The sequence below is a fragment of the Rhinolophus ferrumequinum genome, chromosome 18 (assembly GCF_004115265.2).
Source record: "Rhinolophus ferrumequinum isolate MPI-CBG mRhiFer1 chromosome 18, mRhiFer1_v1.p, whole genome shotgun sequence".
Lineage (NCBI taxonomy): Eukaryota > Metazoa > Chordata > Mammalia > Chiroptera > Rhinolophidae > Rhinolophus > Rhinolophus ferrumequinum.
The window spans coordinates 126,428-197,459 of NC_046301.1; the positions used below are offsets into that span (position 1 = coordinate 126,428).

General features: G+C 48.5%; 2 protein-coding genes across 4 annotated transcripts; one reads left to right on the forward strand and one right to left on the reverse strand.

Moving 5' to 3' along the window:
- Positions 1 to 6,990: 6,990 nt before the first annotated feature.
- Positions 6,991 to 54,323, forward strand: ALPK1 (alpha kinase 1). Of its 3 annotated transcripts, XM_033134627.1 has the most exons (12): positions 6,991 to 7,381; positions 27,343 to 27,541; positions 34,963 to 35,022; positions 36,326 to 36,412; positions 37,012 to 37,088; positions 38,089 to 38,184; positions 39,498 to 39,602; positions 40,283 to 42,308; positions 44,565 to 44,718; positions 48,236 to 48,398; positions 49,549 to 49,735; positions 50,845 to 54,323. In XM_033134627.1, the coding sequence occupies exons 1-12, from the start codon at positions 7,274 to 7,276 to the stop codon at positions 51,042 to 51,044; spliced, it is 3,462 nt and encodes a 1,153-aa protein (XP_032990518.1). In that variant the 5' UTR covers positions 6,991 to 7,273; the 3' UTR covers positions 51,045 to 54,323. The 3 variants fall into 3 exon arrangements, with proteins under 3 accessions (XP_032990518.1, XP_032990517.1, XP_032990516.1); XM_033134626.1 differs by lacking the exons at positions 6,991 to 7,381; positions 27,343 to 27,541; positions 34,963 to 35,022; positions 36,326 to 36,412; positions 37,012 to 37,088 and having other exon boundaries at positions 37,883 to 38,184; positions 50,845 to 50,979; positions 51,285 to 54,323; XM_033134625.1 differs by lacking the exons at positions 6,991 to 7,381; positions 27,343 to 27,541; positions 34,963 to 35,022; positions 36,326 to 36,412; positions 37,012 to 37,088 and having other exon boundaries at positions 37,884 to 38,184; positions 50,845 to 51,074; positions 51,285 to 51,351.
- Positions 54,324 to 69,949: 15,626 nt separating this feature from the next.
- Positions 69,950 to 70,687, reverse strand: NEUROG2 (neurogenin 2). Its single transcript, XM_033133485.1, has one exon. The coding sequence runs from the start codon at positions 70,685 to 70,687 to the stop codon at positions 69,950 to 69,952; it is 738 nt and encodes a 245-aa protein (XP_032989376.1).
- Positions 70,688 to 71,032: the final 345 nt, after the last annotated feature.

Sequence of the window (71,032 nt, forward strand, 5' to 3'; positions counted from 1 at the left end):
CACGTCTCACATCTCTCCAGTTGTCTCCATCGCCAACACCACCACCCTGCTCCACGGTCCTGATAGATCTCACCCGCGTTACTGCAATAAGTACCTACCTGACCTCTTCCTCCCCATCCCCAATACACACAACAGAATGACCTTCTCCAGATGCAGGTTTGGTCATGGCCCAACTGCTACCAGTAGTTCTCTATCAGTCTTGGGGTCGACACAAGGTTACTTAGCCGGCATGCCAGGCCCTGCATGGCCCCTGCTCGCCTCTCTGGCCTCGCCCCAATTACCCTTTTCCTTGTACCTCTACTCGGCCAACCTGGCCTTCTTCCAGTCCCTCTGTGTCTCCTACCATGCGAGGGCTGTTCCCCATCATTTTAACTTCATTAAGCATTGTGCCTCCTTTTAGAGCTGAATTCAGGCATCACGCCCTCGGGGAGGCCTCCCTTGACATGCTCAAATGATTAGGTCAAGTCCTGTTGTTTGCCCTCATAGGACCACATATCTTATCTCTCTCATACAGCACTTAGACAAAAGGAAGAGATTTATGATCTGTGTACCAGGAATTGGGGTTTCAAGTGAGGAAACAAAAGCAACAACATACATTTATCTAGTAATCAGCCTCTAAGACTCAAGGCGACATTTCTAAAGCACAGAGAAAAGTATACATAAAAATATTATACTTAGGGGTTACCAAAAGAGCCAGAAATTCTTCAATAAATAAATATCAGACATTGTTCACCAATAGACAAACTGGTTTATCTAAATTGCCACTTATGTAATTTAAGATCTGGAAGAATCTTAACAATTATTCCAACCAACACCCTCAAAATACAGATGAGAAAAGTGAACCTCAAAAGTGAATCTCAGAGGTGTCGTAGTTAATGACACAGAAGGAATTAGTCAACAAATGTCTATGGAGCACCATTATGTGTTTCCTATTACTATTTCTAGGTTCTCTTTTCATTACTACATGCTATCTCTGCTTAAAACATTTACAGAAACAGAGCAATTAAAATTTATTTTAATTTGCTAGTATAATAGAAGACTACTTCCTACCTTAAGCAGATGACAGCGCACCAATAAAACACAAGTATAAGACTTTAGATGACGGGGTGATGTGCTATTAAAATTATAGTACAGTTCTATTTCTCTGTGCATGAACTCTTCATATTTCCTTTTACACCTCTCTTTCTATATGAAGCCCTAAAAAGGGTCCTAAGAAAGAGAACCCCACTTTCCTAGGACCCTTCCTTGCTATGATTTAGGACTTGGAGAATAGTGAGTGTCCTATTTGCCCATAGCACAGACCAAGCAAACTTGGAGGTTTGTTCTTAACCTCCTTGACCCCCTGCTTTATTTCTCAGTCTCCATGCTAACCTCCTGCTATAGCCACCGGCTTCCCTTTTCAGGGACTGGTGGGGATGGAATGTCATGGCTAATGGCCTTTTGCTCACTCCGGTCCACTAATTAGCTCTCTGACCAGTCCTAACCACTCGGTTCTTTTCATCGAAAGTCAAGCTAATGTCCAGCTTGTACCACAAAACACTGACTTATAAACACTTGCGCTTAAAGGGCCACTGAAAACCATTTAGTCCAATAACCCAAAGCATGCAGGAACACGTTCTGAAATATCCTAAACAGAAGAGATTCAATTTATACTCATGCTTAAGTGCTTCCATTGCTTACTGCCTCATGCCCTCACTGAAGGTTACGCTCTTTCCAATGTCAGTATATTGTACTCAGGGTCTCTGCTGTGTCCTTCCCCAAGAAATACACGATTCGTTTAATGAAACAAGTGTGTGTGCGTGGTGCGTATGACGTACACCACCCAGGTTAGAATGGAAAAAGCAAATTTAGATTGCAGTTAGTTCATCCTTCTGCTCCTGCATCCTTTCTGCTCCTGTTAAGCCACAGAACAGAAAAAAAGAAAAATGCTTGCTTTCTATTTCAAATTTAAATCCAGCTTCTTAAAGTGAGGTCACTGGCTAGTAGAGCACATTTCATCCCAAACCAACACAGTAATTCCATGCTTTATGTTTTCAGTGGTTCCCTCACTGCCTGGATGAGCTGGGAGACCAGGCCCAGCATCCATACAGCTTTCACTCTTCCCTTTAAGATGCTCCTGCTTCCTGATAAGACTCTGGTGCCCTGCAAGGTGTCTTAAGCAGAGAGCAGCTCCACTTTCTAGCCTGGCAAACTCAGACAGGGAATAACTTCTTTGGTTTTGGTTACAATGCACATTCTTTAATAAAGGGAAGACAGACAAAAAGATTACTTAATCAAACTTTTTGGAATTTATTTGTCAGGCATTATTGTACTGTCAGTAAGTTTTTTGTTCTTGAAATTACCTTGATTGCAATAGCTCATTACACTATAGTCATATAAGTCATAAGAAATCACTCAATTCTGTATGTTAAATTGCAATAGAAGTAGACCCATCCATCCATATGGTAGAGCCAGGAAATTGGGTTTTCTGAGACAGCATTTCCCCCATTTCATTTGGCAGTGTGCCTGGCTATGAAGAGTTTTAAATTTGGCATCTGTCATCGCCTGTCTTGGTCCCAATTATATGATGCTAAATGCTGGGAAGAACACCGCACGTGGAAATTGGCCTTTGTTGCCTAACTGCTAACCTTCGTCCCGGTGCGCTTGTGTCTGAATATTAGGGCTGTTTGACGATCAGACAGCTAGAGAGTTTGGTGCCACCTGCGACCAGGGGCGCTGATGGCACGTGCGCGAAAGACACAAATGGGGTGGCTCAGGTCGCCCGGCTCCGTGGGATTCCAGGGGCTTCACGGTGGGGGCCGCGATTTTCACCGGTGCTCCCTTCGCCTTCGAGGAGCTGCCCGCCGGTGGAGACCAGGCCCCTACCGCTCGTGCTGGGCCGTCCTGTCTTGTCGAGTGATGGGCCTATTCTCCTTCCCTGCTTGAGTCTTACAGAGAATTGATCATGCTTCAGTTAATCATCCGTCCCCCTCTTTTGTTCACCAGGTACCTTGGCCTTGGGGGGCCTCTTTGATCGAGAACCGATGTCTTCTGCTGGGTAATCGATCACCAGAGAGCCGGACACGAGGGGCTGCTCGTGGAGGAGGGTCCCGTCATGGTTAATCAGAGCGCCGCGGCCGCACTGCTGCGTGAGTGCCAGCGAGCGCTGGGCCAGCTCCAGGGGGACACGCCGCAGGAGCCCCGGGGGGGCGCAGGCGAGGACCTGCCGGGTGCAGGTGAGGTCCGGGAGGAGACTCCGGGGAGCCCCGGGCCGTCCTGTCCCCCGCCTGAACCACACGTTCTCCTGTCTGCCCTGTTTTCTTCTCCTGGCAGATGACCACCAAGAGACGAGTGGTTTCTGGGGCATGAATGGGACAGGGGCTGCGGGCAGACGGGCAGGCACGACCCACTTTGTCGCAGTGAATTGCTGTCAGTTCTAATTTTAGGCTTCGGCGAACAAGAGGCTCCAAGAAACAGTTCAGTTCAAGAAGAACAAAGGGTCCGAGTGGGCTGGTGCACGTAAATTTCAATTATTAAAAAATGGAAGCATCTTCTGAATGGTGGCACATACTTTTTTTCAGACTGGGCTTTTGTGCCTCATCAGTTTCCATAGACGTCTCTGGTTTCCATAAATATGTCCCCATCAGCGCCATCGCCCTGTTGTCCCCATCAGACCTCAGTACACTTCTCACGCTGTGTTCACACGCCACTTGTAACACAAATGCTCTCACACCGATGCACACTTATTGCGTCATTCTCGCGGTTTAAGAATTTGGCATTTTGCTCATTTCATAGTTTGTGCCATTCATGGTTTTATTTTATTTTACTTTATTTTATTTTATTTTTTAAATTTATTGGGGTGACAATTCATTCATGGTTTTAGATGCCTCATTGTTTGGGAACTTCCGTCGCCAAGTCCAGAAAGTTAGAGCTCATTTCTTTAGCCAGTTTTACAGAAGTGATCTTCCTTCCTCAGAGTTTCTTCTAGCTATCAGAATAACTCCCCTCCATTTCCATAAGTGGTTCCTTTATGAGCTTTGAGTGTTTTTCTTTGTAATTTTAGTAGTTTCTGTTCCACCTAACTGCACGTTCCCCTTCTCTTGCTGCTGCTGCTGACATAACGGGAGAAGTTGCGGGAGCGCGTTGTCCCCACGTGCCCCCGCGGAGGCACACACGTTCTCACAGGGGCACTTTTAGGGGCCTGCGGAAGTCTGACATTTCGTTACCTGTCCTGTGTGCTCCTTTCCAGATAAAATACCGTGTGTCCAGTTGTTTCACACCTAGGCTTAGGCGTTCCTTCCCCGGCCAGACACGCCCAGGCTGACTGTGGGCTAGCCGCACGTGCTGGCCGGCCTGAGGCTCACCGGCCATTTCCATACCTGGCCAGGGCCGGCAGGACTCGGCTCCTCCAGACTGCGCTCCAGGGCAGGGCGCTCTGCTCCCCAGGCAGGCGCTCGGTCCCTGCACTGAAGTTTTGTGTCTTCAGCCCAAATCCCTTTAGTTTTGGGGGGCTGAGCCCCCAGTGGGGGAGCACTTTCTTCTTCCTCTTGCCAAGTACCACAGGACAGGAGCATCAGGTCAGCTCCAGGTGAGGCAGGTCACTCACTGAGCCACAGCCTGCCAGCCAGCTGCTTGGGGACAAGGTGCGGCAGGCCGAGGAGACCGTGCTGAGCTGGTGAGTCTCAGCACCAACCAACTCTATGGTGATGTGTACTCAAGTCGGACCCACCGCCCTTTCCTGACAGGTCGTTTCTGAGCAGCTCTGAGGGGCAGGTCGTGCTGCCACCACAGTGTCACCTGCAGCTGCTGCAGGACAAGGCATTAGAAGAGGCTTTGTGGTGACAGGCGAGCCGGTAGACTCGACACTGTGGCTCTTACTCTTCCTTCCTCCTCTCCACCCCGTCCTTTCCCTCAGAAGGTGTCCTTGTCAGCATGGGTGATGCCAGCAACTTCCCCAGAGAGCAGGGAGCTAGAACCCATGCAGAGATATATTTAAAAACGTATTTTATTTCAGTGTGCCCCACGGGACTGTCCTCGTCTGGACGGCATGACTTGTAGGGAAAAGGTGGTGTGGAGGAGTCAGAAGTGAATTGTAAAGAATTGATTTTCTCCTTATCATGAGGAAATTTGGAAATATTTGAACTGTCCAGTACAGAGTATGGTGAAATTCTTTGAATCCAGAAGTCACATTTCTGGTGTCGTCGGACTAGTCACCTTGCTCCCCAGCTTTCTGCTCACGGCCAGGATGTGCACACAGTTTGTCAGGCTGACGTGCCAAGGAGCAGCATCGGGAAGTGCACTCGGGCCACAGGCCGGCCCTGAGCCAACAGGGCAGAGTGGCCGCCTGATTCCGGAGGGTTCTAACATGTCACTCAGGAAGCTTGCTCCACATACATAGTGGAGATATTCGGAGGCTGAAGTCACGTCAGCGGTGGTGAGAGGGCCAGGCTTCCCCGCAGATGGCGAACATTCTGCCCCGTCACGTGGACGCGTGTTGAAGGAGTGCCACCACACACAGGTGCTTCAGCTCTGAGCGCTGACTTCAGTGTGACACGTGTGCGTCACCCTCAGGTGTCAATGCAGAGCGCCCCTGGGCATGGCCCATACCATGTTTCCTCCACGCTGGTTGGTGCAGAACGCAAAAGGCACCGTGCCCAAGGCAGCGTTAGGCCCCCTTCCTTCTACCTTTTTGTTTTTCACTCTCTCTGTCATGGCTCCTTTCTCCTATTTAGCATGTCTCCTGTAGTCAGAAGATTAATCCTTCTTTTAACCTCAGGGTGTGATTTACCAAAGTGACAAGAGGTGACGCCTGCCTTCAGGAAGCTTGCGGTCCACTGAGAGGACAGGTGTGGCACAGAGCAGTGACATGAATACTGAAGGGGATATGTGCCTGTGGGTTTGGGAGCCCTGAGTGGGGGGCGGGGGACATCTCAGGGCCTGGCAGGGCCTCTCAGGGTCTGGCAGGCCGAATGCTTGTCAGGGGACCTGAGCTTGACCGCACAGGGATTGGGAGAAGCAGTCCAAGCCCGACAGCAGAAGTTAAGGCAGCCAGCGGCCTGGTCTGCCTTGTTTGTGGACTGACAAACAGGATGGACAATATGAAGACGGGGCGAGATGGGAGGACGGATGCAGGCGAGAATCATGCATGCAGAGGACGGAAGCGATCTGGGGATCCACGGAATCTGATGAACAGCTTGAGTCAGAGAGGAAGGGAGAGCCTGGCATCTGGGTGTCAGGCCAGCGTGGCCCAGGGACTGCTGGGAGCATTCGTGACAACAAAGACGAAAGGGGGAAACACAGATCTAGAGAAAGGTGAGGGCTCAGTGTGAGATGTGCTGAGTCTAGAGGTGTATGGCTGGCAGTTGTGTGTCACTGTCCTCTGCCCTTTGACCAGAACCCTGGGAGTCAGGTGTGCCTCAGAACTTTTCAAATGTTAGGAAGGTGGCAGGGTCCATGGACCATCTGTTACCTTCATATCACAGTGGCAGCTGGGGCGGCATCTCTAGGCAAACATCAAAAGTTTTGCAGCAAAACTTTTGACCAAGCTCACTAAGTAGGATAAACATAGCTACAAACAGCCTCTAGTCATTTCAAGTCGGTTTCGGGTGTCAAACTTCAGAAAAAACTTTCCAGTTTCCGGAGGCTTTTGGGTGTGTCAGATTTGGGCTTGGTGTGCAAGCAGGTTTGCTGCCCATTAAGAACCTAAACACATCTAGTACTGTGAAACAAGGCCATTTCACAGTAAACTGGAAACATTTCAATGTCATTTGGGTTTTTCATATTCATTTTTTATATTCAAATGTAGCCCACAGTGAAAGGGTGAGGTGAGGTGAGGTCTTGGAGAAGAAAAGCGGGTGCACACACTGACACTGCATTTCCATTTCCCAGCTGTCATAAGCCCCAGACACCATCCGGAGGTGTCAGTTGCCTTCTCATCTTACAGGGAAAATAATATTTCCTTCTTGCTTTTGTCTGGCTCTGCACACAGACGTGCCACAGGAACGCTTCACTTCCTGCTGGAACCCCTCTGACCGCCCGACTGCCCCAGCTTACCTGCAGGGCACAGGGGCGGCCACCCTGACGGACAGCCCCTGGTTGCTGTCCTGTGAGCCACAGCAGCAGCTCAGTCCAGCCAGCAAGAGGCAGGAGGGGGCTTTGTGGGCACCAAGGCGCTTCATCATGACACTGGTAACTCAACAGCCTTTTCTTTGCCTGCAATTTCCTTAACTGAACTCTGACCTTTTCAGCTCCACTCCCCAGCGAGTTAAGGACCCTCATCCAGGAGGCAAAGGAAATGAAGTGGCCCTTCGTGCCTGAGAAGTGGCAATACAAACAAGCTGTGGGCCCCGAGGACAAAACCAACCTGCAGGACGTGATTGGTGCCGCTCTGCAGCAGCTACTGGTAGGAAGAGTCACCCCACCTGTGCCCTGACTTCCCAAGTGAGGCACTCAGCCTCTAAGTGGTCTCAGATCGAGTTTCTCTGAAGCACAGGACAGCCCCCACCCTTGTGGTCGCCTCTGCCAGGCTGACAGATGTGGGGGAGGTTGCCTTCAGAAAAGTGTGCGCGCTCACCTGCCCGTGGGGCCTGTGCTGAAGGGCAGACCAAGCGAGGGTGTGCGTGGGTCTCACGACCTGGGACGGTTACACGTTGCGGTGGGGGGGGCGCACAAGCAGCCGTTAAGATTCCACGTGCCTCGCAGCACTGCTGTTTTGAAATGTTACTTCCTAAAAGTCGGGTAGCTTCAAAAAACAAATTCACCACTATCGCATCAGTGTGACTTGCAGCCTGAGCTATGGACGGCTGGCAGTTCCCTTCCCAGACCTGGGATTCCGGTTCAGGCTGGGCAGGACACACCCCATCAAGGACATCCACACACTTCCTCCCCGAAACACTTTGTGGGAATTAAGCCACCTGGAGCCTGTGCCCTGGAATGTCAGGCCTTGGCCAGCTCCTGGCTCAGGGTCTGACGAGCTACAGGAGTGCAGCTTTCCTTTTGGGAAGCTCTCCTTCACCCCCATTCCCTTAGATGCGTGCCAGAGAAGATAGCTTACTAGTGTAAATGCATTTTTTTCTCATATAAAATTATGCTCATCTGGACCAGGAGTTACAAGTGATGACAATATCTTAAAATTGTTATTTTATAAGTTTACCTGGGAATGTGTTTTCAGGTCATCTCTACATAAAGGTGTAGACTTGCTCTCAGAGCAAAAGTCCAGGAAAGAGCCCCAATCTGTGTACACAGAACAGTATCTTTGGAGATTTAATAAGAGCAGTAAAACCCCCATCTTTCCCACTCTCCATAAAACAAACACACAGACGGGGTTAAGCAGGCAAAGGAAAGTGGACAGATGGAAGGTGCCATGGTGGGCCAGGGGCTTTAAATGAGTGTGGCTGGTGTTCGCAGAGAAGAGGGATGGGAGAAGGACTATATTTACGTGTCGCTGTGGTGCTTACAAAGGGCTTGCCCTGCGTCTTCCCACTGGCTTCTCGACATAACCCTGCAGTGACTATTACCATCCTCCTCCTACTTGCAGATGAGGAAACTGGGATGCAGGGGCCCAGGGAGCAGCCAGCAGTGTGGAGCTGTGACTCACAGCTCTTCCCCGTCCCACTGCAGCTGTCCCTCAGAGGGCCGTGCAGAGCCCGAGAGCGCAGGCCGACACTGCAGCGAGGGACCTGCCTGCATGTCTGCCGCCCTGCGTGCCAGGCCCTCGAAACATGGCGAGTATGGCTGCAGGATTAACGTTTTTAGTTTTATGTAATCTTTTGTCAGTTCCTACATAAATAGCCACATGTGCCTAAGGCAACCATTGCATTAGACAGTGCAGCCTGGAGGCCTTCCAACAGCGATGAGCACCACCTGCAATGCGGTGGGAATCCACTGCTGGGCCCCCCCATACCCATCCCCCAGTCTGAGTGTGTCCAAGGCCCCACCAGTCAGCCTCAGACAAGCCCCCCAGGGACTGCGATGCCAGGGTCCTACAGGGAAGGGTGGTGGTGAAGGTCTGGACAGGGAGGGACGTGAGCGGAGAGGGGCACTGAGGGAAGGAAGCCTCGTGTAGAGGTCACAGGAGACCAGTCAGAAGGGAAATCTCTTTCCCCTCAATTTAGGAACTATCATTCTGGAAGAGTGGGAAAGCTGTGTGATTCGGCGGGGTGGTGGCACACAGGAGCCTCGAGTCTTCCCAGGAAGTGCTAGCAGGCCAGTCTCCAAGAGGGGAGTCCTGCTTTAACCTTGGGCCCAGGAAGATCCTCTGAATTTAACAGACTGAGACCCGACAGGCTGCACGAGGCAGCACCAGCATTTTCTCCTGCCCCACCTTGCCATTGCCAGACCCCTCAGTGCATTCAAAGCTGGACGTGAAATTAGCAAACAACTGGAGATGCTGTTTTAAAAACTTCAAGTCACCTGCTTTTAGGGTTCCTGTCAGCTGGAAGGCATGCTGCTCAGCATGGTTATGTGCTGTTTTAAGAGTCTGTTCATCATCCCTTTGTCGCACCGATGTCACAACTGGGGAGACCGAGGCACACAGAATTTAAGATGCTTGTGCCCAGCTCACAGGCTCCCTCAGCGGCAGCTGTAGGAAGCTGTCCACTGGGCTTCTCCAGCCTCTCCTCTGTTTGACAGGGGCGGCCTGAACTTGGAGCTTCTCTTCCTCAGTTTACCTGCAAATTAAGCGGCCACACCTGCTAAGATCCTCAGGACATTCTCCTACTGTGTGAGAGCCCAGGCACAGTGGCCAACTCTGTTTTGTAAACACAGAGAACTCTAGCACCCTGTGAACTGAGCTACTTTGATACCCTAGCTTGTTACAGTAACTGGCGTGCATTCCATGCTCTGTGTGTCTCCCTGAGCCATTGGTTTCAATAGCAGACTTTCCCAAAGCTGGACAGCCAGTCTTAATAATCAGTTCATTGTGGGATTCTGTTCTCACATAAAAAATAGTGAAAGGCTGCTGAGTTTGTCTTTCCAGTTATCTTTTCTTACTTTTTTCATAAATCTAAGCTTTCCACGATTTTTCCCCTAGAAGGAATCCTTCCCATAAAATATTTTCCCTCCATGTTTAAAACTAGCATTACACTTAGAATGGAAACACTGTGTCTTTAAGATAATTCCACAAATAATAGATTAAAGTTAAGCATAGAATGCTTAAGAAGAAAGCAAGTCATAAACTATTTTCCATAGGTCTGAGTTGGTGAAATCTAGGCTCACTTACAATGTTACTGTTTTAGGCGGAACTCAGTCAAGAAAAAGTACATGTTTTGGGCTTTGCTCTCTGTCCTGCACGGCCCCACCCCCACCCCCAGCCTCAGCCTTTGGTGTGTGGTCACAGACAGAAATTTATAGCCGGGGCCAGCCTCCCTCACACGCCACACAAAGCTGGCTGACTTGAGAGAGTCTGTCTGCTCTCCCAGAGAAAGCACCTGTGGAACGCGCCTTGAGAAGCCAGGGTGATCAGAGATTAATGGGACCGTAATAGGCGGACAGACTCTCGGTATCGTGCCCTCTCCCCATGTAAGTGGGTCCTTTCCGAGATGGTACCCGTTCTTTATTGCCGAAACATCTGTTGATAACTGCAGCTGCCCTCGTGACACAAAGCATATCACGGGGTCACAGGCAGTAGGGACTGAAAATCCCACCTCATGCTAGTTTCAGACTATTCAGCAACGCCCCGAAGCCCATGGGTCACTGACATCCTCAGTGCCTCATCGTGCCACAGAAATGCCCGATGGGCTTTGAAGTGTTATTTCATCTTGTGGGTGATTTACACTCCAGTGCCATTGTGCTGTGGGAGAAAGGGGGACCTTTTTTGTTTTCTATTTAATTGTATATCGCCTGACACTTTGACCTGTATTATTAGTATTAGTCAGAACAAGGATTTTCTCCCTCTCTTATTTAAAAATAAAATTTCAAGGGAAAGTAAGCTCTCCTTCAGCTCTTTTCACTCAAAACAATGTTTACACTCTGAGAAGGAAAGATGAAAAGCACGAGCAGTTTTTTTCAAGTGTGGGAGAAGGGCATTTCAGTTTTGAAAGAGAACAGTGAGGCTCTTATAAATATCATTCAGCAGAACCTTTGATGGATTTCTGAGTATTGAAGGCATTTAGCTTCTGTTCAGCCGGGTTTCAGGCCGCCCTGCAGCAGGCCCAACGGGGGACGCCCTGCAGCTCCAGGGCTGCAGGCGGCAGGCCCAACGCGCATGTCTCCAATTGTTTCAGGCACTTTCACTTCTCCAGAAAGAACAATTTCTACACAATTCAAAGAAAATATGAAAATGAAGCTTTTAGAAGGGAGGGAAAGGGTAGGTTTGGACTTGCACATCTGTGGCAGTTGGGAGCAGACTGAACTGTGAGGCCGAGAATTGTTTGCTGGACCCTGTTGTGAGCTCTCCCTGCAGCCCCGGGTCCTGGGGCTAGGGACCTGGGCCATCCCCGGCCACCTCTGTAGAGGCTTCGTCCTCCAGGACACAAAGGGCTACTTTTGTAGGTTGGCCAAAGTGCAGTCCAAGGAGAAGCAGCTCAAATGGGGGTCCTTTTCCCATTTTCTTTTCAACTTTACAACCATGGACATGGGTAATCTGACAGACGCTACACCAAACACGTATCTGGAAATGTCTGCACTTCCTTACAATTATTGGCAGACAGACAAAACAACAACAACAAAAAAAAACCAAAAAATAAAAATAGAAAACTGTTTAGTTGTTTCCTCAAGCTATCATGGGTGAAAAATCTTTGTGGATGAATAAAGTTAGATACATTTAGTTTCCAGAATAGTTTTTTCTAATATGTCTCTTCAGGTAATATCAATGCCTTAAACATATTGATGTTTTTATTTTTGAACTACTTAAAATATGAAAGGACCAAGAATTAAAATAAATAAACATGAATGAATATAAGAGTTGGTCATTACAAGACTGCAGGGAAATGTTTTAAAAATGTGTACTGTGATTTTAGCAAAAGATAACTGAAGTGTGAATTTATTAGGAAGTGAAATGTCAAGTTGGAAAAAGATACATTGTGTGACGACCAGGTAAAGGGTCAAATGTTCTCAGTGGAAACAATGGAATTCCCTCGATGAATAAGCCCTGGGTTAAAAGATGCTTTTAAAACTAAATAAGAAGCCATGTATCCCAGGCTCCAGTTTTCATACTAATAATAGAGGATTCAAAAGTGGTGATCGGTGTCATTTGGATTATGAATTCTTTCAGCTACTGAGTTTCTCAAATGAGGTTTTCATCTTCAGCTGCGTCCTCTGGGATTTTAAAGGCTTAGGTGTTTGTCATCAGGGGGCTTAAAGAGAAGTGCATGCAGACTGCATATTCACTCCTTCATTCAGTGAAACTTCACTGAGCGTTAGCATGTGCTGGACGTTGGACAGAGCTCTGGGAGAAATGCAAAAGAAACAGTAGGCTCAGACTTGCAAAGGCCTGCTTGTGGGGCAGCCTCCATTTCCTGACCACCTAACCTGTGGCAGGTGCTGCAGACGTAGGCCAAGTCCTCCCAGCGTTGGTCATGTGACCTGCTTAAGCAATGAAATTTGATTAGAAGTGACCATGCCAGTCCTGTGCAGTTACAAGTCGTTGTGTTGTTCAGCATGGGGACTTTTCCTCTGCCTCACGGAAGAGTTGTGCTACTCCCTCAGCTGGATGTGGAAAGAGCAAAATCCATGGAGCCAAACGCAGCCAGTGGGAAATATGGACGCTCGTTATTTAAGACTATTACAGTGAAGCATGATGACTGTTGTGACATGAAAACTACTTCTTAAGTTTGCACTTCGTAGTTTATTTGTCTGGGACATTTTTAGCAGGTTTCATTAAAGCAAGGTTAACCCTTATCGATTAAACATTTATTTCTGCTGTGTTTATGAGTGTGATTCTCATGCTTTGGAAAACTGTAAAGTGACAAATCAGTTCCATTGGTTTCTCTAAGTATGCATAGCTGTTAAAATGGCCACAGGTACAAGTAAGCTCTTAATCCTTTCAGTGATTATTAAATTACTTTAACAATAAGTGAAAAAGCCATAGGGACAATGATGTCCAAACAGTTCTCTTAGAACGATATATCTGCCACTATTCTGGCATGTGGTTTTGGTGACAAAGACCATCACGATAGAACTCAGGCAGTAGAGGCAGAGGTTAGGGAAGCTGACTGAGAGCTGCACTGCCAGGGTCTGAGTCTCATGGCTGTGCCTTATCAGCTTTGTCATTTGGGACAACTTACCATTTTCCTACCTCGCCTGCTAATAATGACAATACCTATTTCACAGATTACTTGGAGGATAGAGTGAGTGGGTGCTTAGAACAGTGCCTGGCATTTAATAAACAGTAGCTGTTTTTATCATATGAGCTAACTGACAAAAGGACGTGGCTAAGGGCCAGGTGGAATACAGTTATATAGATAGAATATAATATAATTATAGTCATGGGGCAAGGCGGACAGAAGCTAAGATCAAATAGTTATCAAGCCTCTATCTGAATTTTGCTATCAGGACATCAGAAAACGACTGGGATACATTTTCAGAATTACCCATTAACACATCTGGGCAACGTTTCAAACAATGCAAACAACTTAGTGAACCTGGCAGTTTGAACTTCCCCATAAGTGTCCCTCCCCCAACACCACCGGACATAGTCCCTACCACTATTTTAAAAAAAGGGGAGGGAAGAGGAAAAAATAATGTAGTAGTGGGAGACGCCAGACAGCAAGACTCTGGCTCGTGTGGCCACTTCAAAAGCGACCATTGACCGCTGCTGAACTAGAAGCTGTGGGCAGTGGTGACCCAGGACTCTGGGATGCTTCTGGGGTGAAGCCTGAGATGTCTCTGCCTCAATTCCTGATGGAACCCACTGGTCATTAAGAGGAGTGACATCACATGGGACAGACTTAGTCCCCAGGAAACAAGGGGTCACCACACCATCAGTCACAAGGGCCTTCCAACCCCATGTTAGACAAGAAGGACTTTTGTCCTTGACCTGACCTGGGTTCTTTGGGGAAGAGGGACACCTCCCCAGGAGCCCAGGTGGTTGGGAGATGGGAGAAAAATGAGTCCTCTTCTTATCAGGTAACTCTTCCTCTGAGGACCCATCTTTTTGAACTTGCAATCAATACACTGACTTAGATTAGAATCCTAAACTTGTAGTCTAAATATTAAATTTTATTCCCAACTCTGACATTCACCGGTTCTACATTTTCTATAAGCCACCCAATCTATTTAGGTAAGAGTTTGCTTCTTCAAAATGTTTGCAGATCAGAATAACACTGTGTCTGTCTTTGTTATTATTATATCTCCAGTGTCTATCAGATGCATCTAGAAAATATTCAATAAATATTTTGTTGAATTAACACATATTCTCCTCAAACTATTCCAAGAGGAGGGAAGGCTCCCAAGATCATTTTATGAGGCCATCATTACCCTGAAACCAGACAAAGACATTATAAAAAAAGAAAACCATAGGCCTATATCCCTAATGAACATAGATGCAAAAATCCTCAACAAAAATATTAGCAAACTGAATTCAGCAGTAAATTAAAAAGATCATACACCATGATCAAGTGGGATTCATTCCTGGTATGCAAATCAATATCCACAAATCAATTAATGGGATACACCACATTAATAAAATGAAAAATAAAAACGATATGGTCATATCAATAGATGCAGAAAAATCATTTGACAAAATCCAGAAGCCATTTATGATAAAAACTCTTAGCAAAGTGAGAATAGATGGAACATATCTCAACATAATAAAGGCCATATATGACAAACCCACAGCTAACATCATACTCAACGGGGAAAAGCGAAAACCATTCCCCTTAAGATCAGGAACAAGGCAAGGTTGCCCACATTCTCCACTTCTATTCAACATAGTGCTGAAAGTTCTAGCCACAACAATCAGACAAGAAAATGAAATAAAAGGCATCCAAATTGGTAAGGAGGAAGTAAAACTGTCATTATTTGCAGATGACCTGATACTATACATAGAGAACCTCAAAGACTCCATCAAAAATTATTAGAACTGCTAAATAAATTTATTAAAGTGGCTGGACAAATAACAAACTTAATATTCACATATCAGTTGTATTTTATATACCAATAACAAACTATCAGAAAGAAAAATTAAGAAACTATCCCACTTATAATTGCATCAAAAATAAAATACTTAGAAATAAATGTAACAAAGGAAGTAAAAGACCTGTATTCAAAATTATAAGACATTAAAGAGAGAAATGAAAGAAGATACAAATAAATGGAAACATGTATCATACCCATGGATAGGAAGAATTAAGATAGTTAAAATGTCTATACTACGTAAGGCAATATATAGATTCAACACAATCCCTTTCAAATTACCAATGACATTTTTCACAAAACTAGAACAAATAATCCTAAAATTTACTTGAAACCATAAAAGACCCCAAATAACCACAGCAATCCTGAAAAAGAAGAACAAAGCTGGAGGTATCATGCTACTTAATATCATATTATACTACAAGGCTATAGTCATCAAAACAGCATGGTATTGGCATTAAAAAAAGACGCATAGATCAATGGAACAGAATAGAGAACCCAGAAATAAATCCATGCCTATATGGTCATTTAATCTATGACAATGGAAGCAAGAATTTACATTGGGATAAAGACAGTCTATTCAATAAATGGTGCTGGGAAAACTGGGCAGATACATGCAAAGAAAATGAAACTGGAGCACCTTCTTATGCCATATACAAGAATAAACTCAAAATGGATTAAAGACTTAAATGTAAGACCCAAAACCATAAACCTCCTAGAAGAAAATATAGGAAATAAACTCTCAGACATTACCCTCAGTAATACTTTTACTGATATATCCCCTTGGGCAAGGGAAACAAAAGAAACAATAAAAAAAATGGGACATCAAACTAAAAAGTTTTTTTTTTTCACAGCAAAGGAAACCATCAACAAACAACAAAAAACATCCTGCTGAATGGGAGAAAATATTTGCCAATGATACATCTGATAAGGGTTTAATATCCAAAATTTATTTTAAAAAACCCATACAACTCAACACCAATAAAACAAACAACCCAATTAAATAATGGGCAGAGGACCTGAATAGACACTTCTCCAAAGAGGACATACAGATGGACAATAGACATGAAAAGATGCTCAATGTCACTAATCATTAGGGAAATGCAAATCAAAACCACAATGAGATACCACCTCACCCCAGTCAAAATGGCTGTCATCAATAAATCAACAAACAACAAGTGTTGGCGAGGATGTGGAGAAAAGGGAACGCTTGTGCACTGTTGGTGGGATTGCAGACTGGTGCAGCCGCTATGGAAATCAATATGGAGGGAGGGTCCTCAGAAAATTAAAAATACAATGACCTTATGACCCAGCAATTCCACTCCTGGGTATCTATCTAAAGAAAACCAGAACACTAATTTGAAAAAAATCTATGCACCCCTATATTTACTGTAGCACTATTCACAATAGCCAAGCTATGGAAACAACTGAAATGCCCATCGGTATACGATTGGATAAAGACATTGTGGTATATTTATACAATGGAGTATTACTCTGCCATAAAAAAATGAAACCTTAGCATTTGCAACAAGCTGGATGTTCCTAGAGGATGTTATGCTAAGTGAAATAAGAGAAGACAAATACCATATGATCTCACTTATATGTGGAATCTAAAGAACAGATAAACAAGCAAACAGAATAGAAATGGACTCGGAGATACAGAGGAAAAACTGCTGGTTACTAGATGGGAGGGGATTTAGGGGCTGGGAGAAAAAGTGAAGGGATTAGAAAGTACAAATTAGTAGACACAATATAGTCATGGGGATATGAAATATAGTATGGGGAATATAATCGATAATGTTGTAAAGAGCATGTAGGGAGCCAGATGGGCACTGGACTTATCAGGGGGATCACGTCATAGACTGTCTTGTATACCTGAAACTAACACAAAATAACACTGAATGTCAGCTCTCATTTAAAAACCTATATAGTGATGGGACATAAAGCACAGCATAGGGAGTACAGTCAGTGATTCTGGAAGAGCTGTGTACGGTGTCAGAGGGGTAGTAGATTGGGGGGTCATCACTTTGTGAGGGCGTAAATGTCTAATCATGTTATTTTGTACACCTGAAACTAATTAAACATAAATAAATAAATATCTGGTCGACTGAAGGACTGAATTCTCACTAAACCATATGGCAAGGGCCGTTCGCTACATCATAAAGCATCAGCGGCAGTTTCCTCCTGCTAATGGGGTGTGTGGCCGTGACGCATTCTCTTGTTTCCGGGATTGAGCTCACGGGCTGCAGGTCAGTTCGTTCTGGCCACAGTGAGGTGTCACACCCATGAACACAAACTCCGCTGTTGCTTTTCATTTTATGGGTATTTCCAGTGGAGAAACCGTCGAGGAGAATACAGTTTTGCTGTGTTTTGGTAGGCATTTTCACAGTTACAAAAGATAGAATAAGAATCTTGATTTCTCAGGCTTCTCTAAAAGATTTGTCACTGCAAATAATCGTGACATTGCCATCACTAATAAATACTTTTGTGAAAGTATGAACTTTATACTCAGTGATAAAAGTCTATTTCTAGAGCAAGCTAGCTAAACAAAATACCTTCTGTCTTCCTTATTGTCCGCTTTGACCTTCTTTAATTACTTGGTGTTTCACTCTTTGAAAAAAATATTGGTCTATCAATATTTTTACTCATGCCTCATGTAATAAATAAATCACAGTCTAAACTCGGAGGCAGAACGAAGGCAGCTGTGCGTGCCTTTGTGAGAACAAACGCATCAGGCGCCGTGAACTAACCCAATTATTCAAAGCGACTTACTGGGCCGCTGTGAAGGCGCCGAGGTGGCAGCAGCAAACAGGACACAATGCTGGGCGAGGACATTCGATAGGAATGCAAAGCTTATGTGTTGGTGGGGAGGCAGGAAATGACGAGATAAACATGAAAGTACATATAACGTAGCAGTGGAAGGTGGGATGTGCTGAGTCAGGCGTAGCGGGTGACTGGAGACATCGTCATTTTAGAGGACGGGTCAGAGACGGCCTCTCTGAGGGGGGCTGCAGCCCAGGTGTGGATGGGGGCGCCTGCAGACAGCTGAGGGAAGAGCAGAGCAGAGGCCAGAGGCGCAGGCCCAACGACGTGGGTTTGAGCAGGGAGGCTGGAGAGCAGGGAGAAGTCTGAGAAGGAGAGGAGATGGGTCCTGGCCGCGCTGGCCTGGACGACACACGTGAATTTCGTTTTAGATGTGATGGGAAGCGTGTTGACGTACAGAACAGGGAATCAACATGATTACTTCATGTACATTTTAAACCCACTCCGATGGCTGAGTGAGAGGTGTGGGCGGAAGTGGAGAGGCCTTGAGAGGCAAAGGGAGGTTCCAGCTTGGAAGCTGTCGCTTGTGTGCAAGGAGTTTACACGAAGGGCTGGGACGACAGGAGACAAAAAGTGTCAGAATCTTCCGGGCTCTAAGGGCGGAGCCGATGGGACCTGCTGATGGAACGGACGTCAGGTGTGAAAGCAGAAGTCTTGGTGCTGTCCTCAGCAGAGGGATGGACGCGTTGTCATTACCGAGGGGAGGACACTGAGAGAAGCAGGTGTAGAGGAGAAAATGCAGTGCTCCATCGAAACCTGCCAAGTCTGAGATGCTGACGTCCAGGTCGGGCTGTAGTCTGGGCAGTTTCATACACAGGCTGCATTTTAGGAAAGACACTTGGGGAGGTGTTTAAATTTGGGATCCGTCACAGAAGTGACGTTTGAGGCCATGGGACAGTGTATGTGAGTGGAGCCAGAGAAGAGGAGTGTTCTCAGGACTGGCCTGAGGCCTCGGATGCTGAGGCAGGAAAAGCAGGGCACTCCCACAAAGTCGGGGAGCAGGAAGTGCAGCAGTGACATGGAAAGAAAAGCTGGAGGGTATGAAGTGCAGAAGTCACGGAATAAAATGGGAGTGAGGGATGCGTGTCACCACCAAATGCTCTTAGGAGCTTGAACAGGATGAGGCGTGATAGCAGGTCAGCAGTGTGGAGGTTGTTGGAGAGAAGGGTACAGTGGCATGTGGGACGAGAGCGGCAGATTTCAGTAAGAATCGGAGACGAGGCACCGAGGACAGGGAGCTTACACAACTGCTGAGATGACTGCAAAGGGACAGAAATGGGACTGGAGCTCCAGGGAGGCGGGGCTTTGGGAGGTGACTGGGCCATGAGGCTGGAGCCCTCGTGAGTGGGATTCATGCCCTTAGACAGGCCCCAGGAAAACACAGAGAAAGGACATGGCCCTCAGCAGACACCCAATCCGTGGGTGCCTTGATCTCGGACGTCTAGCCCCCAGAGCTGTGAGAATACGTTCCTGCCGTTTGGAAGCCACCCGTCTGCGGTATTCGTTACAGCAGCCGGCAAAGACTAAGAAGACATGTATGGTTAAAGGAGGACTGTTTCAGACGGAAGGTATTACAGTAGGTTTGTATGCTGATGAAAATGGTCCTGTAGAGATGAGGAATCACTGATGCAGAAGAGAACGAGGGTGCCTGCAGGCTGCACGTCTGTCACGCGGGGCGGCCTGCAGGGTCTCTGCTCCCGCTCCCCACACAAGAACGCAGGACATGGTGAGGCCAAAAAGGAACACCCACAAGCTGTAGGTAGGGGAGTCATACCGCTATATTCTCACTGGCAGCTGGGTTGGAGACACAGGAAACAGGAGCTACACGGTCCGCAACCCACATTCCACCACTTGCTGGCTCAGCCACCATCTTCTTGCTAGCCCCCCATTTTTCGTAGCCACAGCAGTTATATTAGTGGCCAAAGGCTCACTAGTTACAGCTGACGGCCAACTAGCCACAGCTGATGGCCATCCAATCACAAATGATGGCCATTTACTACCTGAGCCAGCACCTTTCCACGTGAGGCCGAGAGCCTGGAAACTGCACTCCTGGCTCTGTCCGCACAATGTCCTAAAGATGAAGAGGCAGAACTGAATGTGAATGAGGGTGGGCCGTAAGCCTGTCATTGGGAAGATAGGTGGGACACATGGGTGACAGTGAAAGAAGGCTGATAAATTGGGATAAGAGAATAAGAGCTCTTGTCACTGACTTGATTTTCATAGTGAAATGAGAAGCAAGCTTGTGTGTTGAGATTGAGGAGGTCACAGCTGTGACAGCTCGAGAAGAGAAGGGGTACATGTAGCTGGACAGTCAGGCTGTGAGGACGGCCAGCTTCACACTGTGGCCACAAAGCCCGTGCCATGGTGGTGTGTTTCTCCAGCCACATTCACTTGCTTGGGTAGAAGCTCATGTCAGGCAGATAATTAGATGTGATTTGGGAATTTTCAGTGCCAATAAGTAACGCTCAATTTCCCCTCCTGTGTTCAGAACCAACTGAAAGAGAGATACAAACAGCATCCTTTCTTCCTCTAAAGTTTGCAGGAGGTTGGAGCTGTAGGTAGGTATCCGGACAGTGGGCTGGAAACATCCTCCAGACTCAGTTTGTTGCTGGCAGGCCCCTGCCCTCACTGGAGACAGGAGAGGAGGGCTGGAGGAGAGGAGAGGGGCTGTGGGCCAAGGTGTCACTTCCCCACAGAAGTCACTTCAGCTTCAGCAGGGAGGCAGGAGCAGGGGTGGGGGAGAGGGTGAAGGTCAGGCTAGCACCCACGTTCTCACATCTGGTACACTTCCAGAGGTTCTGGCTGAGCTGTCTGGGGTGCTGTCTGGGCATCTGGAGTTTTAAAAGCCCCCTAGGTGATTCTAATATGAAGCCAGCATTCTCCCTTAACCATAAACATGGTTGGAATTGCCAGACAAATGTGGAAACAGCAAGTGGAAAGAGTCAAGAATGGCTGTGAAGTCCCTCCAGCAATGCAGCATGGATGTAAGGAGCAGGGGAGGACCCGAGGGGATTGACACGTGGCACAAAGCAGCAGGGCCTGTGGAGAGTGTGGATGTGCCCAAAGGGCTGAAGGGCTGTTGGGCCTGGGCTGGGGGGCTGTGCGGCTGGGGGGGCTGGAAGAACAGGAGACGACGGCCAGATCCCAATGCCGGGACTGAGACTCCGCCTGCGCCACCGCCAAAACGGCAGGTTCTAACGTCCGACTGAGCGTGGGGCTGGGTGGTAGGTTGGGTGTAGGACGAGGTCAGTGGAGACGAGGAGGCCGCAGAGACTGTGAGCTGAGTGTGCTGCGCGTGGACGCTGGAAGCACCAGCAGTGGTGTGCGGACCAGCCACGGGAGCCAGGACAGAGGGTGGTGGTCTGTTCTGACGCTGCTTCCTTTCTTTTTGGACGGACAGCGATGCCATTTACAGTAGGTTTGAGAGGGACGTAGGAAGGCAGGGCCAGACGGCCCAAAGTGTTATCATCCGCAGGTGTCGAGTGGAGAAAAGACTGGACCCGTTTCCCAGACGTACTGAGTCTGCAGCTTGTGTCGGGAACGCGAACGAAGGACAGCAGAGGCGCTGAGCTCAGGGCCCTGGGCGTGGCTAAGGGCCCCCCAGGGCCCTCGTCCCCCTCAGCTGAGCAGTGGGGGGGGGGGGGCACGGTGGGTTCTTCCGCTGACCGTGGCATCGAGGTTAACCGGCTGGCTCTTGCGCTGCTTCTGCGGTGGGTGCATCACTCCGCGGGCCTCAGTGCCCTTCCTCCCGTTTGTTCGCACACTAATTCCTCACGTGGGGACTTGGCCCCTTCCCTGCCATTTTCATCTCCGGATTTGCTAGACAGTCATTCCCTCCGCACTGCGCCTGCCAATCGCTGTGCCAGGTGGCTCCTTTTCTGAGGCCCCTTGCCCGGCCCCCTTGAGAACAGCTGCCACTGTCATTGCCTGGACACAGCATGGCTTTGAACCCGTAGTGGACCCGGACTTGACGCTCGGCGTGGGGAGGGGCTGGCCCAACTCCAGGAACCCTGAAACCAGCACACGCTTTTCTGTGCTGCTGCTCAGCCAAAGCCCTTAGAAAACATTCTTTGGCACTTTTTCCATCGTGTGTGTTGAAATCTCACTGTGGACTTGAAGTCCCTAACCACCTGACTCAGCGTCCTCGCGGTCCGTGAAGTCACCTTTGAGCCATAAACTCAGTCAGAACCCAGATCTTCCACCGTGAGAGCAGATGTGGAAACCAGCTGTGGGCATGTGGGCACTGGGAGCTGTCGCTCTGGAAACCCAGGCCATATATTTATTTACACGTGACTGCTCCACAGGAAAACATGGCTTGGTGGCCATTTGGACAAGCTCGGCCTTCGTCAGCTGAGGGCAGGTAAAGGGACCAAATTCCTGTTCATTTTTTATCCTGAGCTGTCCTGTGTTGCTCCAAAACTGTTCTGTTACTGTGACATTTGGTATAAAGATAATATTTTGAGTCCCCTGTGACGGCAGGTCAGTCGCCGGCCTAGTACCCAAACAAAAAGAACGGTGAACACAGTTCCGCTGCCCAGGACTGCAGTGCGGCGAGGGGCCTGGCGGTTCTGTGTGGTTCCTTCTTCTGTCCCCTGGGGGGTGAGGATCCTTCTGTGTTAATCTGACTGCATAACCAGCACATTTTCCCCATGGGGACGCTCCTAACATCCCTCCTGCCGCACTCTGGCCTCTCTCCTTGCTGTCCTGAAGTCACAGCCCCGGCCTCGCTTGGGGACACTCCACCGGTGGTGGCGGTGGTGGTGGTGGCGGATTCTTGCTGCTGAGGAATTTACTCGCCCTTCACTTGGCAGCAAATGAAAGTGGGTATTAATTTCTCAGAGAGAGGGGCTGCGAGAATGGAGGCCACCAAATCTGCGTGTGGAGCACAGCAGGCTGCCGGTTCCCAGGACGGGACCCAGACAATGGGAAGGGAGAGAGGGCCCCGAGCTGACTTCCCTGCACATAGCCTGTTGGGCTTGGAGAGAGATGCCAGGGCGCGGGCCTGGCCGGCTCACATTATGCAGCTGTGGGGACCGTCCCCCAGGATGGGGGCTGCCTTTAGAGTCTCCACAAAGCTATTGAAGTGCTTATTTTCCTCCTGAAGAGACACAAACAGATGCAAACTTCTGTAAACACTTTAGACATGAATTCAGTGAGTTTGGCCTCTCAGCAGTGCTCAATAGCTGACAGAAAAATGTCTAATTAGTGCAAGTGGGAATAATAGGGCCACTCGGACCCCTTCCATCGTCCTCCAGGCCTACTTTCCAAGGAACTCAAAGGGCCTTTGTCTGGCAGGTCACCCTCTCTCAGGCTTTTGTGCTCCAATCTATTAAGAATGGAAGGGGGAAAAATAGATTAGGCAACGTTCTCTGCTCGCATGGATGGTGTGTTCACGGGACATGGAATGGGGTGTTTGCAGCATCAGTCTCCAGGCGGGGGGAGGGCTCCCCTCAGGAACAGCTTCACCTCTGCTCTAAGCATTTCCCTTCCCCTTTTTCACTTCCAGTACCATCGCTCCTCAGAGTTGGTGGGGAGAAGGAAGCTGTTTTTAAAAATTGGAGATGTTGCCAATTTCTGAGCTGAGCTTTATAGATGTTATATGCACGGTCTATTATTTGCTACCTGCTCTACTGAGAATTCCACTTACAGTAATGTTGGTGCCTGTCTCTGCTTGTCACTTTGTCACACAAGAGCATGAGAATGTGCGAATTGACTCTTTTCCCCATTTTTCACCGTGGTGTTCCCTGTCACGTGTGAAGCACCCACAATGCACCAGGCCTTGCGATGAGTGTTTGATCTGCGTTTCCTCTATCCGTCTGGCAAACAGCTGCGGTCGTATTTCACAGCTCAGGTCCCTGAGACTCAGCTTAAGTACCTCATCCTTGAAGGAAATGGTGGCTCTAGGACCCAAACTCACACACCTATGGTTTCAGCTCACACATGGTAAATTTTATTTCTAGAAGTTTGATTTGGATCACTTTTATATATATCCCATGTCCCCACTTCCACCTAATTTTTACTCTACCTTCTAATAAAATACAGTTTGGGGTCAGTTTCCATTGTTTTCTTTTCCTCTGCAATATGGGCTTCTTTCATGCCTGGTAATTTTTGACTGGCTGCCAGACATTGTAAATCTCATCTTGCAGGATGGTGGGTAATTTGTGTACCTGTAGATATTCTTAAGCTTTGTTCTATGCCCCAGTCAAGTTAGGAAATAGTTTGGTCCTGTCCAAGTTTGCATCTAAACGTGCAGAGTCGGCCCAGAGCCATTGCCCTGTGGTTAATTCTGTGTCGCTGCTGGAGGGACACCCTGGAAACACTGTACCCCACCCCCATGGGGACAAGACTTCCTGCCCCGGCTGCTGGAGACACAGCTGCTCGAGGCCTGGAGACATCTCCACTGCTCCTGTCAGGTGATCCTTCCCTGGCCTTGGGCACTGTCCTGTCTGCGCGAGCTGATGAGAAGTGTCTGGGGACTCCAAGGGACCCTCTGCAGATCTCTGGACTTGCCACTTTGTGCCGCTCCCCAGGTTCCCAGAAGCTCCACCTCATCCACTCAGGATGACCCCCTCAGAGATTCAAGTGGACTTGCCAGGTAGCTCTGTGGAGGGGTGCCCGGGTGGAGTAACCTCCAGCTGATCACAAAATTGTCTTTTGCCCTCATGGCACCAGTTTTCACTAGAGAATTTCAAGACACTGAAATTAAAGACCATCTCCTGAAAAGTTTTCTTTACTTTCTCTTGTTTTCAATTACGTACGAATATTCTTTTCAGTTGGGATTTGTTGGGGGGCTTTTTTGTTTTTGGTTCTTTTTTTTTCCCTTAGAATTTTCTCATCACAGTAAAGGATATGGGTTCCTTACAGCCACTGTTTGGACTCAGTGAGTGGTACATTCAGCCATAGCTCCAAAGAGCCAGCTTCCTGTGTCCAGATGAGGCAGTGCCCCAAATCTCCTTGATCAGACCATAGGGGGAAAGCAGAAGAAAACTGACCCTCAAGAGACGTGAGGTCCTCAAGTGTTGACTAAGGACATGGAGAAGCTACAATGACGTGCATTGATGGTGAGAATGTAAAATGGTGCAACTTCTATGGAAAACAGTATGGAGGATCCTCAAAAAATTAAAAATAGAACCTACCTTATGACTCAGCAATCCCACTGCTGGGTGTTTATCCAAAAGAATCGAAAGCAAAGTCTCCAAGAGAGATTTTCACACCTGTATTCATAGCAGCATCATTCACAAGAGCCAAGACATGGAAGCAACCAAGGGTCCATCCACAGATGACAGGTAAACAAAACGTGGTCCATACAACAAGGGAACATTATTCAGCCTAAAAAGAAGGAAATCCTGACACCTGCTACAGCATGGGTGGACCTGGGGGACACTGTGCAAAGTGATGTAAACCAGTCACAAAAAGACAAACTGTATGATTCCACATATACGAGGCCCTTGAATAGTCAAAGTCATAGAAACAGAAAGTAAAATGGTGGCGGCCAGGGTCTGGGGGAGGGGAAAAGAGGAGCTGCTGTTTAATGGTTCCGAGTTTCCGACTTGCAGGACGTGAGTCACAACTCGGTGAATGTACTGCATGCTCCCGAGCTGTCCACTTAAAAACGGGTAAGATGGCAAATTCCATGTTCTGTGTTTTTGACCATGATGAAAAGAAGAAGAAAAAAGAGAGACTTGAGTTCCTTCCTGAACCTTCTGACTTTGTAACTTGGGAAAGTCACTTAACCTCTCCGCCTCAGTTGCCTTACCTGGCTTAGCTCTTTTAGTTACTATCAAATTAAAGGAGATAATGTGTGCGAACGTTTTTCATAAACTGGATGTTGCTGCAAAGATGGAAAGCATCGTTATCATGGAGGAGAGGTACAGAGCCGCCTCCAGGGAGCAGCCCGCCTGTCCAGGCCGCATCCCTGTAAGTCCTGCCGCAGCCCGGAAAGCGAAGCGAGCTTCTCTGAGGACCAGAGCGAACCGCAGCAAGCCCCGCCCCAAGCGCAGCCTGGAGGCGAGAAGATGTCCCGGGTTTTGGGCGCCGCCCCTCCCATTCGCTTCCCATCCCGACCCCTGGCCCCCATGTGTGCAGCCAGGAACCTGGCAGCGCTGGCAGCCGAGGCCGCAAAGCGAAAGGCGGCGGTTTCTGTGCGCAAGGCGGGCACAGATGGGCGTATCCATAAAGCTGAGCACCCAGAAAACGGGCATTCTTCTTATCCATCTTTGAATTTACATTTTGTGAGTGTCAAACGAATGAACTGTTCTCATTTAAAACGTGTGCTTTTCAGATGGATGGTTTATTGACATACCTCAATAGAAATTTTGAGCTTTTCAGTTTTAGTTAGTTTTTTAGTTGGAAGGACTAGAGGCTCACTGACGCAGACCTAAAATGGGGCACACGTGTTTTGAAGACCATAGGGGACAGGCAGGAGGCTTGCACTCTGACAGGAGCACTCATGAAAAGGGGATTTGGACTCAGTCATGGTTCTTGGGTCATCGTCTGCCGTTGCCCATGTGTGTGGCTTAGCTACACTCCACTTTCTGCTGCTTTCCATCTTGCAACATTCTTTCTTTTTCTAAGCTTGTTTTTTCCAAGCCAGGCTCCATAGTCATGGAGCCAGGTAGCAGGTGGGTACTCATCTCTTGGCCTTGAGCTGGTGCTGGGGTGTGGGGAGGGGTCGAAGCCAAGTGGCAAAATACATGGCTGCTTCGAGGGCAGGGTCAGTGGGCAGGGCTGGTATGTGAGGGTTATGGTGTGTGGGGCAATGGCAGTGGGGGGGTCTATGGAAGGACCCACTAAGTGACACCTCCTGGATTGTGGGGAAAAGACAATATTTAGCCAAAGGCATTGGCAGACGAGAGAGTAAACGCTTCTTTAATTCTGGTACAGGCTAAGTTGGGAGATGTGACTGGACTAGAGCATACAGGCCTGCTACACAAACCCCAGAATCATGGTAACTTCCCCATTCAGTCAGAGGAATTCCTAGGTTGAGCAGAACGCCTCAGATTGGGTGGCTTTCTAGGTGACACGTGGGATGGAGACGAGCAGAGTCCTTGTTTCCAAGAGAAGGGAGGGCCGCCGGGCCCTGCGTGCCCACTTTCTTCTGCCCCAATTTGCCACCTGGACGAGTCACCACTTGCCTTGGGACAGAGGGCAAGAAGCAGAGAGCTTAATCGGGGGAGGAGTGTGGAGCAAAGGGATACTGGGCATATTGAAGGACAGGAAATATGTATTATCACTTGTATAACTTTAGAAGCATAATGTGGAAAACTGAGTGAGGGAAATGGTGCTTCATCACGAAGCTGAACTGCGTGGTTTCCTCTTCTCCTAACAAAGTGCCTCTTCTCCTGCTCTGGCTTTTGTTGTTGTTCATTTTGATAAAAACACCTGAGGACTCGTCTGGTCCCAAGACCGCCTTCCTCTCTGAGGATGACGCTATTTCTGCAGGCTCACTGTGCCTCTGCATGTCCCCAGGTGTCCCTGAAGGCCTCCATCCTCACCCGCGACAGTGCCACCGCAGCTGCCATCCTGTTCCTCAGTGACCGGCTCCTGTACGGGCTCGACCTGTCCAGCCAGTTGCTGCAGATCGCCAAGGGGCTGCACAGGCTGTGGCCAGCCACGCCGATGGCCCCGCAGCTGCTAATTCGCCAGGCCCGGGTATCGGTCAACTCAGGTAGGCACACTCCTGCCCTCTTGTCCCACCCGCGTTGCCGAGCGCCTTGACCAGGCGGCCACTGCCTTCCATCACCAGCACAGAGGCCTTTGGCCAGAGCCTTAGAGAAAACTGAAAAGGTGTGGGAACATTAACTGGAGCCTTTGTCTTCTAATGAGTCTGTCCTGCTACTTTCCGATGGGTATCGCTGTACTTCTGACCAAGAGCCTTAAAAAGCACAGTAGAATTCTCCCACTTTCTCTTTGCCATCCTGCTGCCTTTCGGCTACTTAACTATGCTGACAATAGAGCTGATGAACCCACCGGAGGAAGGTGAGGGTTTTCTGTACTGCCCCTGACCAGGCCCCAAGGTACCCTTTCTTTCCTCCTGTCACTTTGAAGGAAATGAAAGCTGAGGCTGACATTCTGACTTAGGATGTGATGGAGAGGGGTGGGGGCAGAGGACCTGCTCCTCTTAAAGCAAAGTCCACTTCCACAGAACTCCTGAATTATTTAAATTACTGATAACCACGGGGTTTAGGAATGTGTGGCCTGCTGCTCTCATTTCCACAAGTGAGAGGACAAAGGGTGAGAAGGGAGCCACGTTGCCCTTCCCAGAAACAGGACTGGCTACTTTTTAAACTGGTTTCAGCCATTGTTATTGTTTTGGTAACTCTGGTCTTCCAGAGGTTAAACTATCTCTACTTCATTTTCTATGAAAAGGAACAGTACCAAGTGCTGCATATTCACAGGGACAGACAGTGGGACACGAACGCACCTTGGCTCATTCACCTGCCAATTCTCACAGCTGAGCCCAAATCAGGCCCACGTCTAGAGTAATTGAGGGACAGAGTTGAACTTAGGATACATGTCTTCTTTCAAATGTCCCTGATTCAGGACATTTTATAATGTGTGGGGTATGAGGGAACCCTACCGACCAGTAGTCCTCCTGATGGCATCAGGTGGCAATGACAAGTGAGCAAGAGCTCTGTGGGGACACCAAAGGGCGAGGCCAGGGTACTCCTGGAGCTGCTGTGGCCTGGATGCCGAGGCCACGGGAAGCAGGCATGTGCCAGCACTGCTGGACACAGCTACACTGGTTTCCGTTTTTCTGTCTGTCTGTTTCTCCTCTCGTCTCCATGGAGCGTGGTGTCCTGGGAACCAGTGAGCTCGATGGCATCATGACCATCATGTGTCTGTCTCTGCTCACACATCATGCATCTGTGATAAAAGTCTCAGAGCTATTCCTCAGCAGCTGGGGCTGTCATTTACTCAGAGACTGTCACAGGTGCCACAGAAGACACACAGCCTCTGAGCTAAGTGCTTACTTGTAAACTTCCACCCCCATCATCTCTTGAGCCTCCACCTGCACCAGGTGTTTCAGGGACAGAGGGACTTAGGGGAGGTGCCCTGGAAAAAGCTGTCACCCTTCAGCATTTGGGGACCCTGACACAGAGAAGTGACAGGGATGTGTGGTGTGATAATGGGTAAAGAAAGGAATAAAGGCAAAATGAGGGGATAGCACACCTCCTGGCGTCCCCTTTGACCCAGCCCCTCCCGGTGTCCACCCAGATTGCATTCCAAAGGCCACACATTCAACACAGTGGGGTTTCAGGGCAAGAGAGGCATCCTGGGCCTGCTCACCTCACTGCCACCTGAAATTAGGAGACGAGACCTTGGAAGCCACGGTCAGAGAAAAAGCCTCAGACTTCCAGTCCCACCAACAAGTGAGCAAGTGCAGAATCTTCTCCCATTGCACAATGTGGTCAATTAAATGCATCAGTGCCTGAAGCGTTGCACAGAGTCATTCAATCCCTGTGCAGGGATAGAAGACGGAGCCTTGGGCCTACATGGAGTAAGATATTTGCACGAGGCTTGAACTTTGAAGGGGGATGGAACAGCCTCCCCAGCCCCCCAGAGAGGGCCCAGGGCTTGCTGTGTGCCCAAGCTGCAAGTGGAGACCAAGAAAATCTCCCCAAAGAAAAATCACCCAAGTCCATGCCAAACATGTATGTGAACCTGAATTTACCCCCAGAAATCTCCCACGTCATAAGAAAAAACCTCATTCAGGACTGAAATGTCCAGGTCCCAGCAGATCCAGCACCAACTGTGCTGCAAAGATGCCTGTGGCTGGGCTTGGACCCACAACAGGCCACTCCTTGCTGAGGATGCCGGAGAAGAACATTCATAAGCAGCAGAAGGAAATGAAGCACGAGAGAACAGCATATACAACAAACAAGGAAACTGGCACTCCAAAAATACCCCAAATATAAAAATAGAACAACCTGAGAGACTCATACAGTTTTAAAAATAGTATGTTTAACAACACAGAGCATAGCAGAGAAAGACAATGAATTTACTAATTTTCAAAAGCACTAAATACAACTTTCAGAAATTAAAGAACAAAGCAATTGAAAGTACAGATCAATGTGTTGTCAGAAAGTGTAGTAACTGATGGGGTAGTGCCCACAAAGCAGGCGGAGCGCACAGGTCCCTTTTCTGCAGACACCAGTGACAGGACTGGCTATGTGGTGATGGCTGGAGAGGGCAGAGCGGCCAGTTGGTGGCCAAACTCTCGCCTTTCAGTGCCGATAAGGGCGCCCAACTACCAAACAAACTGCTTAATTGGGATGAATGCAATAAAATAGATGTTTAGAAAAATGAAATTAAAAAGGTACATAAACTACAAGCCCAAAGCATTTATTATTAGATTCAAATGTCACACACTTACTTTGGCAAAAGATAGTAAGTTTCTAAAATCCTCACTCTTCTTTTTTTCACTTATCTCATCTCAGACCAGTAACAAATGTCACAGATGGCAGCGTTCCCGAGCAGTGCTTGCCAAATGTCAGTGGCCAGTGAAGCACCTGGAGACCTAACCAAAATGCAGGTCCTGACTGAGTGGTCAGATTCTGTGTTTCTAACTATCTCCCAGAAAACATTGAGGCTGCAGGTCTGTGGACCTCTTTACCAGCAAGGGACTATCTACAGATTCTCAACAGGTACCTGTCTGCCACCTGTGGTTGGTGACTGGTAACGACCTTACAGTAAAGACAAATGTCCCATCGCCTATTTCTCACGAGTCCCAAGCCCCTAAACACCTGAATATATTCCTGCAGCAGGAGGAACAATTACGGAACTGGAGAATGTATTTAGAGAAAAAACTATAATGAAGCACAGAAAGTTAAGTGGACCAAAATATGAAAGAGAAGTTTTTAAAACTCAGACAATGGAATGAAAAAAGCACTGAGCATAATGGGACTTCCAGAAGCACTGACCAGAACTGGAGAAAAACAGTGTCTTTTCGCTAAAGGAATACATCCAGCCTCGAGCAAAATTTTTCTTTAAAAAATCACCTAGACACAGTGTGGTACACCATAAAAAAAAATCAAACAATGAGAAAATCTTAAAGGAAACAAAGAAGACAGGTTATTTATATAGAGACTATATTTAGACTTAAAAAACACATCTCATCAACAATAAGAGTCCAGAAAACAAGGGAATCTGCAAGAAAATTTAAGAGGAAATAGCTTTCAATCTAGAATTTTATGCCCAGCAAAAATCATCATCCAAAAGTGAGGACAAAATAGACATTTTCAGACAAAGACTAAAAATGCTTATTACTCTTAAGATACTTCTCTCTCACACACAAATACACATGCATGTCCATACATGCACACACAGCACACACATGCATACACATTCACACATGCACACACACGTGTGCACACACACTAAAGCATGTATTTTGCTAAGGAGGGAATTGACCCGACAAAGATGGAGTGGCGAATACAAAAGACAGTGATGAGTAAAATATTTAGTAAACATACAAGTTAGTCTAAAAAGCAAGCAATTAGGGTGATTTTGGAGCTGAAAGGCATTAAGTTGATAACTGACAAGATGGAACTTTCTTAACTGGATGAAAGGAAGCAACCAAAAACCTTTGGCAAAACTAATGATGAAAAATTAGAAATATTCATTTTAAAATCAAGTCAAGAAAAAATTGCATCTTATTAACACTTCTACTCAATACTGACCTGGGAGTCTTCTCAATGCAATAAGAAAAGAAAAAGAAGTATAAACATTAGAAATGAACAAACAAATTTACCAAATGCCACATAGAAAACTTCAAAAAATTAACAAATTATTAGAATTAAGAGATTCAGCAAGGTTGGTGAATACAAGACCAATGTATTTTTTAAATGCCCATTCTTATATATCAGCAAAACTAATTAGAAAACACAACTTTTAAAAATGGAAATAGCTTATATAAAACTTATTCAAATAGGTATTACGTGTTATTTCTCTCCTTTTAGACACTGGTATGAATGAATTTTATCAGACCCTAACCCATGATTTCAGATACTGTTTACCTTTTTTTCTTTTCTTTCCTTCTCTTTCTATCTTTTCTCTCTCTCTTTTTTTTTGTTTGTTTTGTTTTAGCAGTGGATGTTGAAAGCTGCTACCATGTTTCCCCAAAAATAAGACCTAGCCAGACAATCAGCTCTAACGCATCTTAGATTGTCCGGCTAGGTCTTATTTTTGGGGAAACACGGTAGTTGTAAAGATGACCAAGATGTGGCTCATGACCTTCAAGTGACTCAAGTTGGGGAAGGAGACAGACCAATAAATTTAAAAAAATAGTAAAACAGTGAGGTTTAAGATGAGAGAAAGAAAGGAAAGAGGGAGGTAGGAAGAAGAGGAGGTGAGAGGGGGTAAAAGGGGGAAAGAGCACAGCAACTTTAACCAGTTGGGAAGAAGAGAAGCCAGGACACTAGAAAATGGTGGAGGTACAGCTTTGTGCTGCACATTTGTTCCTCGGTCTGAGGACAGAAAGATTGTGAGCAAAGTGTATCCTGCATGGCCACAAATAGGCCACCATGTCAGATGCTAATCTGAAGTCCTGTCACTCTGGGAGGCAGCTCAGCACAGGTGAGAGCTCAGAGCCTGATTCTTATATTTTGGTCCTATTACCAGCCTCTCTATGGCCCGTTTACTCATCTGTGAAATGAAGATAATAATGTATCATATATAATTTGAACAGTGCCCAGCACATGGTATACACTTAAATGGTAGCTCTTATGATCATGACCTTGAAGGAAGGGGCTCTGTCTTGTTCATCATTGGCTCTGGTAACCAGGGAGATGGCACCACTGAGCCCCACAGCACACCTACTACAGAATTCTACTTTCCTAAGACTGGGAGACACAGCAGTCCTACCTAATATATAGAAACAAACACAGGGAGGCAGCCAAAATGGGGAGACAAAGAAATGTCCCAAATAAAAGAACAGAACAAAGCTCTAGAAAAACAACTAAACAAAATGGAGACAAGCAGTCTACTAAACGCAAAGTTCAAAACACTGGTTATAAGGATGCTCAATTATCTCAGGGAGAACTTCAACAAAGAGATAGGAAACATGAAAATGGAGATAGAAAACATAAAAAGGAACCAGTCAAAAATAAAGAATACAATAAATGAAATGAAGAATGCACTAGCAGACTAGATGAAGCAGAGGATCAAATCAGCAATTTGGAAGACAAGGTAGAAGAAAACACCCAATCACCCAATCAGAACAGCAAAAAGAAAAACAAAATCCAAAAAAATGAGGAGAGTTTAAGGGGCCTCTGGGACTACATCAAGTATACAACATTCACATTATAGGGGTACCAGAAGGAGGAGAGAGAGAGAGCAAGGGATTGAAAACCTATTTGAAGAAATAATGACTGAAAACTTCCCTAACCTGGTGAAGGAAATAGATATACAAGCCCAGGAAGTGCAGAGAGTCCCAAACAAGATGAACCCAAGCAGTCTCACACCAAGACACATTATAATTAAAATGGCAAAGGTTAAAGACAAAGAGAGAATCCTAAAAGCAGCAAGAGAAAGGCAGTTAGTTACCTACCTACAAATGAGCTCCCATAAGACTGTCAGCTGATTTCTGAACATAAACTTTGCAGTGTGGAAGGGATTGGTATGAAATAGTCAAAGTGATGAAAAGCAACAACATACAACTAAGATTGCTCTACCCAGCAAAGATATCATTTAGAATCAAAGGACAGATAAAGAGCTTCTCAGACAAGGAAAAGCTAAAGGAGTTCGTCACCACCAAACCAGTATTACAAGGAAGGTTAGAGGAACTTCTTTATGAAGAAGAAAGGAAAAGAAAGATAAAAAAATATGAATAATAAAATGGCAACAACTACGTAATCTATCAACAATCACTTTCAATGTAAATGGATTAAATGCTCCAATCAAAAGATAGGTTGGCTGAATGGATAAGAAAACAAGACTCTTATACATGTTGCCTACAAGAGACTCACTTCAGATCGAAAAATACACGACTTAAAGTAAAGGGATAGAAAAAGATATTTCATAAAATGGCAACAAACAAAAAGCTGAGGTAGTAGTACTTATACCAGACAAAGTAGACTTTAAAACAAAGGCTACCACAAGAGACAATGAAGGACCCAATAATCCCACTTCTGGGTATTTATCTGAAGAAACCCAAAAGGCTACTTCAAGGAAACCTGTGCATCCATATGTTCATTGCAGCATTGTTTACAATAGTCAGGATGTGGAGGCAGCCTGGGTGTCCACTGATGAATGAACGGATAAAGAAGAGGTGGTACATACATACAAGGGCATATTGCTCGGCCAGGGAAGAGAATGGGTCCTTGCCATCTGTGCTGACATGGATGGATCGGGAGGGTATTGTGCTGAGTGGAATACGTCAGACAGAGAAAGATGAAATGAGATCTCACTTACATGTGGAATCTAAGAACAAAATTAACAAACAAAACAGGAACAAACTCATATACAGAGAACATTTTGATGATTGCCAGATGGGAGTGGTGCTGGGGTGTTGGTGAAAAAGGGGAAGGGATTAAGAAGTACAAATTGGCAGTTACAAATAGTCACAGGATATAAAATACAGCACAGGACATACAGTCAATAATATAGTAATAACTGTGTCTGGTGCCAGCTGGGGACTAGAGTTATCGGGGGGTCACTTTGGAAGTTATGCATAGTCTAACCACTATGCTGTACACCTGAGACTAATGTAATATTGTGTGTCAAGTATAATGGGGGCGGGAAGAGGCCGCCTGTAGGTGAGGCTACTCCTGTGTGCGGGAACCTCATGAGTGAGAGTTTAGGAGGAATCTCTGTACCCTCTAGGAACCCCCTTCCTGACTACAAGGCGTAAATAGTCCTGCTTACGGGCAGCTCCGCCCACAGCAAGCTTTGCCTGGGTCTGGGCCCTCTGAGTGAGCAGTCAGGCCTCCCACGCCCAAGTCCTGAGAGCACGTGTTTCTTCTCCGTCTTCCTACCACTTGCTGTTTAGAGCAGCTGCTTCCAGGACAGGCCGGGTCCTGCTGCAACATGACGGAGGGTCACAGCGGTGCCCGGGCCTGAGCTGTGACTTTGGGTGCTTCTTTTTAGGGAGACTCCTGAAAGCCGAGTACATCCTGAGTAGTCTGGTCAGCAGGCGCAGGGCAGCAGGTAAGGGGCCCACAGCCGACTCCACCTGAGAACAACCAGGCGCTGACGTCACTGTACTGGTGACCCAGCACCACCTGGGACCACCCTGCCACCCACACAGGAGGTAGCCTGGGCCTGCTCCTTTCTCTCTGGCTCCACTTTCTCTGATTAAAAACAAAACGCAGCACAGTGACCGGGCTTCTGAGAGTCCCCTGTGTGTTACCTGATGAACGACAGTTGTGAAAGCAGGTGACGGGGCTCAGAAGCAGCCTTTAAACGAACGGTGAGGGGAATAGAGCCTGTGGCCTTATTATTTAAATAGTTTAGAAAATAAATCATGCTACAGGAAAACTTTCATAAAAATTTATTTTGAAATGGATTTCTTTTGCTATTTAATCCTACATGAAAGAAAACAAGTCCTATGTAATAACTGGGTAACAAATCACGCAGGCCTGCAGACATCTTGTTTGAATTTCCAGACATTTAAGTCGGTAGCTTTCCCAGTGAGTAGAATACAATTTCCAGGAGACTTTCAAGGTCCGTTCGCTTGGATACGAGGTTCCGAGCTCCTTAAGACACTTCCAGGCGGTGGGCACTGGAGCACAAGTATTGACCACACAGCCCTCAGCTGTGGCCACATCACTACGTACAATACGCACATGTCCCATCTTCTATACACACACACACACACACACAGGGATCAAAAGCCAGGGCGAAAACAAAGGGTGCCAAGACAGAAGAGTGAGGAGGCTGGAACGCTGTGTCTGACTGGTGTTGACCACAGGTGGTCTTCAGGCAGCCCCTCCCAGCCCTTTTGCCCCAGGTCTGCACAGGCTGACAATTACAAAAGAGTGCACTCATCAGAACCCCCGCCCAGTTTGTGGGAACGCTTACCTGGTCCACCCCCTAAGCACAGCCACGCACTGCCCTGCTCTCCCCAGAAAGGCTGTGTGTGAGAGCCAGGCCTTCCCACACTCCCTGGTGTGTGCGTGCAGCCAGCAGCGGTCAAGTCCAAACTCATCTGGGTGGATGGGATGTGTCCCCCTTCCTAGAGAAAACCCCACGAAACCAGGAAACTTCCCCTGGGCCTTTGGCAACAGCACTGAGGCTGGGACCTGGAGGGCGACAAGGGCTGCAGACCCGCAGGGGTCGCGCTGGACCCTAAGAGAAGGGTGTGGGGCTCACTAACCATGGAAGACACGGCCTCCCCCACCTGCACCACGTGACTCATGAAGGCAGCTGTGAAAATAGCTTTATTTCACCACGCTATTCCCATAATAATTCAAGGCAAAACGTGCTTCTCTTTTCCTCTCTTTTATCACAGGTACCTGGCTGTACAGAAACGAGAGTGACAAGCTCCTGGTGCAGGCGGTCTGCATACAGATCAGAGGGCAAATTCTGCAAAAGCTAGGTGCAACCTCACGCCCCGCCCCCCCCAGAAAAGAATGACATTTAAGGTCCCAGGCGTGCTGTGGACATTAACAAAACACTTTTCTGGGAGCAAAAGAAACAGGTGTGACCGTCAGCCACGGCTCGCGGCATTACTTCTGGAGTCTGCCTCTCGGTTCAGCAGGACTCCACGTGCCTGCCGTGCTGACACCTTATCTAAACCCCTCATACCTTACCGGCTCTTCTGCAGAGGTATTTGTGGGTTTTTCACGCAAAGTTTACAGGACCCCAATTATATTTCAAATGCAAACTAAAGTGTTTGAAAATTTAACAGAAAGTGGTAATTATAAATAATGGAGTTCTTGTAAATAATGGAGGTGATGATTTCTGTATTGATGGGAATTATATATAAAATACATACTAATTCTCAAGGTTCCCCTGTGAAGGGGAGGATCACCCGTGGTGAACCGCGGTGAAGCCTGATGGTTGCTGCCAGGCTAATCCAGCCCTGAACTTTCTTAACAGGACCTAATGAATCTTCTCCCCGTCTTAGTTTTCAAAGGCATTTTCTGGCATGAGAGCACAGGCTCTAGCAGTCGTCCGTCTCCCCTTTTTATCCAGGGATGTGGTACGAAGCAGCAGAGCTAACGTGGGCCTCAGTTGTAGGATATCTAAGCCTCCCCCAGCCAGACAAAAAGGTTGGTTGTGTAGTTTTTGTTCCCCCTCCTCGATTTCTCTTGATGGTTATCTCCCACGGCACAATTCAGTGTATCGCTTATCAATGTTATTGGTCCCATTTTTATTGATTCTTCATGGGTATAGAGCCAGAGACATTTGGTGACTTCCCCCGTGACTGCTCTGTCCTGGACTGTAGTCAGACCACTGGCACGTGCTTGGTGTTTCTGTATTGATTTGTAACTATTAATGTATCTATTTACTTCTGCTGAGCCATCATCTTATTATTATGCATTTAGCCTTTGCGTGGCTCCATGGAAAGCTGAGGTGGCCGAGCTGCTTATGTCTGAAGCCGCTTTTTTCGCTCTGAGTGAGCCAAGACTTCAGTACCGGACATACTGCTCACGTGCCCTGTTTCCCCGAAAGTAAGACCTAGCCGGACAATCAGCCCTGATGTGTCTTTTGGAGCAAAAATTAATATGAAACCCGTTCTTATTTTAATATAATAGAACCTGTTCTTATACAGTATAATATAAAATAAGACAGGGTCTTATATTAATTTTTGCTCCAAAAGATGCATTAGAGCTGATTGTCCAGCTAGGTCTTATTTTCGGGGAAACACGGTACCATGTTCACTCCAGAAACTGAGAGGCAGCATTTCCTACCTGGCACTTTTGTTTTGATACTGTGGGGACACTTTCATTACCACATGTCCCGAGTGGTGTCAGCAGCACAGCCTCACACGACACGGACAGACAGGGCTCCCGCGTGGGCCAGTCCCAGGCAGAGCAACGTGGACAAGTGAGCGCCAATGGAGAAGTAGTTACTGCCACCGGGCTGTGTCCTTAGGGCATGGTGATCTTTCAAGCCCTGTGGAACCCAATTTAAAGTGTTTCTAGTGTCACAATAACACGGTGGTCCTGAGCAGTGGTCCCCAGGGAGGGCTGGTCATTGACCCTAGGCCATGAGATGAGAGCAGTGAGTGACCGTGAATTGCCGTCCGTGCCTGTGTTTTCCTTGCAGGGCATCTCTACGTCACTAGGGATCCTGGCAGACATCTTTGTTTCCATGAGTGAGAAGGATTACGAAAAGTTTAAAAGCAACCCACAGGTGAACTTGGTAAGTATCAGCTGGCAAACTACGGTGCAGACTGGCAGCCCCCACAGATTCAGGCTCGCTCTCTCTGCAGGAGTCTGGGGGACCACGTCTCCCCCTCGAGTGATGCCAGTGTCCTGGGGACAGTTCCTACATGTCCTAATTGCTTTATTATTCCAACACCCGGCACAGTACCGGACATACTGAGGGTACTCAAACAGCAGCAGGTGAAGGAATAAACGATATCATCAGAGTGATGAATGCTGTGAACCCCACTTATTTCCTTTCAAATTACCACAAAATTCAATTTCCTCACTTGGGACAACTCAATGACAAAGTAATGGGGCAACAATTTAAAAACGAATTCTCATCTGTTCAGATGAGAGGATTCATCCCTTGTCTAGGCTCCTGCCCTTGACAGAAACAGCCACCGATCCTTCCCGATGGCTCACAACTCACAGAGTACGTGTGTACATTACGGTCACACAAAATCCTATGAGGCGGGTACAGTGAAATGAGAGAAAAATAAGCTGCGGCCCAGAGAAATGAAGTGACCTCTGCAGTTTGCATGGCCAGTAAGGGAGGGCCTGGGGCAGAAGCGGGTCCTGCCAGCCCAGCGCCCGGCACCTCTGCACCGAAATCCAGATTCTAATATAATTGTTAATGTTGCCATTTTTATTCAATACCAAAGGGACGAGAGGACCACAGTCAGTCCATGAGTGTGGCAGAAGGATGCACAGCACTGAGTCTTACCAAAGGCATTGCTTTTGCTGCCAGACAAACCCAGGAAGGGATTATGTCTCTGGTGTGGGGCCGTTGTCTCCCGTGACTGTGTAAAACTGCCATCTCCCTTCCCGTCCTGGACCTCGTGACCCCTTCCGCACACCGTCACCTTCGGGAGGGACACTTACCACAGCCCTGTGTTGCCTGAGCACCTCCTGTGAACAGACACAGGCTCAGGGCGGGCTCCCGGGTCCAGAACCGTGCCTGGCATGCGGAGGCACTCAGTACACGGCTTCAGAATGAATGAATGAATATTAACTGCTGTGAAATCATATATGAAAGGGCTCTTTGCCAAGAACAATTCAGAAATCATCAGTTAACCTGGCCACAAAATGTGTGCAGTTCCTGTGAACAAAGAATCCGTGAGACCCCTTTGCATGGGCAGGCGCGTCCCCACCGGTGTGGCCTCCCTGACATGGCGAGGAGCCTGTGCCCCTCCCTCCTTCCCTTACTGCCCTGAACCGGTCACGAGGAGGGGCAGGCCTTTCAGAGCCCGTCTCTCGCTGGTGGGTGAACAGTGGCCGGCAGCTCACGTGGCTTCTGCTTCCTCGCAGGGACTGCTGAGTGAGTCTGAGCACCGTTTACTGTCGGCCGCGGAGGCCTGCAAGCTGGCAGCTGCCTGCAGCCCCTACACGCCCCTCTTCGTGCTCACAGCCATGGTAAGCGCAGGGGGACATTAGACACTCGGGTGGACGCAGGGGAGGGCATCAGGCAGCAGGCGTCACATCAAGCAGCCACATCCGCTGGAGGCTGCATGCCGTCAGCCCGGGGACACGAGCATCTGCTCTCCATATGTGAGTCACCAGGAGCCGTTTCAAACTCCGTGTTCCTGGGCTCTTAACCCTGGGACTGGTTCCCAGAAGCCTTGAATTTGGAAACAATACGCAATTTGGACATAATGCGCCCGTGGCTCAGAGGCAGGGACAGGTTGGGAGCCACTGCTCTGCATTCCGACGACTGATAAACGCACAGTGTTTACATGGAGCAGCCTACGTGAGCAGAGAAATCACTGTGCCATCGCTGTTCACTGTTTGCTCAAACCAACAACAGTAACAAATGTATCCCCTCGGATGAAACACTGTCAAGGCAACAGCAGGATGGCAATTGAAGCTAATTTCTTATGCGTCCCGCCAGCCAGTCACACGCCCCAAAGACCTCAGGTTCTTAAGTCCACGTTTGTATATTTTTCTTAGAACATGTGTGGCACATACCCGCTGTCATACAGTTTTTATTTTTCTATACTATTTCTAATGACTGTCCTCCAGGAACTACAAACTTGTCCTGTTTCACCTCCAGTTTTCAGTTCAATGCCTAATTTTGTGTTTGGTGTTTTCTCCAGAATATCCGTGGCACGTGCCTGCTGTCGTATGGAAGTTCTAATGACTGTCCTCCAGGAAGGAAAAGTGTGTATGTGTGTGAGGCCAAAGAGGCCTTTGAAATTGGCCTCCTCACCAAGAGACACGACGAGCCAGTTACTGGAAAACAGGAGCTCCACAGTTTTCTCAAAGCTGCGTTCGGTCTCACTATAGCGCACGGAAGGCTCCATGGGGATATGGAGGCAGTCCGCACGGCCAGACAGCTGTGCAGGGAGGCCGTAGGGAAGCTGTACGCGGTCAGAATTCTGGCAGGACGGCAGAATAGAGACACCCTCTCTCGGGAGATCATGTCTCTGGTCGCCCAGGTGAAGGGTCATTTGCAGGTTCGAAGCTTTTCCAATTTCGATGACAGGTCCTATGTTCCAGCGAGCTTCAGGTGTGGGCTGGAAAAACCCATCTTGCATGAGCCAGTGGACTTCCAAAAAGTCCTTGAAACCTATTCACAGCACCATACTTCAGTGTGTGAAGTATTTGAAAGCACGTGTGAAAACAACACGAGTAAACAGAAAGCTGCAAGCACAGGGGTGTGTATCACTGCACTAAGAACAGAAACAAAAAGCATAGATACTGTGGGAACCCAAGACAACGCATGTTTCCAGAGAGGCCCGAGAACAGCCGAGAACGGGCAGGACACACTGAAGGGGGCCGGAAGGGGAACTGGCACCCCCCCTGACACTTTCGGGGTATCCTTGGATAGCGGGGTGGAGACGGAGACCGCCGAGTCGCCAGCCCACAGCAGTGTGACCCGGGCTGCTCTGGACACGTGCCCAACTGACAGCCAGACCTGCAGTTCTCGGAGCAGGTTCTCAGCGCTCCGCTCTCCCGTGAGCTGGGAGGAAGGGCGTGATCACGCCGCTGACAGGCCCCCGGGAAACGAGCCTGGGGAGGAACGGCCTGTGGCCCCTAGGTGCCCTGCTGCCCTGTCTGAAGAGTCAGAGACCCACGGGCACAGCAGAGTGGCAGGCGTACTGTCTTCTGAGCGCCAGGGTCTCTCTTTGCAGGTGTCCGCCGAGGGCAGTTTAGAGTCTCCTGAGAGTCACCGCCACAAGCCCCTGCCCCCAACCGTCCCTGCTGAAAGAGGGCTGGAGGACACGCCCCAACTCACAAGTGTGGGACCCACAAATTCTTCCGCTTGCTCCAGAGCCTCACTGAGTCCTGCTTCCCAGCCCTCTTCTGCTTCTGGTCAGCCCAAGAACATGTCCACATGTGCTTTGATCCAAGAAGAGGAAACCTCTGAAACAACCGATGAGTTTCCAGAAATCAGCTGTGACGCCAAGGACAGGCGCGGGGAGAAGGGAACAGAGCTGAAAAGGGCCACCGGGCCCCCATCTGAGGACAGCGCCTCCTGGGTTGACCCAGAAGGAGACACAGTGGACCCTCCTAGGACTATGGACGGTTCTCTGGGCGAAAGTCTCATGATGGCTTGTGGCTCTTTCACTCCTCCTCGTCCTGTTCAAATTCCTGATCCAGGACAGAGTGGAGGCTCCGACCGGGAGCAGGACCCTGAACCGGACGCCCCCACGGGAGACAGGGACGGCCAGCTGCCCCAGGGCATGGCTGCTCAGCACCCCGGGCTGCGTGGCTCCCACAGGCGTGGCCAGGACGCTGAGACCCGCCGCTGCTCTGGAAGCGGTGCCTGTCCCTGCCCTGCCCTGGACGAGGACTGCACTACCACCGAGGCAGGGAGCTGGCCGGGAAACGCGCTGGGCGGCTGCGGGGACGCCAGCTCGCCCTTGCCCTCGGAGCGCTGCTGGAAATCTCCTGCAGTTCCCAGCGGCTCTGAGGGGGGCGGCCCACGGTCGGGTGTGGACCCCAGGGGGAGCTCTTCTGGCGCATTGTCAGGGCCGACAAGGCAGGATGGCCTCGAGCCGCGCACCCTGCAGCCTGATGACCTGGAGAAACTGCTGGCAGGGGTGAGTCACGGCTGGCTGCTCCGGAGACTGGAGAACACGGGCGTTTTTAAGTCCAGCCGACTCCACCGGGCCTACGGTGAGTACAGGCCTTCCTGGGAGGCGCAGGCCACTTAGAGCTCACGAAACACACAGGCCCCGCTCCGCTTTGTGGTACACAGAGAAATGCGCGCCTCCGTCCATCACGCGTGTGCTGGGGACGCGCCGTAAGGACGCACAAGGCAGTAAGGGAGGCAGGAACGTTAGAGGGCTCGGGGGTCATCAGTCAGGGTCTGGAAGCCACACCCACGTGGCGGCTGCCGGGAGAACAGCTGACCGCTCCTACACCTGCCGCCCAAGAAGTTCAGCCAATGGACTGGTCAGGTTCCCCCTCCCCTCACAATTAGCAACTATTTCTTGATTAAGGACGGCCCGAGGTCACTTCCTGTAGCAGTCAATGCGTCCAATTCGGCTTAGGAATGATGGAGAAGCTGCAAAAAAAAACAAAAGGCGCCCCCCCCCCCCTCAGCCCAGAGGACCACTTATTAATGGCCTCCAAGGTACTAAAGAAGAGTCTGAATGAAAAACACGACTGCAAACTGCATTTCAGCAGAAATGAACTAGGTGGTTTGCTAGGCCCTGGCTACTAAAGTAGTAGTTCTCAGTCTTGGCGCCAGATGGAATCCCGAGGGCTCTTTTAAACCCCCAATGCCCCACCCCAGAGATTCAGTCTTGGTAGGAGGTTGAGAACTGCTGCTTCAAAGTATCCTAATGTTTTGCTTGCCATCTTGAACGCAGACTGAAATATGGATCAGGTTGTTACCCAGAGAAGCACAATTTTTTCTCTAGGGTTTCCCTATTTCCTGAGGGATTCTGCAGGCTGAGAATCACATTTCTCAGGCTGCTGCTGTGTCTGAGTGCTGATATGTGAGGACGACCACGAGGGAGACAGGAAGTCTCATGCTGAGGAGTCAGAACGAGCTACATTGTCTCCTTGCCTCTTCTTCCATCTGTGCCATCCCGTGTGTGAGCAAGCACCTGTCACTGGACCTCTGCCACCCCTCTTCTCTGACTGGGCCTCTCAACCCTGGTCACCGCGTCCCCCAGCCGGTCCCCTCTGGCCCTACCCCAGACCTGTGGGCTTATCTTACTTTATTTCCTCTCTCAATCTCTCATTCACCCAGGGCCCTGGTCATGTCATTGTAACTGTGTCCCAAAATGCTGCATTACTTCCTCAGGGTTCACGTTGGTCTTTCTCCTCAGAGATGCTTTCTTGCCAGCACTGTTCTCCCTTCTTTAAGGTGGAGACAGTCCTTACTTTTCCCGTAATCTTTTCCTTTTCCAGCTGAGTTTGCAGTTTTGTACAGTAGCTATGTTTTCTCAAGTAATTCCTGGACTTTCTGAAATTACACAAGTGAGACAAAATTAGGGTGTCTTTAAATGTGGAATCTGGGTCCTGGACTTACCGGGAAACTCTGAGGTGAAATTATTGTGCTTCCGTCTGCATGATACAGCGTGGGTGTAACCTCTGTCCCCTGCAGCCCCAGATAATTGGAAGAAGATGCAAGCAGGTAGCCACTGTACAAGATGGTGTCTGGGCTCTGCTGTTTAAAAAGTTTTCTGGGGGCCGGCCCGGTGGCTCAGGCAGTTAGAGCTCCATGCTCCTAACTCCGAAGGCTGCCGGTTCGATTCCCACATGGGCCAGCGGGCTCTCAACCACAAAGTTGCCAGTTCAACTCCTCGAGTCCCCCAAGGGATGGTGGGCTGCGCCCCCTGCAACCAAGATTGAACACAGCACCTTGAGTTGAGCTGCCACTGAGCTCCTGGATGGCTCAGTTGGTTGGAGCGCGTCCTCTCAACCACAAGGTTGCCAGTTCGACTCCCACAAGGGATGGTGGGCTGCGCCCCCTGCAACTAGAAACGGCAACTGGACCTGGAGCTGAACAGCACCCTCCACAATTAAGATTGAAAGGACAACTTGACTTGGAAAAAAGTCCTGGAAGTACACACTGTTCCCCAGTAAAGTCCTGTTCCCCTTCCCCCAATAAAATAATAAAAAAAAAGTTTTCTGCTCCACTGCTTTCAGACAGAAACCCTGGCCTTATCTTAATCCCTTGCCATTACAAATGAGAGGTTCTGTGAATCAAAGGCTATTCTTCAGTATATTGGTAAAACTCTACTTTCTTATTGTACTTCACTAACTTCCCATCAGTAGCCGTAGAAGGGGCTAAAATTTGAGAAATGCATAAAGTTGAAGGTTTCAGATAAACTGGATTAAGACCTGTGTTACTTCAACTTTATTCATGAATTGTGACAGCCTTTAGAAAATGGAATCCATTTTTATCTTTTCTTCCAGATGCTCTTTTGTTGAAATATTCTAAGAAATCCGAACTGTGGACAGCCCAGGAAACTGCTGTATATTTGGGGGGCTACCTGAACGTGAAGAAGAAAGGCAGACAAAGAAATGCGATTTGGGTTCATTATCTTCATCAAGAAGAGACTCTGGGCAGGTATTGCTTGGAAACGTCAATGTCACTAATGCAAAACGGGCTGATTTCCTTTCTGTTGACACAGCCGAACCCCCATCCACTGTTCTGCTCTTTGTGGTTTCAGTTGCCCCTGGTCAACCATCGTCAGAAAATTCCAGAGGGAAACAATTCATATGTTTTAAATTGCATGCCATTCTGAGTGGCGTGATGAAACCTCACGCTACCCCACTTCGTCCCCCCGAGATGTGATTCATCTCCTTGCCCAGCGTGCCCCGTCCCGCCCGCTGGTCACGATGTAGCCGTCTTGGTGATCAGATAGACGGTCGTGATTGTGTTCAGGTCGCCCGTATTTTCTCAGTAATGCCACATTCACCTACCTTCTATTACAGTGTATTGCTATCATTCTATTTTTCTGTTAGTTATTGTTGTTAGCCTCTTACTGTGCCTAACTTATAAATTAAACTTCATCACAGGTGTGTGCATGTAGGAAAAATCACAGTATACACAGGGTTTGATGCTGTCCCTGGTTTCAGGCATCCACTGGGGTTTTGGGAATGTGTGCCCCCCCCCATAAAGAGGGACGACTGTAATTATTTACGAGATTTTGAAAAGGCTGAAAAAATTGGCCAAAATGTATGTGTTTGGATTTCTACTCTTCCCTCCTCCTCATTACTTAATTGGTGACAGTTACCACATATTGACCAACGTTGCCAGCGGTTTGGCATACATGCATAACCCCAAACCCATTAGGAAAACATTAGTATCCCAATCGAAAAATTAGAAAAATGGACTTTCTGCCACATGGCAGGACAGAGAACATTACACTCTCACTAAAATGCTAGAAAAAGTCAGTGAAACTATATTAACCTATGAAAGCCACACTTTGAAGTGAGTGAATGAGCCTGTAGAAAAGGCAGAAAGACCTCTGAGGCCAGAGATGACGCATATCAAGGTAGATAAGGGAATGTGACCCCTAAGGCCCTCCACCGCAGCTGTGGGCAAAGTAGGTTGAGGGGGAGCTGGTGACAAAAGTTCTGGTGGATGAGAACAAGTTAGGGCCCAGTCCCATAGACAAGGACTCAGCAATGGCTGCATATTTTACAAATCCCACCCACTGAGGCAAAAGCCTGGGAAAGAGTCCTTTGGCCCTTCATCACAACTTTAAGCAAAAATTCGCCCCAAAGAATCAGTGACCACAGGTAGTCCTCATTGGGCTTGAAGCCTAACTTTACACCATTTGTGTGTTTTTAAAGACCTGTATGTCAAGACTTTTAAGTAAGCCCTGTTCTTTACCCAAATCCAAATACTATAAAAGATAAATAGGAAGAGAGAGAGACTGGGTGACCCTCAGACAGTAGAGAGAATTTATGGATGGGAAGTATTAAGAAATTTGCCCTAATCACATGTTTACGTGGTGCGGCCAGGTGTTGTGGGGTGAACTGTGTCCCCTGAAATTCCCATGTTGAGTCCTAATCCCCAGGATTTCAGATGTGACCTTATTTGGAAATAGAGAGGTTGCAGATGTAACTGGTTAGGACGAGGTCCCACGGGAGCAGGTGGCCCCAATCGACTACAGTGTCCTTGTAAGAGGGGAGCCTGGACACAGACACGCCCGAGGGAGGGCCAGGCGGAGACTGAAGCCGGGCTGCCCCCAAGCCTCAGAGGGCACCCGCCCGCTGACACCAGGACCTTGGGCTTCCGGGCCCCAGAACTGGGAGACAGTCGCTTCGTGGTGTTTAAGACAGTGTGTGGCACTTGCTTACGGCAGCCCTAGGAAACAAAGACACAGCACAGAAGGATCTAGATGGGAAATAAACGAGAGTAAGACACACAGAAGACGACAAGGGCCCGACATGCATCTGATCAGAAGCAGCAAATGGAGAAGAATTACTGTTTGAATAGATAATTTCTGGTAATTTTCCAAAATTGCCAAAATACATTGCTCTTTAAATACAGACGGCCCCTGACGGGATGATGAGACCGCCGTTTCCCACTTCCCGACGGTGGGGACCCGGCGGGGCCAGCTCGGATGGCCGGTGGGTTAGGCGCGGTTCCGCTCCCGACGGCTGACTGGGGACGTGGCCCCCTGGAAGTCTGGACTTCCGTGGGTCTGTGGGTCTCGGTGGGATAGAAAAGGGAGGAGGGAAGACGGGGAGGGAGGAGGGGGGCAATCAGGTCCCTCTACATAGAGGAGCCGCAGAACGCCAGGGACGAGCAACAATCTTAAAAGCAGCGACCTCACCGCTGACAACTGGCTGCGAAATAAACGATCCCAGAACAACGGTACAAGGGGCTCAAGGAAGGGCGGTTCCCAGGCCGGTGACCCGACCTCGGGCTGCAGGGCCCCCGGAGGCCCAGGAACCCCGGTGCCAACACCGGAGGACTCGCTGCAGGTTCTCAACCGGCTCGGCCTCTGCCGCCCAGACGAGCTTCTGACCCTCAGGAGCCTGAAGGCCAAGCTGCCGCCAACCTGGTGCCATTAGTGGATTCAGAAGTTTCTGGAGAGCGCTCAGGCTGGCTGCAATCTGTGATCCCTGGGATCTTTGGAGGTCACTCTGGACCCGTGAATTACCGTAACCGACACGCGCTTATCACGAACAGCACCAGGTCAGAACACTGGGTCAGGGTTCCGTTTGTGCCTCGGCGCCCTCCCTGCGCGCTCCCTGAAGCTACGCGTGCGCCCTGCAATGCCCACGTGAGCCTGATGCTGCCTGACCCCGAGGACCCGCACGGAGTGTGCACACAGCAGGTGCGGCGGGACAACAGGTGTTTGCAGGGAGGAAGTGATGGTGAAAGTACGGATGGCTGCACATGGTTTAGCCCCGCTGCCTGCACAAGGCCGCCGAGCCGGCCCTCTCCCGTCTTACCCAAGAAGCCGCGAACTGCCAGGTGACACTTGACAGTCAGGGTCTTTCTGGGTCAGTGTTAGTCAGGATTCTCCAGAACCAACAGGATGTACGTGCAGAGACCAAAACTGATTACCAGGAATTGGCTCGTGTGAACATGGAGGCTGATAAGCCTCAAATCCGCAGTTGGCAAGCTGGAGACCCAGGAAGACCCAGTGCTTCAGTTCCAGTCCAGAGGCAGGAAAAGACCTCATCCCAGCTCCACCACAGGCAGATTACAGGGTCAGACTTTGGTTCTATTCAGGCCTTCAAGTGATTGGATGAGGCCCACCACACTGGGAGGGTCGTCTGCTCTATTCACCTACTGATTCAAATGTTAAACGTACCAAAGAACGTGCTCACAGAATCCCCAGAATAATGTTTGACCAAATGTCTGGGTCCCCGTGGTCCAGTCAAGATGACACTAAATCAACCCTCAGTTGGCTGGCCTGCATGGTGTCCCACTGTTCAGGTGGCTCTAAGAAAATTATCTGAGTCATGAGCTAAATCAGGATAATTAACATTGATGGTCCAGGGCAGAGACTGACGACCATCTTTCGAGCATTTCTGCGTCCCTTTGGTCTCGCCCTTCTCCCTGTGCTGTACGTACGGTCACCATCTTGTTTCTCTGTGTGGTTGTGCCCTGTCTGCAGGTATGTTGGGAAAGAGTACAAGGAACCAAAGGGGCTCTGGTGCCACTTTGCCGACGTGCAACGGCAGGTGACTGCGCAGCACTACGTCACAGAATTCAACAAGAGGCTGTACGAGCAGCAGATCCCAACACAGATATTCTACATCCCCTCTGTGGTACTGCTGGTAAGATGAAGCATGCCTGTAAATATGGGGCAGCTTAGATTTCTGTCGCCAACCTGCCATCCGTCTTTCACCATCATTCTGGGAAAATTCAGTCCACTCAGGCCCAGTCTCCTTTATCCCCCTATCCACCTGTGTCACCTGCTTAGACAGATGTGGGGGCTGTGACCCTCTGTGCCCTGAATGCCTGCTGACATTCAGGCCCCACAGGCCAGCTTAGCACTTTTAGTCTTGTCTCCGAACTTTCAGAGAGAGAGAGAAAGGACCGTAGCGATCATATCTAACACACCTTATCCCCTTGACATGACACGAGTCCCGTTTCACATCAGCCGCCAAGCCTGCCAACAAGCTATTACAAGCCATGCCTTGAAAACACCTGTAATGAGGAAAAATAATCATTACATTTTTACTTTCTAATAAATCTGTTAGGAAGTTATTAGATTTAGCCCAAAACTGTCTTCCTCTAATTTCTACGCATGAATTAAGCTCTGTCTGCCAGAACCACTGAGGCTAATCTCTTCACGAAGATATGTCTTTACATATAGGAAGGCAACCATCCCCACCGACTTTTGTGTTCTCTGGATAGGAAAACCCTGCTTCCCCAAAGATCCTTAGCTCATTCACACTTACAGGGTTGTTTTTCACTTTGGCCAGAGACATTTTTAGACCCATATTTTCCTCACAATGATAGCTATCATTAGTTTGCACTTTCCTTAGGCCAAGCACCATACCAGACATTTGACATCAACTTGGACCTTTGAAAGGACTCTACACAGTAGGTCACACACAGAAGGCTGGTGCTGAGATCCCCACGCAGCCCCAGGGCACGATGTGCCCACACACACTGGCGAGCTCACCCTGAGGACGGGTCACGACCCAGCTTCAGCTTGATGTGAGCATTTTCACAAAAGAATAACTTTAAATTCTATTATAATGCCATACAATGCTAAGCACATCACATGCATTTTCTCATGGAATCCTTACAACAATCTTATAAGGTCGCCCTTCTACCTGCTTTACAAATAAGGGAACCAAAATCTAGAGAAGTAACAGAGCTCCCACATGGCAAAGCTGGGGTTCAAAGCAAGATCTACCTGACCCACAAGGCCATGCCTTCCCCTTACGTTACATGGCCTCTGCTTCTATTTTTCAGATTTTAGAGGGCAAAACAATAAAGGGATGCATCAGTGTGGAGCCTTACATACTGGGAGAATTTGTTAAACTATCAAATAACACGAAAGTGGTGAAAACAGAATACAAAGCCACAGAATACGGCTTGGCCTACGGCCATTTTTCTTACGAGTTCTCCGGTCACAGAGATGTCGTGGTCGACTTACAAGGTTTGTGGCACTGGGGCTGCTTCTGGTTTTCAGTGTTATTTAGATGTGAGTGTGAGGTTTGCAAAGAGCTCTACCGACCCCTCCTCACTGGACTGTCCAGTACAATGGCCACTATTTGGAATGAGTCGATTTTATTCTACCGCCATGTAGATACCTGAAAAAAAGTAAAGCTCCTGTCAAATAATCAATGAAAAGATGGGCTCACATTTGCTGGCTCAATTCTGGAGCAAATCCACACCAGCTCTTGAGTGTCACACAGGTGGACTTGAGTGACGCAGGTCCCTTAACATGGAATGTTTCAGTGTGAGGACACCCCCACTTCCTTTGCTCCAGCCTCTGCCTTTATTTCCAGGCCAATACTGGGGCCACGACTGGGGTTGCTGGGGGACAGACGGCTGCATGCACGTGACTCTGACTCCTCCATTTCACGCATTTGTATTCGAGTCTTGTTTCAGTTCACCTGGTATATTGTGTATTAGAATTGTTAGTCAACACTCTGCACCTCCTTTAAATAATAACTGAGGTTATTATCATTATTTCTACTAATGATTCTATGATCATCCGCCAGCATGTTGTCTGCCCCCTCCCCTTGCAGTTACTGTCACTCTGTCACATCATGTTTTACAGTTATCTTGTTTATTAATCCACCCCACTTTAGAAGAATGTCAGCTCCAGGAGTACAGGTTTTTGACAAACTTGTCCATTTCCGCACCCCCAGTGCCCAAAACAGTGTTTTATGCAGTTTGTGCCCTTGGTAAATATTTGTTAAACCTACAAATACACAAATTAATGAAGAAGGCACTAAAGAAACTTCTGGATCATGAGAGTTCACTCCTGTGATTAATTACACTAAGTGCATTTGATTGCTCTCAAATTCCCTGAAAACTGGTGGTTTGGGTAAGTCATAGATGACAAATTATCCAAATTACTTATTCTCCTTCTGAAAAACAATAATTGGAATACACAGCACCACGTCCCTTAGCAGAAATTTTAAACACAAAACATGGGATGACCGAGTTTTGAGTGTCTCTAAGCCAATGCATTTTTCCTGAAACACCTGGCTGACGTTCTGGAGGATTTCGTTCTCAGACCATCTGTTTCTCTCCTAGGTTGGGTGACCGGTAATGGAAAAGGGCTCATCTACCTCACAGATCCCCAGATTCACTCTGTCGATCAGAAAGATGTCACCTCCAATTTTGGAAAAAGGGGGATTTTCTACTTCTTCAATAACCAGCACGTGGAATGTAATGAAATATGCCGTCGTCTTTCTCTGACAAGACCTTCGATTGAGAAACTAAATAACCCATAAACTGTACTGTGGCTGCGACAGCAGTGCGGGGTCTGTGACAGTAGTGGGAGGCTGCTACTGTCTGAGTTTTGAGTGTCTCTAAGCCAATGCAGTGAGGGGTCTGTAACACTGTAATGGGGGGCTGTGACAGTAATGGGGGGCAGTGACAGCGTAGTGGGAGGATGTAGTGTAAGGGGGGCTGTAGTGTAGGGGGCTGGTGACAGCCTAGTGCTGCTCTCCAGTGTTACATTGTCCTTCCAGGTACATGCACGACACAGCCTGGTCCCTGTGGGCTTAGGTGGCGTGTGGCTGGTTCTGGCCAGTGATTTCTGAGAGTGCTGACCAGCATCACTTCCAGGCCCATGTTCAAATGCCGGGGCAAGACCCCCGCATCTCTGTCCCTTTGCCACAATTACTGAGAGCACCAGTGCTGCCGCGAGGACGACTGGGGAAGAACCCCTGACCTGTGATGGGCGAAAGGTGACAAACTTCCGTGGCTCAAGTCACCGAGATTTGGGGGCTTTTGTCTCCATCTATCAAGACTGACACTATTGGTGTTTCGCTTACTGATTTAGAAGTTCTTTGTATATATTTAAGAATTTGGGATTTGTGATACGAGTTCCAGTTTTTTCTGTTTGTCTTTTCACACCTGACTTTGTGTGAAATGTTCTTCCATACAGATTTGTTTTGCATAGTTGAATTCATCAGTTTTTATTTTATGGCTTCTAGGTTCGTGTCTTCTGTGCATGTCCCCTGCTCTGGGCTTCTGGGTTGTGAACTCTTCCCACCATACACACACACACACACACACTCCCAGTGCACTCACATCTGGGAGAGTGCGGGGACACGTTTCAGTGGCCACCATAGTCCACACCTGACCACAGAGATCTGCTCCTTCACGCAGGTTTGGGGGCTGCTCCTCTGTGATGTAACGTACTAGCAACCCAAGGGGGGCCATGGGAACCCTGATTTATAGCCTTTCAGACAGAAGTACAGGTGTCAAGCTGGGACGTAGGGGCTGTGTTGTGGGCCTGTGGCCTCTGATGCTGACCCCAGGTAGAGGGGTCAGCCCTGAGGTGAGTTGTGGGACTTCCCGCTGGTGTCAGCTGTGCTGAGGGCAGTAGAGGTATCTGTGAGCACAGAAGGGACGACAGAATTAGCAGCCACCACACTGCACGCACCCTTCAGTGAAATAATGGACCTGGGCAAAAATTGCCCATAGCTGCTCAGCGGGGAGGACAGCAGTGGGCGGGGCCCTTTCCAACGGTTGGGGCCTGTCGGGGGTGCTGCTTGTACCTTAACAGCCCTGAGAGTGGGGCAGTGAGCCAGTGACAAAACCACATTTGGGGGATGATTAGGGATTTTTAGTGTGAACTGGCTATTAGATAAAATTAGTGAAGTGCTATCTTACTCTTTTCTAATTTCCTCCCCCTTCTTTAATGTTTATTTCTCACAGTAAAATGGATACTGGGAAATTTTCAAGTAATTTTTAGTAAAACTCCGTTATCATTTTTATACATTGAACTAAGTAATTGATCTTAATTTTAATTTTTTGCATGTAGCGTTGTAAAATGACAATATTTAAAAAGCTGATGTTGGGAGTCGAGTCCAGTTTAAGCAGACAATTCTTGGACCTTCCGACATCGGAAACGCCGAGCTTCTGTTACTGTCTCTCGGCAACGCTGTTGCTGTGAAGACGGTACGTGCCCTCCACGGTTTGGAGGCACACGTCCTCGGCCTAAACAGCTCCGTACAAACTAGGTGTAAAGTGTAAGGAGCAAGAGGGAGTGGGAGAAACAAACAGATCTCTCTGTTATGGGGCCCAGTTCTCCAGTGAGGGAGCTCTGCAGCTGCACGACGAGAAAAATGCTTCCGGAGCGCTAATGCCAGTGCGAATAATCCTTTCTTGGACGCCCAGCTTTGTCAGGTGAACCCCGGCCGGGCCCTCAGACTTGCCGTCCCCACTGCACACTCTGTCTGTCCCCTCAGGGCACGCAGCATCTTGACTGTTGAAAGAGAACAAGCAATCCATCATTGAACCAGGGAGTCCCTCTCTATAGAAAACTGAAATCAGCTGTGACACTGCTCAGCCCTCCTGTTTTGCAGATTAAAATGATACATGGCAGCTCACGTGTCACGAGGAAGATTAACTCGGTCATCTTGTTCTGCAGCCCAGACAAAAGAACTCCCCTCAAGCAGTAAAGTGGGAGCTCTACAGAAGCCGGAAAAGTTGGACTCAACTGTCCAGTGTAAAACAGAGAGTTTAACAAGAAAACAGAAAAAGACTGTTACTCTCCATTGTCGCTGCCTCAGAGCTGGGATGCAGAGAGCCGCCCTGAAGTCTGTACAAGGCGCTGCTGCTGGAGGTGCCATTTCGTCACCAGAGATGGGCACGCAGCTATTGTGACCGCCTTCGCGACTGATTTGAACGTGGCACAGTCACCAGGCAGCCGCACCCCAGGGGCTCGCAATGGGACGGTGGCCGTGCATCCTGCAGTCCCAGCACGGTTGTTCCATTGTGAGGCCTGCATAGCAGTTATGAGCCCTAAATGAGTCTCTCGTACAGAAAGGAACTCACAACGGCAGGCCTGTGAGGCCCCAAGCCGAGGCAAATCGTCAGATGACAAACTCGTCCTTTGTGAATAAATGAATCTGTGACTGTGCTATATTTGTTTTTGAAAGTGATTTTCAAAAGGAAGAAGAAAAATGAGTATCAGTGTTTGATTTTATATAAAATAAGTGCATTCATTAAAATTAATGTAAGAAAAATCTTTCTAATTAAATAATTTTTAAAATTTACAATAACTGTAAAGTTTCCTTTGCGTTCTGCAGTTTAGACCTTATACTGGAAGTGACACAGGCCAGAAAGAGAATTCTGTGATTCTCTCGGCTTCTCAGGAGCTCTCGGCAGCACCGTTACTGGAAGTGCCTCTGCTGTGTACACTGTGTGCGTCCTTCATCACACCAAATCCTTTCTAGAAGAACAGACCATTACTCCAGTCTAAGACAAATGTTTCTACTCCGTTCCTTCTCAGTAAAGTTTTGGTTGTTGCTTATCAATAGCTGGCTATCTGCTGTGCAAGAATGGATGAGGGCTCTGGAGCCTGTTTTCTCTGCCAAGGCCTGATACCAGCTTTCACCTTCTTTTCCTACACAAATCACTGAAAAGGAGAGGGGCTATTTCAATACGTTTGTCACCCATTTGCCATGGTCTCTTCCCAATGACAGGACCCATGGCGACGGGCTCTCCAGGCCACGTGCCCGGCATGTTTTCAATGGGGGCATTCTGTCTGAACTGGGCACCTGGTCCTGTGCGGGGTTCCCTTGGGCCGGACGGGACGGCTCTCTCTGAGCCAGCTGCATCACAGAGGGTCTGGATGGGGCCGGAGCCTCTGGCCAGCTGTACCTTCCCCAGCTGCCAGGCCCAGCCAGGCCAGCACACAGGCACCCATCTGAGTGGCCGGTCTCACTGCCCACCACAGACAGGTTGGCAAGACCCTTCCGAGGGTGCAGATAGAGGCTAAGAGCATGAGCCCAGGATCTCTGAGGCCTGCCTTCTGCAGAGACTCAAAGTCATAAATTGTTCTGACAAAAGCAATTTAAAACAGCAAAGTCCTAGGGCTTTCAGACAAGCGTCAACAAAAAGAACCTGAGACTGGGGTGGGTGTTAGAGCCCCGCAATGCAACTCGACCTCACCCCCCCACACCAAACAGGCCCGGCTCGTCCCCCCGCCACTCATGGCCCTTGTACCCCGTGCGTGCCCCCTGCACTGTCTGAGCTTAGCCAGGACACACACAACAAAGCGTGTTCCTGAGCATCTTGACTTGGCATATCACATACCAAGCCAAATCACACGTTGCATCTCCAAATTACATTGCCAAGTGTCAGCGTTTATGGCATTCAGCGCTTGGTGACCAGAGGGGGACGCCCGGAGCAATGCTGAGGACTGCTGTTTACGACCTGCCCTGAAGAGGACTGTCAGGCTGCTCGCAGCTGACAATCAGGACACAGACAGCTCCAAAGGTCCCGTGTCAGGACAGTGCCTGTTTTGTCCCCAAGAACTTTAAAAACTCAATTACAATACAGACCAAGATGAATGAAGTGCATTCCAAGCGTATGACGTCCTGACGGTGCTGGCAAATGTGCCCAAACACCATGCTGAGGATATCTGCCCGCCAGAGAGAGTCTCAACAACCAAGAGGCAGACTGAGCAAGTTAGGGATTTATACACGTTAACAGTCAGTCCAGTTAGCAAGAAAATCTTGTTTCAGGAAGCCTCTCACAGTTCGGAACAGCTGACACGCAACTGTTGGAGGCCACAGCCATCCCTGCCAGGTGTGCACACGCACTGGAGGGTCTTCCCTCGGGAAGACTAAGTACACATTCCCTCTGTTGAAATGGCTTCCCTTTGGCCCCTGCAAAGGAACCCTAGGGTTATTTTCTCTTTCCACCCTCAAAATAATTGTACGTTTCTTATGAAAAGAGGAAAGATTCAGAGGCACGGGCACCTGACTGTACATTCACAAGTGGGACCTTTAAGGAGATACACCCACCCACCTTTGGTTTTTTTGAGAAAACTTTTTTAAAAAAATCCAGACTGTGGACGGCTGCTTCTCAGCTGGAAAGGTCCCTCTGAATGCGCCGTCCATGACATTAGCTAGAAATGACCCTTGTCGTGGCTGTCAGCATGTGGGACAGAAGAAACATGAAAGGACACACCCGAAAGATGGTTCCCTGAATAGGCCACTTGGATGGTAGAGGAGACGCTCTGTCATGGCCGCACGACCTCCTGAGGACCTGCTCCCACGTGTCCGGCCCTGTATTGGTGGCTCCGAGGGCCACGGCCACTGGGAACTGCAGCGTCTGAACTGGACTCCACGCCCAAGTGACCTCAGCATTTCCCCACTAAGAACACCAGCAAGGTGACCTGCCTCAAATGTAGCTGTTGTAGACTCTTGATTACATACTCCTTTCTATACACATTTTTAGGGGAATAAACTGAGGAAAAGGTTCTCATTATACATTGTCCCCACGATTTCCCTGCTGTGTAGCTGTTTCGGAAAGGACTTTGCTAAGCAGAGTGGGCTCTGTTCTTGCAGAAGAAACAGTTAAATTACGGAGCCAGCTGGCGGCTTGCCTGGAGATTGGGGAGGAAAGTGTGCCTTCCCCCGTCTTCCCGTGTCACCACCAAACTGCTTCTTATACCCTCTATCCCATCCCTTTCCTCCCTTCCCCCCACCCTAAGGCCACAAAGATTAAAATGAAAAAGTACGGACTTCTGACACAGAGGTCATTCATGGGGCTACACCCACTTTCTGGCCTTTCCACTTCTGGGCAATAGCTTTGAAACATCAGCTTGGGGTCAGGGCCTCCTGGTTCTACATGTGGTCACTCTCCTTGGGTCCTTGAAGGGCCTGGGGCAACCACAGGCAACCCTAGCTCTCTGCTTAAGAAAGAGTGGTGCCCAGCCCCTCAGAACCTTGGGGATCCCACACATCAGTGGGTAGAAGACAACCCCCTTGGGTGGAGCTGTGAGGATCAGAGCTGACACTATGAAGGACCTGGCATGGTGGCTGACACCTTCTGGCGTTCAGTAAAGGATAGGGTTTCAAGCCGTTATTATCCAGCTCCTCCCCCCAAGGCAGTTGTGTGGAATTTATTTTCCCGTTCTCACTGTCGCTAGCTTTGGTGGCCAAGACCACTTATCTGCATGTAAGCTCAGAATCTCCCCGGACACAGGGGACAGGCGTGGTCGCAGGGAGAAGTGATTTGTGACTAGGGTGGGGGAAGGAAACACAGAGTGCCATCACCAGTAGTCACAGGTTCAGTTCACGTAGCTCGTTTGTTACTGACCTACATTCATCATTATCATGTCACCTGGAAATATTATTTCAACCATATCAGTTTGCGTTTTGTTTTTGTTTTGTTTTGTTAGTCAAAATAGTCTAATACTGGCAAGTTCATAGGGTGCAACCTAAATGACACTCAAACGGGGTCCTCTCATTATCAGGTAGTCCCACAGCCTCCCTGCCTCACCTGGGAAACTCTTACTTGTCCTTTGAGACTCAGCTCTGGTGTTACCTCCCCTGACCTTCTCCTCCTGCCCTCCAGTAACACACACGCACGCACACGCATGCTCATGCACTCACGCAGAGATGTCATTGCACCATCACAGACCTTCGTGGAAGAACCTCAATTGCACAGTAATCACTTGTTTATGTATCTGCCTCCCCATTTGATTATGGGCACGTGAAAGCAGAGACTGTGAGTTGGATTTGTCAGCCCCAGTGCCCTGCCCGGCACTTGGCTGGTAATAAGGCCCTGCTGAATGAAAGAATTAAATCATTAAAAATCACAAGATTAATTAAGAGTATAGTTTCATGGTTGGCCCACTGTGGCACAACTCCTGCTGTAACACAGTGTTTAACACAGTGCCAGAGCACGTGTTCCAAAGGTTTGTGAGCTGAATGGATGAATGATGGCAGGTGAAAAATCTCTTAATTAGATGAGAGGGTCCTCTTTATTTGTAGGACCCGAATAAGAAAGGCCTTCTCAGACACTGAAAAAAGCTATGCCGACATCTTTGTTTTACAAAAGACTCATCTGAATGATAATGACTGTGGAAAATGGATTAGCTCCTGGGCGGACAGGGGTTTTTGTTTGTTTGTTATTTGTTTTTGTTTTTATGTCTGAGGAAAGAAGTAAAAAAGCTTGAGTGCTTCATTGCTTATGGAGATTCAGTCCCCTCTTATTTTCCATGATTTTGATTTTAGTGCTTATTTAATAAAGAAAAACTATTTGTGGTACACAAGTTAAAATTAGTAAAAAATAAAAATTGTTCTTAGTATTGTATTAATGTTGATTTTTATCATTATTTTTTATATCTGCAAATCAGATAATCTGGAGAAAGTGATTACCATCTGTTTTTGGCCTCCAGTGATGAGCATAATTCTCTCTAGGAGTACCTTACTTCAGTGGCCAAAATGTGTTAGTGATCTAATTTTTTTAAGATGATCAATAAATGCTGCTAACCTACATCATATGTATTATTATTTAATATGCTTCGGATAAAGCATGAACTATTTTAAACATAAGTGATAAAAAAGGCCTAATTTATTGGTCTTGGCTCAGAAGCCAGGTGTTTTTAAGTGGAATAAAAAGGGTATTTTTCAAGTTTCAAGTATTAAAGAGTGTGGCTCCTCCTTTAGACAGACAAGCATTGCTGAGACTGAGGGCCCATCCATCAAAAGGCAACACAAGCACGTAACTTTCCCGTAACCAAACCTCTGCCCTCATTGACTATTTCTTCCCTCAATCTCAAGATCATTCTTTATTACTACCATCCCAGGGTTACGAAAAGATTGACAGGATCACCCTAAAAGAATTAGAAAGAGACTGGTGAGGAAGCTGCAGAAAGAAAGTTTGAAGCTAGCAGAGGTTTGTTCACAAGGTTTAAGGAGAGACGTCGTCTCCGTAACATAAAAGTACAAAGGGAAGCAGCCAGTTCTCCAGACGTTTAGTAAGATAATTCATGAAGGTGGCTGCACTAAACAACAGGTTTCCAATGAGATGAAGCAGCCTCATATTGGAAGAAGATGCCATCTGAGACTTTCATGGCTGGAGAGGAGAGTCAATGCATGACTTCAAAGCTTCAAAGGACAGGCTGACTCTCCTGTGAGGAGCTCATGCAGCTGGTGACTTGAAGTTGAAGCCAGTGCTCATTTACCATTGAGAAAACCCCAGGGCCCTTGGGAATTATGCTCAGTCTACTCTGTCTGTGCTCTGTCAATGGAACAAAAGCCAAGTCTGCTAATAACATGGCTTACTGAATATTTTGAGCCCACTGTACAATTTGGCTCACAAATATAGAGACCAAATATAGAGACCTACTGCTCAGAAAAAAAGGATTCCTTTCAAAATATGACTGCTCAGTGACAATGCACCTGATCACCCAAGAGCTCTGACGGAGACGGACAATAAGATTAATGTTATTTTCATGCCGCTAACACAACATCCATCCTGCAGGCCACGGACCAAGGAGTACTTTTGACGTTCAAGTCATATTATTTAAGAAATACATTTCGTTAGGCTACAGCTGCCATGGACAGTGATTCCTCTGATGGATCTGGGCAATGTGAATCAAAAGCCTTTGGGAAAGGACTCACCATTCTAGATGCCATTAAGAACATGTGTGATTCATGGGAAGAGATCACAATATCAACATTACAGGAGTTTAGAAGTCACCCAACCCTCATGGATAACTTTGAGGGATCACAACTTCAGTGGAGGAAGTAACTGCAGACGTGGTGGCAATAGCAAGAAAACTAGAATTAGAGCCTGAAGATGTGACTGAACTGCTGCAATCTCGTGATAAATCTTTAACTGATGAAGAGTTGCTTCTTATGGATGAGCAAACAAAGTGATTTTGTGAGATGGACTCTACTCCTGGTGAAGATGCTGTGAAGACTGTTGAAAGGACAACAAAGGATTGAGAACATTACACCAACTTAGTTAATAAAGCAGAGGCAGGGTTTGAGAGGACTGACTCCAATTTTGACAGAAGCTCTACTATGGGTTAAATGCTGTCAACCATCATCGTGTGCTACAGAGAAGTATTTGGAGAAAGGAAGAGTCCGTCAACACAACAAACTACATTGTTGTCTTATTTTAAGAAATTGCCACGGCCACCCAGCCTTCAGCAGCCACCAGCCTTACCAAGGACCACAGGCATCCTGAAAGGAAGTCATGGCATCACCCGCAGCTAAGCTCTCACGCAGGGTAGTGAGGGGCTGGCTGGCAACGCTCGACATCAGAAACATTTCAGTGACCAGGTGGATAAAGGAAGAAGCCGACTCATCCTCCTCTCGAGCCACACGTTTGAAGTCAGGTAGACCTGCTGCTGGCCAGGGGGAGAGGGCTTGAATTGTGGCTTGAATCGGCCACAGTTCTTAACTGTAAAAATGCCACTCTGAAGTCAGTGGTAGTTACGATTATTCTGATTTCTAGTGATCTGGATTTTTCTTTGATACTTCAATGGAACTCAAGTTATTTTTGAAATAACTAAAAATATAAACCTATAAAATTCTTATACTTAACATACCATGTACATTAGATACTCATCTATTTCAAGAAACTAATAAATAGCAACCATTTATCGGGACTTACTCTACGCCAAGCACATGACCTGTGATAGCTCAGTTAACTCTGTTTAGATGGAACTAAGGCCAAAGCTGAGGTGCTCCAGCCCACCCAGCACGTAAACACTACAAGTGACACTAGGACCCACACTGACGGATGCCCAGGCATGTAATCCTCAGGGTATTCAAGTGTAATGTTCCTCTTCTGTTGTGATAGAGCAGTACAAACCAAAGCTCAAGTCCATTTCAATACTTGTAAAAGGCAATTATTCTTGCCTCTTAATCTATTCAAGCAATTGTGTTTATATAGAATGTATTCTGAACCCCTAACTCCTACCTCATCCACTACCTCACAGAATTATTAAAGTATGTTCTTCTCAGCGGTAGAAACTTCTGGGTGCAGCTTGAAAAGATGAAGTACTGTATAAAGAAGAGAAATGGTTGTTTAGGCAGATCTGTCTATGACAAATTTGGGGGAAGGGCTAACACTTGAACAACCTTCTTTCTTCTTATCAAAGAAAAAAAGGGTCACTGAGATGTGTCTTAATTGGGTCTGCATATAAATAGGAATTGAGAACTGATTGTTCTGTGTCTATGAAAAATTCCTTCATTCATCAACATGAACTCAACAAGTATTTGCTGAGCTCTCACTGTGTGGGAGGCATGTCGGGTGTTAGAGACAGCAGCGTGGAACAAAGCTGGAGCTTCCTTTCTAAGGAGGGATCATGTGAACACGAGTGAGACGCTCTGCTTGGAGGTGGTGAGTGTGGGAAAAGTGAGGATGGCTGTGTGCGTGCAAAGCAATGTACCTCACAACTGGACAAGAGTACAGGAATCATGTGTGTCCCATACTCTGTCTCTAAATAAAATAATACGTAAAAGTAAGCCATATGCTTATAAAGGGAAAAGGTCATTTGCTGACTTGGCTCTCCTAACGTCTGTATGTCATGTGCTCGCTGGAAGATCAATGCTTTCTACATGCTCTGGAGCTCAGTGACAGAGCAGGACAGTCCACCCAGCCTTTGGGACGATTCTGAGGCATGATTCTGAGTTGGTACCAGGAGGGCTCTGGTCTTGGTCTGGAGTGAAACACTGCTGCCTCCGCGTGCTCTGAGCTCCCCACCCCCAGCAACCAGACATCATGTTAATAAGCCTCGATTTGTAAATCACAGCTCCCTCACTCCAGCCCAGCCCCCTTGGCCAGGCTCCTACTCTCTGCTCAATGGCACAGATGCGGCTTTGAGTTGCCTGGGATCAGGCAGCTATTAGCAGCAAATCCAGTGAGGGAAATTAATGAAGGAGACAACTAATAAAAGACAGCTCAGGACAGCCAGACTAACTTGCTCCAAGCAGTAATTAACTTTTTTCTTTTTTTTTTAAGCTCATGAAGGTAAATATGCCATGGGCAGTGGTCCAGGCCAACTCTTCTTTATTAAGAAGGCGAGGGCAGAGCCATTCATGGGAGCTGAGGCTTAGGCTGTACTCCCCTGAGAAGGACAATTTTCAGTCAGAGTATGATGTGTACATGGGGTCATGAGCCCAGAGCAGAGGCACCTGTAGTGTGAAGGGGGAAAGCAGAAGGTGGGGAGCCTGAGTCTGAATAAAGGGACGGTCACCCAATGACTGAAAGCAGCTTCAAACGGCTTGTACAGGTTCTTAATATCTTTCTTAAGGTTTGCTTTTCTTCCCCACCTAAAACAGTCAGTGCAAGTGCCAAATGAAAACCAAGGCTGGATTCAAGGTACATAGTAAATCCTAGGTGTTACTGAGCCTGAGCCTGGTGTGACAGACAGGTCACCTGCCTTCCCCAAGCCCAATTTCCATCTTTAAAGACACAGCTGTAAAAGGCAACTTAACACTTGGTTTTTCCATCTATTTTTTGAGAATCAATATGGTTCTTTTAAATCTTTCTGAAAATACAAGGGGTGATCAACAAATAGTGAATGTTTAAATTTAAAAAAAAAAATTACAGTAAAAGACACATTACCTTTAACCCCCCTCAAAACACTCCCCCTTGCTTTGAACACTCTTATCCCATCATGCCTGCCACTTTCTGAAGCAGTTCTGGAAGTCCTCTTTTGTGAGTGTCTTTAGTTACACTGTCATGGCTGCCTCCATGTCCTGAATCATTTTGACTTTGAGGAAGAACCAGAAGTTGCACGGTGCCAGATCCAGTGAATAAGGTGGATGAGGACACACTGTAATGTTTTTATTTGACAGAAGTTGCTGTACCAGAAGTGATGTATAACATGAAGCCTTTCCATTGTGATCACAAAATACAGTGAACACTATAGCCGAGTGCCATCCAACAGAAAGGCAGGGATCTTCAATATGGGAAGCAGTGGTCAAACCTTAGAAACAGTGTGTGACAAGTTTCTACTTGTTCAGTGCAGTCACTCGGGTGTGAGCTACAGTTGAAAGAAAGTGTGTTTTAAAGTGTGCCGTCAATCATCCTCCATCGTGACAATGCTCTATGTCACATATCGCTTCCGGTACATGGCAATTTCTGTCAAATAAAAACATGACGGTGTGTCCTCATGTACCGTATTCATGCGATCTGGCACTGTGTGACTTCTGTCTCTTCCCCAAAGTCAAAATGACCATGAAAGGTAAACATTTTGAATTGATTCAGGATATGGAGGCAGCCACAAAAGCGCAACTAAAGACACTCAGGAAAGAGGACTTCCAGAACTGTTTCAGAAAGTGGCAGGAACGATTGGATAAGTGTGTTCAAAGCGAGGGGGAGTATTTTGAGGGTGATTAATGGCAATGTGTCTTTTACTGTAATAAAATTTTTTAAATTTAAATATTCACTGTATTGTTACATCACACCTCATATATCAAGATAAAATGGTTAGGGTTTATCCGAAAGTGTTTCCAAAAGCAAACTATCATATTTTATAAAAACTTTGAAAATGAGACCTAAAAGAGACTTTGGAAACATCTAGTCTTAGGTCAGGCCTGTGAGTCATGGTCACACAGCCGGTCAGTCACAGGGGACTCTCACCATAAACTAAGCCTCTTACTCAGTCCAGTGCTCTGGCCTCTCCAAAGTGACAAGGCCACCACTTAGCCTGAGTGGACAGGTACTTATCGTACTTCAGGTAAATAGTACTTGAGTCACACTGTCCCCTTGTAGGCTTGGGCACAACAGGAGCAATTGACATTAATTATCACAGTGAGTTTGGTCCATGCTGTCCCAGGAATCAATCAACTCCAAACCAGCCTCCAGAACCGACTGAAACCACTCATTCCCGTTCAGGAGAGAATCAGCTACCTGCAGGGCTCCCCCAAGGACAGGTGCCCATGAGTGGGTGCTGTCCTGCTGACTGCCCCGAATCAGTGATGGTACAGGACAGGCAGCCACCTGACATTACTTCCACAGGACAGCAGCGAGGCTGTGTGACGTGTGACAGAAATTTACGTGTGCTTGCTTCCACATCAGCAGTGTGGAGAAATGGAATCAAAGTTTGTTACAGGGAGATAGAAGGAAACGGGGACAGGGGCACTATTAAAAATAAAACACCTTTTATTATATAAGGTATGTAAGGGAGTCAAATTCATAGATACAGAAGAATAGGGGTTTCCAGGGCCTGGGGAGGGGAAAGGAAGTTGTTTGATGAATAGCGTTTCAGTTTTGCAGAATAAAAAAGTTCTGGAGACGGGATACAGGATTGTGTGAATATACTTGACTCCGCTGAACTCGCCACCTAACAATGGCTGCAATGATTTTTTTAAAAATCACTTTTAGGATTGTTATAGACTTGGAGACATTAAAGCTTTATTGCATAGCCAAAAATAAAAATAGCTGTTTTAAGAGAATCTTCAAACTCTTCAGATGTGAACCACTAAGTTTTGGGCAATTATAAGCCTTTTTTTCTTGCTACAAATAAGTGATATTGTCCTCAAACAAATATGCATCCGTGTTAATTCAAGTAGGATGTTACAATACATGACAATCACCAAATGTTTCTGGCTTTTAACTCACAAGATTTTTCTCCCTGAGTCAACACCCACTGTGATTTTTGGGGACTCAGAAGGACTGCTGCTCCTTAGATGGTCACTCAGAGCCGGACCATCTCAAGACAAGAGGACACGGAGACCCCAGGTGGCTCCAACAGGAGCGGCCTGCACATGCCCATTAGGGCTAGTCCATCACGTGGAGACGAGCTCTGTCCTCCACAGACAGCAGCGGGTTCTCTGGGTTGGAATGAATGAAATCGCAGGCTTTGGACACGAGCTGCAGAGGCGTGACAACGACATATGTGCCCTGGAACATGCAGGAATATTGCCTTGTGTCAGGACAAGACAGTCCTCCAACAGCCGTGCAGGGCTCAAGGGCAGCCGCGCACAGCCGCCAAGGTCACGGGCTGGGGAAGCACGCGAGGACTGTGTGGGCTGCTCCGTGTGGTTTGGAGACTCCGACTCCCCTCGAATATGCCAACAAAATGTCTAAAATTCAAGTGTGCCATGACCGCAAGAATCTGAAGCCTGATGTTTACCAACACCCCTTCTCAGATCTTGTAACAGCACTTATTTTCCAGGGGAGGAAAAGAGAGCTACGTAAGGAGAAGGTGGAACTGTGGTCTCCTTCTGGGGCAGTGTAGGCAGTAGCAGCTACCTGGGCAGGTGTGGCCACAGGGATTTGCTCCCGCTGCTGCATGTGCTGTGCATTCCCACCTCACACATGCTGGTCTTCGGAGAGCGACCATCAGAGAGCGACCGACCGTGAGGCCACGGGGAGGACTGCTCAGCGCCTCCCCCATCAGTGCAGCTTCAGCTTCTGTAGTTTAGAACCATTTTGCACAGGAAAACGCTAGGAAGTCTAGACCGCCCTCCCCAGTGCAGGAGAGCAGAATCTCCTGAAATTCCAGAACAGTTCTGCTCAAGTAGAACCAAAACCCTTTTTAAATTATTTGCTCACAGAAAAATAAAAGTCACTTTTGACTACGCTCTTTCTGATGCCAACAATCACGCCCCTGGAAGCCTGGCCTGAGAACACGCCCAGGGTCCTGCAGGTGCGGTCACCGCATTTTCTTGTAATTCAAGAGAAACCTAGACTTGAAACCCAAGACCTTTCTGTTGCTTTACTGCTCTACCAGCAAAATCATGTTTTCTTCCTTGTCTATTTCTAAGCTGCTGCCATGCAGTTTTTAGAGTTAAGAAAAATATTTTAGTTTAGATAGCTTTGATAAAAAAAAAAACATTTTTGACCATTCTAGACACTGTAATAAGAAAGAAGCATGAGTGCATTAATACAATACTTGTCTGAAGTTTATGGTTAAACTTTCATCCACATAGTTTCAAAGATATGCTTTAGCTTGACCTCATTTGATTTCCAAAATTACCTGGAAACTAGGGTAAGAAAATAAACTAATCATAACCTCACAATGAATCAACCCCCTGTATTGTATGTGGTGTTTCAGTAGAAGTAAAAGAAACGTGATTTTAAAACAAAATCATGTTAAAGTTATGAGCCCTCATTTTAAAATTATTTCAACGCATACCAAGTTTACGTCTGGCAGGAAGAAAGCTCTGGCCGCTTTCGGAGCCTCCTGTCCTCCTGGCACTGGCCTGGCTTCTCTCAGCTAATTCTACACCAAGGAGGCAATAAACCCCCTGAGAGCGCAGCGCTGCCCTGGAGCCCTGACGGCGGCGCAGAGAAGCTTTATGACAAAATACAAAACATGAAGGGATCATAAACACATCTGGAAAGGAAGATGACCTCTTTGTCACAGGAATTAGGCTTTATTGCAAGCCGCTGCCATGGGAACCAGTCCCAGTTCTCTGCCTATTTTGACGGTTCCCGGTTCCATTTTACGTGGACTTCAGTACTTTTGCTTAGTTGTTTCTCATCAGATAAAGTAGGTGAGAGGTTTGGGTTCTTTGCTCCTTGGTTTGATGCCCCAGGTGGGGAGGAGGAGGAGCGGGACAAAGAGAAGGCGAGGTGGGATCATTAGAAAGGAAGGAGAAATGAAGGAAACGCGCGGGGACACGGCCTGCTCTGCGCTCAGCGGGATCACACGAGGGACACGCTCGTCACGGGCCTTTGGGGGCCAGCTGCATCGCAAGCGGCGGCGTGGGGATGCTCGCTTCCTGCCTCTTCCCGCAGTGTCCACCCCGCGCCACAGTGTCACGTGCTGCCCCCAACTCCAGCGGAAAGGAAAAGCGAGAGGACGCTTGGGTCGGGAGCGACCCTGGATCCCAAGCCGTTCTATTGCTTAAGAAATTCGACTTTTCGAGAAACGTGATGCGAGGAACCCGAATGCTTATAGGGGTACAGCCCTGAGACGTGAAAGGGAAAGATGAGCGAAAAGAGCGTCGCTATTGAGGGCAGGACAGCGGCGAGACACCCCCAGTGACCCAAACTAACTGGTCGCCTCGCGCTAGAGTGCCTAGAGAACCGTTGCGAGGGCTGCCGGCACCCTCCCTCCTCCCGCGACCCTGGCACTGGCGGACCAAGAGCCTTCAGGGTCTAGCCCCCGTCTGTCCCTCGACTCAAATCACCTGTGGGGGATGAAGGAGCCCGACGACCCTCTGAAACGGCCCAGGCCGTTCCCAGGGGACCCAGACCCCAGGACTAGGCCGCAGCTCACGTCGGAGCCCAAGTGACACGGATCCTTGGCGCGCGACAGACGCGACCCGGAGGAGGGCGGGGCGAGGGGACCCCGGGACTTTGGGGACGAACTGCGGGGACCGGCGACCTCACCCGCGTGTCTCCCCTCCCCTTTTGGGGAACATTCCTTAAGTTTAATCACTAACGTGGATCCTGGAAGAAAAGGAGGCGGCAGCTGACAGCACTCAGCCCGCGAGGGTCCGTCACACGGCGACCCCGCCGGGTGGGACGCTAGATGGCACCGCACGCCCCACGTTTCTCGGTGGAATCTAGCTGCACACGTCCCTTCGCGGACTCTGCTCTCGGGGGTGACACCCGCCGCCTCTGTCCCCCTGTGGCCCGCAGGCGGGTCTACTCCGAACCCGGGGGAGGGACGAGCCGTCCCTTGGCCCCGCCCGGCCCAGCCGCCAAGCATGACCGACGCCGGACTGTCACCGCGAAGCACCTGCACCGCCAGGTCAGAAACCTCCGGAAGGGCAGTGGCGGGGCAGGCAGAGCCCGCTCGTCACAGCGCGACGTCGGGCTGGGACACAGGAGCGGCGACGACGGTCCGGCCCGGGTGGGGGAACGCGCGCGACGCGAGGCAGGTCCCCGAGGGGCGACCCCCCGCCGAGTGTGACGCGCGGCGGACATGCACGCGACCAGCGGGGAACCTACCTGCCAGCTCCGCGGAACCGGCCTCCATCCCCGAGAAGCTGCCTGGCGGCCGCCGGCCCCACTCCGCAGACCACGGCTGCGCAGTCAGAACCACCGGTGGTTCTGCGTGGGGGAGCGACTGCACCTGGGGCGGCCGCCACACCTGTGCGCGGACTGTTTCCGAAAGATGCTCCGGGCGTCGCCATAGCAGTGGCCTTGGCCGCAGCACAGTGGTTTGACGTTCAAGCAGCTGTTTTAAAACGCTCCTGCTGCAACTGCTTTGCTCGCTAGCTGGGCTTTTGAAACGCCAGTGACATAAGGTGACATAAGGGAGGTCTCACTGCGCTCACCGGAAAGTCGAGAGCCTAAGAATTACAGTCTTTCCACTAGAAGGGGTTTCCAGCAGGTCTCTCCCACTCCAGCCGTGGAAACCTCACCCGGGGCTGCTGCTTCCTTCGATAAAGCCGGAGTCCTGAACGTTGAACACAGCGTTTCCCAGGGACCGAGAGGAGTTGCAGAGACGTCTCAGGGAACAGCACCTTCCTTTATGCGGAGGCCCCGAGGGCTGACCCCAAACCAGAAGCAGATAGAAAGCTGGGGGCGGGAGCCTGGGAACCACCGACTTCTCTGCGCTAACGTGATTTATTTTTAGCTCGTGTTGTCATGGACACCCTCCCTCAAGGGGCTTAAACCTAAAGTGTGGTCAGCCTTCGCTTGGTCATCTTTGACCCAAAGCCAAAGGTCATTGATTTCTGCTTGGGAGATTGAGGTGTAAGATACAGTGACTATCTTGGAGATTAGGAAAACATTTTTGCTTTTTCTTTGAAGGGATTTTGACTAATCATTTTAACAAAAATTGAAAAGCTCAGCGATTCTTTCAGTTCACTCTGAATATTGTCTTTTCTCTGGGAGTTTGCTTTTCAAACCAACAAGCTTGTTAAAATGGCTGATACTTAATCAGCTTCCAATGATGAATTTACAAATGCTGAGCTGCCTCACAGGTGTTGGCGCTGCTCCGAGCCCTTAGAGACCTCTGAAAGGTTAAGACCTTTCAGCTTGCAGATGGTGATTGAAACTCAAAGAAGTTAAGTGTAAGAACCAAATTTCAACACACTTCACGAAGAAATTTCAACTTCACTATTTCTTAAAATCAGTGTTTCTGAACTTAGGAGCCTATCGTGACTTAATTATCATTTAAGTCTCCCCTTTGTAAACTAGTCTAGTTTGCTCAAGTGTTGTTTGTACCGAGAATTACACTCATGTCAGTGTCAGTGTCTCAAAAAATTTAGCTTTTTGTGATTTCTTAGGCCTTATGCGTTAGTGAAATTCTGCACACAAACATTGATGAAAAACGCAATTTGGTATAGGGAAAATTTCAGAAAAACGCAACTCATTCTTCTAAAAACCACACAAGCAAGGAAAAAGTTATAATGCAACACAAAAAATTATGAAAATTAGATATTTTATTTAAAGTTTAATCACAAGAACAATTTTCTTGTTTTTCAAGAGGTAAATACATACTAGAATAAACTCTGTAGAATATACAAAAAAATACATACTTTTCCCATGAAAATTTTCTTTATAATAAATAGAAGGGAACACGTGTAGCTGATCGGTCGGTGCTTGGTGTCTGCTGAGGTTTTCAGTCTGTTGATTTATTTTTAGTCTCTTGAAAGAATAGGGGAGTTCCTTCTCCCCTACAAGGTCGAGATAAATAATGCATGAAGCACCCCCCCCCATTTTTCCCTTTTCCTCCACATTTTTCCTTTTGATAGAGAGTTCAGCCTAGATTTCCACGCTTGCATTCAATCATTACAAAGCTTACAAATTATACAATGACTTCTAACCTGGCCCTCTAACAAAACAACTTTTTTTCCCCTTATAAATCATAGGAGACAGATGGCAAAATGGAGAAGAAAAAGGAAAGAGAAGGACGGGACAATAGGCATTGTGACGAATCCGGGAGACAGAACAAAGTGCACGTCAGAGGAAAGTTTGGTTTGACGGGTGAAATTCCCACAGCCCGCAGACGGCAGTGGGAAAAAAGCAGATGCCCGCCGCTGCGAATCTGTGGACAACGTCATTACCAGTCACGTCATTCAGATGCTAAGACACTTCTTTCTACGGGACGTTAACATCTCTATGCAGAAGCAAAGGTGAAGGACCGCGGGACCCTCTCCAACTGCGGAGTCCTCAGTGCTACGGCGGGGGGGGGGGGGGCTTTGGGGGCGGGGGACGTCACCACCACGCAAGCTCTCTAGACCCGCCACCTGCACGTCTTCCCAGCGTCTCTGTAGCCTTAAGAAGCGCCCCCCAAATTCTACCATTCTCTTTGACAGTCGGCTTCATCACACCTTCCACAACTCAGAGCTCGCCTGAATAAGGAGGCCCTTAGCGGGGGGGACGCCACACACAGCCGTGGAGTCGGGGAAGCGAGCCGTTTCCTGGGGGTGGAGGGTGGAGGAGCAGGTGGAGAAGCGGGGGCCGCAGAGGGAGCCCAGCGGACGAGCCGGGGGCGCGCGGCGGGGACGCGGCCCTACATGCAGTCCCTGGGCACTGGGCAGCGAGGAGCGCAGTGGCGCTGGTCTGGGGCCGCCGGCGGCCAGCAGTCCCCGTCCGAGCCCGTGGGGCTGGCGGGGGAGAAGGCGCAGCTGTAGGGGGACGTGGACGCGGACGGCGCGGGGCTGCCAGTGCAACTGCAGGTGGACACGGGAGACAGGCTGTCGGCCACGCTACCCAGCGCGCCAACAGGGCTCAGCAGCGCGGCCTCGGGGCGCAGCGGGCCCGGCAGGCCGGCGCCCGCGCAGTGGTCGGCCAGGCGCAGGGTTTCCGTGAGCGCCCAGATGTAGTTGTGCGCGAAACGTAGGGTCTCGATCTTCGTGAGCTTGGCGTCCTCGGGGAACGTGGGCAGCACGTCGCGCAGCGCGTCCAGCGCCGCGTTCAGGTTGTGCATGCGGTTGCGCTCGCGGTTATTCGCCTTCAGCCGCCGGCTCTTCTGCAGGCGCTGCGCCGTTTCGGCGGCCCTGGTGCTGCGGGGGACAGCCCGCACCCGGGAGGGGCGCCGCCGGCACTCGGGCCCCAGGCCCGGCAGCCGTGCCCCAGGCCCGGCCCCGCGCGGCCGACGCGCCCCGCCCGACGCGGCCCGCTCCTCCTCGTCCTCGTCGCCGCTGGACGACAGCGGGGTGAGCGCCGCCGCGCCGGGGGAGGCCGCGCCCAGCAGCACCAGCACCTCCCCGTCCTCCTTTACTTCCAGGGCCTCGGATTTGATGAACATCCTACGGAGAGAGCAGGGAGGGCGGGGACCAAGCGAGGGGTCAACGCAGCAGCGGGGGACGTTCCGGTGTCACCCGGACGCGTTCCTGCGCGCGCCCAGAGGACTGACTGGAAACGGCGCCCAGGAGGAGCCCAGATGGGGAGGAAACCCCGCCAGCGCTTCCCGAGCCCAGGGCGCCCCTCGTGGGGACCCCGCTGCCAGCCCGCTGGGTGCTGTGTCCGCGTTGGAAGGGACTGAGGTTCCCACGACAAAGATCTGCGCGACAAAGGGCGTTCGGACGCGGTGGGAAGGAGGGCTGGCAACGGCCCGGAGCTGGAGCCGCGCGCGGACACTCACTTAGCTCAC

Excerpts from the sequence above, each read along its gene's own strand:
- ALPK1 (XM_033134627.1), top strand. The coding sequence starts at position 7,274 with ATGAAGTGGCCCTTCGTGCCTGAGAAGTGGCAATACAAACAAGCTGTG. Across the intron at positions 39,603-40,282 it reads TCTTCGTGCTCACAGCCATG|AATATCCGTGGCACGTGCCT; the intron begins GTAAGCGCAGGG and ends TGTTTTCTCCAG. Across the intron at positions 49,736-50,844 it reads TGTCGTGGTCGACTTACAAG|GTTGGGTGACCGGTAATGGA; the intron begins GTTTGTGGCACT and ends TTTCTCTCCTAG.
- NEUROG2 (XM_033133485.1), bottom strand. The coding sequence starts at position 70,687 with ATGTTCATCAAATCCGAGGCCCTGGAAGTAAAGGAGGACGGGGAGGTG.